The sequence below is a fragment of the Hyperolius riggenbachi genome, unplaced genomic scaffold (assembly GCF_040937935.1).
Source record: "Hyperolius riggenbachi isolate aHypRig1 unplaced genomic scaffold, aHypRig1.pri scaffold_282, whole genome shotgun sequence".
In the NCBI taxonomy this organism is placed as follows: domain Eukaryota; kingdom Metazoa; phylum Chordata; class Amphibia; order Anura; family Hyperoliidae; genus Hyperolius; species Hyperolius riggenbachi.
Genome location: NW_027152493.1, coordinates 1 through 72,089, shown reverse-complemented (window position 1 = coordinate 72,089; position 72,089 = coordinate 1). Strand labels below are relative to the sequence as shown.

General features: G+C 47.3%; 2 protein-coding genes across 2 annotated transcripts; one reads left to right on the top strand and one right to left on the bottom strand.

Annotated features, from left to right (window-relative positions):
- Positions 1-7,501: 7,501 nt before the first annotated feature.
- Positions 7,502-9,342, bottom strand: LOC137543874 (E3 ubiquitin-protein ligase TRIM11-like). Its single transcript, XM_068264946.1, has one exon. It carries the CDS (start codon positions 9,331-9,333, stop codon positions 7,774-7,776), a length of 1,560 nt encoding a protein of 519 aa, XP_068121047.1. The 5' UTR covers positions 9,334-9,342; the 3' UTR covers positions 7,502-7,773.
- Positions 9,343-23,869: 14,527 nt separating this feature from the next.
- On the top strand, positions 23,870-67,301 carry LOC137543873 (nischarin-like; the record flags this gene model as incomplete). The annotated part of the gene is made up of 9 exons (XM_068264945.1): positions 23,870-23,993; positions 29,684-29,767; positions 29,891-30,073; positions 32,204-32,252; positions 42,317-42,480; positions 44,845-44,940; positions 61,681-61,776; positions 66,755-66,907; positions 67,233-67,301. Coding segments are annotated over exons 1-9 (981 nt in total), but the record flags the coding sequence as incomplete, so codon positions are not given.
- Positions 67,302-72,089: the final 4,788 nt, after the last annotated feature.

The window sequence follows — 72,089 nt, the reverse complement described above, 5'->3', positions numbered from 1 at the left end:
GGTGAGCGGTGTACTACTATTCCCAGCAGCGACACAGAGCACAATGCTATACAGTGGTGGGTGAGCGGTGTACCACTATTGCCAGCAGCGACACAGAGCACAATGCTATACAGTGGCGGGTGAGCGGTGTACTACTGTTCCCAGCAGACACAGAGTGGCAGTAAACAAAATGCTATATAATGTGGCTGAGCTGTGTACACAGAGTGGCAGTAAACAATGCTATATAGTGTGGCTGAGCCGTGTACACAGAGTGGCAGTAAACACAATGCTATATAGTCTGGCTGAGCGGTGTACACAGAGTGGCAGTAAACACAATGCTATATAGTGTGGCTGAGCGAGCGGTGTACTACTGTTCCCAGCAGACACAGAGTGGCAGTAAACACAATGCTATATAGTGTGGCTGAGCGAGCGGTGTACTACTGTTCCCAGCAGACACAGAGTGGCAGTAAACACAATGCTATATAGTGTGGCTGAGCGGTGTACACAGAGTGGCAGTAAACAATGCTATATAGTCTGGCTGAGCCGTGTACACAGAGTGGCAGTAAACACAATGCTATATAGTCTGGCTGAGCGGTGTACACAGAGTGGCAGTAAACACAATGCTATATAGTGTGGCTGAGCCGTGTACACAGAGTGGCAGTAAACAATGCTATATAGTGTGGCTGAGCGGTGTACACAGAGTGGTAGTAAACACAATGCTATATAGTCTGGCTGAGGCATGTACACAGAGTGGCAGTAAACAATGCTATATAGTCTGGCTGAGCCGTGTACACAGAGTGGCAGTAAACACAATGCTATATAGTCTGGCTGAGCGGTGTACACAGAGTGGCAGTAAACACAATGCTATATAGTGTGGCTGAGCGAGCGGTGTACTACTGTTCCCAGCAGCGACACACAATGACTGGGGGGACCCTGGCTAGCCTGGCTGGAGAGAGAACTACCCTGCCTGCCTACCCAAAGCTAAACCCACAGACAAATGGCGGAGATATGACGTGGTATTTATTTACCCGAACCACGTGACCGTTCGGCCAATCAGAGCGCGTTCGGGCCCGAACCACGTGAACCGTTCGGCCAATCAGAGCGCGTTCGGGTCCGAACCACGTGACCTGTTCGGCCAATCACAGCGCTAGCCGAACGTTCGGGGAACGTTCGGCCATGCGCTCTTAGTTCGGCCATGTGGCCGAACGGTTTGGCCGAACACCATCAGGTGTTCGGCCGAACTCGAACATCACCCGAACAGGGTGATGTTCTGCAGAACCCGAACAGTGGCGAACACTGTTCGCCCAACACTATTCCTGTGTCTGGAGGTTTTGGTAGCTGTGACGCCGGGCGGCGCCCAGTCGGCCAAAACGCAATTGCGGTCGCTTTGCGACACAAATCGTTAAACCAAGATTTGATGTGTAGTCTCCCTCTGCCTAGGAACAGCTGGGGGATTTGTCTTAGCTGAGTAAAAGCCTGGGGGGAGGTGTTAATTAGCTTGGACATATTCCCTGCGGAAGGCAGAATAACATGGAGGCATGAATTCCCTTTTCTGTTCTGGGAACCAGGTGACACCTAGATGTTAATTAGCCTGAGCCTTTCATAACAGGGAGAGCCAGGAAGCTAATCCCAGCAGGGGGCTATTCAAAGCCTGCTTCCACTCCAGACTCAACGGCACCGAGCACGGGCCATAAGAGAGCATGGGTGGTAGGATTTCCTGTCGGTATACGAAAACCGTATATCGCACAGCTATGATATTCATATAGTCTTGTTTGGTAAAATCTGGCCATCGTGTTGATATGAAATTAATTGTGATGGCACATCCGGTTATTGAGATATGAATCTTCCCAGAAACCTGATCTGCTGCACTAGCCATGTCTGATATCATATTAATCGGTAGGTTCTGGGGATCGATAATATGCAATTATTATTTGTGTGCCGGCCGCGTAGGTCGGCCTAGAGAACATGTCAGGATTATGGGGCTGTTGAAAGCCCCTGCCCAGATGTGATTACCATAATCCGGCCTGGGGGCCGACTCTGGAAGCCCGCCTCTGAACTCAGCTCCATTAAAAGTGAATGAGCTGCCCGGGCAATTGAGTCCTCCCAATTCCACCTTTGTGAAAGCACCTTGCCAGCCAGAGGACACAGGGCTGGCGGCCATCTTGTCTAAGCTGAAGCAAAGGACACATGGCTAGCGGCCATCTTGATTGGCCACCTACTGTAACCTGGAACAAAGAACTCTGCTGAACTTGAAACCAAGGACTTGATGATTTTCCCACAAAAGGACATATTTCCACAAACCCTAAGTATTTTCTCCCTTTTATTTCTCATACTGGCTATTACCGTTTTAATAATTGTTGATTTTAATAATTGTCTGTATATATTAATTATTTATTTTGCCTGTGAATAAAAGACTTTATCAAAGTCATTCACTGTTCCGCTACCCTGCTTTTCAGCCATACACAGAAACTGAACTCAGATCTCTGGAGAGACGCTACTATTGGTTGTTGTTGGCTAGACAGAATAGAGTGTGTTTAACCGTTTTTATTCGCAGGACTAGTCAGTCAGCGGGCTCCTCGGGCCCATGGTAACCGAGGTGGTGGCAGTTATACACTGAATTAGTGTGTATTTTGTAATTACCGTATCTCACAGGCTCCCTTCGGGTTTGTCTGCGGCTAATTTCCAACGGTTCCTGCGCATTGACTGCGACCAGAGTTCGCACGATCCGTGCGCTGGCACCGTTTAGAAGGCCATTTGCAGTCAGCCACCTGGGCTCTTGTGACAGTAGCAATTGACCGGAATCTTACTCCTGAAGGCATGCGCTGGAAGATGGAGTGAGCTGGGTGAGAGGGGTCAGAGGCTGCCAGGAACCGGCCCGCGGCACGCCTGTGTATATGGTTCCCGACTGCGGGTTTGACCAGATCAAGCGGGGAGCAGCCTTATTCGAGCTACAAACAATGCTGGGACCCCTCAAAAACTCCTTACTGCCACCACTAGCGGTTTGCTAGACACGTTCACTCAGCTGTCGAGTGCTCAATACGCAATCTGCGTTTTCGTATTTGGGTCAGCTTTGCGCTTAGGCCGTATACGAGAACGCCACGCACACACACAGTTGCAATCTTACACTGTAGTGAAGCAAAATCACTAACAGTCGTTCCGAACGATACTGTTAGACTTCCCACTCGGCTGTCGAGCACAGAAGTGCCCCATACACACAATGCAATTACAATTTTATATGGTAGTGTTGCTCAAGCATACAGTTAGGCATGGACTTATACACAGCTACACTGCAGTCTCCTCTAGGCTATGAGTGTTAGTTTAGTACAGCAGAAGTCAAGCTTATTAAATAATAATTTAATATTCCAGGAAAAAAAAGTGGAACGATGCAGAACAGAATATATACAAAAGATTACAAAAAAACAAAATAAAAGGTTACAAAATTAAGAGTTTACAAAGATACACACAAAGCGATTTGCTTACCAAAATACAGGGATCCAGATAGAAGAACCTTGGACTTTTGTGGACGGACACAGCTCTGGCTTGACCAGGAGCCCCTTAGCTTGGGCCGGGAGTCCAGCTGCAGCTACCGTCAGAAGAGGACTGATTTTAGGTATCTGTCCCCGTTTTTTTATAATGGAATATTTGCCTTGAGGCTGTAAGCCTGTTTGGACGGGGGAACTAGATTTAATTACATCCTCAGACATAATTTGATTTCCAGAGATCTAACATCCACATGTGAAAAATTTACTATAGCCCACACACAACAAAATACTTCCTTAACCTCCAATTTCCCCCAGGTTAAAGTGTATTTTAGTACATACATTGACAAACACATTGTTGACAGTATTGGCCTGAATAGCCATCTCCTAATTAGAGGCTAGGTATACAGTTCCTAATTACTGTCCAGGTTCCTTTGCCTATTGAAGGTGACTGGTCTATTCAATGAAGACAATGGCAGTTCCCTTGATCTCTGCCCTCAATGCAAATTTAATCTCCATTAGAGATGTAGCGAACAGTTCGCCGGCAAACGGTTCCAGGCGAACTTTGGGGGTTCGCGTTCGCCTGGACCAAGCGAACTTTTGTGGAAGTTCGATTCGCCCCATAATGCACTATGAGGGTCAACTTTGACCCTCTACATCACAGTCAGCAGGCACATTGTAGCCATTCAGGCTACACTAAGCCCTGGAGCCCCACCCCCCCCTTATATAAGGCAGGCTTGCCGGCCATTACACTCACTTGTGTGCCTGCTAGAGACAGACTAGGGACAGCTGCTGCAGACTTGTTCTCCTAGGGACAGATTAGTTAGGCTCTTGGTCTTGGCTTGCTCCTGGCTGATTGTTATTGCTAAAATATCACCCCTCAACAGCTCTTTTGAGAGCTAAGCTTTCCTGATGTTTTTTTTTTTGTGTGTGTTGCTCACTGACACTGACATACAGCCCTATCTGTTGCAGCTGGACCTTGGTAATTGTTATTACTGTCCCAGCCAGCCCCTGCCTAACTATCTATACTGGGACACCTACCTAACTATTGGGGCACCTACTTACCAATACGGGGACACCTACCTACCTACACTAGGGGACCTACCTACGCCTACCTACCTATGCTGGGTCTCCTACCTATGCCTAGCTAACTACTGGGACACCTACCTATGCTTACCTACCTATACTGGGTCTCCTACCTATGCCTAGCTAACTACTGAGGCACCTACCTATGCCTACCTACCTATACTGGGACTCCTACCTATGCCTACCTACCTATACTGGGACACCTACCTATGCCTACCTACCTATAATGGTTCTCCTACCTATGCCTAGCTAACTACTGAGGCACCTACCTATGCCTACCTACCTATACTGGGACTCCTACCTATGCCTACCTACCTATACTGGGACTCCTACCTATGCCTACCTACATACAAGAAGATAATAAGGTCGTTGCTCCATTGTGGACAGACCAAATTTGATCAGCTGGACAGTCACTGTTGTTCTATCATTGAGCTACCACAGCCCGGCGACCATATGGGCTTGAAAACCGTCACGGCCTACACTCTGGCCACGGTGCGCACCAGTCCAGCACGGCCGTCACTATGCAAACAGCTGTTTGCGGTGCGTTACACAGTGAGTTTGGTGTGTCAGTGTGAAGCAGAACTCTAATTACACTCCCTGATTGATGTATACACATGCAAGATGTTTGAAAGCACTTTAGGCCTGCAATTTAGCATTCAATGTGATTTCTGCCCTTAAAACGCTTGCGTCACATCCAGATTTTTCCCCGGGACTTTGGGCATGTATCCCACTCCGCCATGCCCCCCTCCAGGTGTTAGACCACTTGAAACATCTTTTCCATCACTTTTGTGGCCAGCATAATTTTTTCTATTTTTCAAAGTTCGAATCCCCATTGAAGTCTATTGCGGTTCGCGAACTTTTCCGTGAACCGAACCTTCCGCGAAGGTTCGCGAACGGGGTTCGCGAACCGAAATTCGGAGGTTTGCGACATCTCTAATCTCCATATAGACATTATGCAGGTGACACCTTCCAAAAGCCAGACTGGCTGACATACAATCCCATATGATACAGTAGTACACAGCAGACATAAAAATGGGAAAATGAAAATATATTACTGTATTATCCTTAACAGCATCAGCACCCCAATATATCACCACAGAGGCAATCTGGGGAAGATGGAGTGAGCTGGGTGGGAGGGGTCAGAGGCAATCTTGGGAAGATGCAGTGAGCAGGGGGAGGGGTCAGAGGCAATTTTGGTTGCTCTCTTTCTGCACCTGCTAGTGTAAAGATCCTGCAGGGAAGGTAAGCTACAGCCAATTATCCTTTCCGCTGATCGGATGATGCGCTGCAGCCTCCCCTTTCCTAATGCTGAGCAGGAGCCGAACCATACAGTCATAGATGATGTTATGGTGGATTCGATGATTACAGTGTAGAACTGCACCATTAGATTTTTAGGTAGGCCAAACTTTTTCAGCTGCCGTAGATGGTACATCCTCTGTTGCGCTTTCTTGACAATAGTGGCAGTGTTGTTGTCCCATTTTAGGTTGTTTGAGATCATGGACCCAAGAAACTTGAATGACTCTACCTGGGTTATTGTGGATCCATTTATGGTTAAGAGGAGGTGCTGCGGGGGGGGGGGGGGGGGGGGGAGAGAGATCTCCTAAAGTCTATTATCATCTCCATAGTTTTGAGAGCGTTTAGTTCCAAGTTGTTGCTGCTGAACCAGGAGGAAAGCTGTCCCACCACATGCCTGTATGCAGACTCGTCCCCGTTTTGTATGAGACCAACTACTGTTGTGTCGTCTGCAAATTTCAGAACCTTAACAGATGGATCTGTGGAGATGCAGTCATTGGTGTACAGTGAGTAGAGCAGTGGGGAAAGCACACAGCCCTGGGGTGCACCAGTACTGACTGTCAGGCCCAGTGCACACCGAGCGGTTTTAGGAGCGATCCGCCAACAGCATCCGCCTGTGAAAACGCTTGGGTAATGTATCTCAATGGGATGGTGCACACCAGCGGTTTGAGGTTTTTAGCAAACCGCAAACGTGCCTCCTGCAGCACGTTTGTGGTTTGCAGAAGCGTTTCTGCCTCAATGTAAAGTATAGGAACAGCTCAAACTGCTCTGAAAAACGGCAGTTCAGAGCGGTTTTGCAGGCGTTTTTGTTACAGAAGCTGTTCAGTAACAGCTTTACTGTAAGAATATATGAAATCTGCTACACAAAAACGCTGCCAGAAACGCTAGGCATAATTAGAAAACCTCTCTAAACCTGCCTAGAATTGCTCTGAAATCAGCTCCAAAACCGCTAGCATTTTGAGGATCTGCTCGCGGTTTTGATGTGCACTGGGCCTCAGATAGCTTGATGTGTGCTTCCCAAGTCTGACACGCTGTCTCCTATCGGTTAGGAAATTGGTTATCCATTTGCAGATGGATTCAGGTATGTGTAGCAGGGATGGTATTATGGTATTAAAGTGGAACTGTAAAGTTATTTTAGAATCATAGTTTCACTTACCTGGGGCTTCCCTAAGCCCCCAGCAGCCACCCTGTCCCGCGCCGGTCCTGCCCGAGTCTCCATTCTCCCGCCGCCAGCTCCATGCCGTAGACTTCTAAGTCGACGCCAGCGCAGCCCTGCCACGCGTATCTTTTCATCACGTTCCCCTCTGCAATAGCGGAGTTGCGAAGAAAAGATACGCGTGGTGGCAGTCAACTTAGAAGTCTACGGCACGGAACGGAGCTGGTGGCGGGAGAATGGAGACTCGGGCAGGACCGGCGCGGGACAGGGCAGCTGCTGGGGGCTTAGGGAAGCCCCAGGTAAGTGAAACTATGTGTCTAAAATAACTTTATAGGTGTTGTAGTACATAATGCATACACATTATGCAGTTATACCTAATGAAGTGTCTGATGCACCACCTCCTGCTAGACTCAGTCTGTCAATATTTATATTCATGAGTAATGCTTGCTGTTTATCTGCTTTATATCATTTATTTATGTTGTAATATGAAACAAGAATATACTGTAAGAAAAAGAAAGAGACATAATTTGCCTCATGTGACATGTTTCTTATCACAGGCGGCTCATCACTGGAAGTAATACAGAGAATAGAGATTATCATCAGTTACAGATAAAGAAATACAGCTATAATAATGTGACAATAAATAAGGATTTCAGGATATAATGATTCAGGACAGAAACCAGGAATTGTCCCTGGAAATCACAGACAGCTAGTAATTACTGGCAGGACAATCAGCCAATCACAATCCTCTCCCTGTGATGTCACCAGTGGGCGGAGCTCTCACACCCCCCGACTCCCCCCAGATATCTTTATACAACCATCTATCACCCATAACCCAGCATGGAGAGGCTCAGTGAAGGTGGCAGTGAACGTGTGGAGGTGTCTGATGGGGTCACACAGGGCATAAAAGGAGATCTGCCCGGCCTCATAATCCAGATATATCCTGAATCTATCACTGGGGATCCCATCAGGTAACTTCATCCCTTCACTGTCATGTATCACTGCGTACTGATTACCACACCTGTCCAAACACCAGGACTTGTCATTCCATCCAATCACTGACTGCTGTCCTCTCCTGTCTATACTGGGGTAACACATCCCGACTGCCCAGCTATCTGATCCCCCAACATCCACTTCCCAGTAATGTCGCCCTGAGGAGAAACTCCGGCTGCTCAACACCTGAGGAGTATAATAATTAAATCTCTCTGGTGTGTCTGGGCGCTTCTGCCTTCTATCTGACCGGGATGCAGTTTTCCTGTTATCTGATATATGTAGCCTATTACCAGCTGTGTTTACATCCAGTAATATGTCTGCAGGCTGTATATAGATCCCCCCAGTTACCCCAGACATGATATCAGCCAGTCCTGTGTGTAATGTGTGTGAGATGCCGGCCACATCCCGATCCCCTCCATCATGGAGCTGCTTATCATGTCTGTCCTCCGTGTCACACAAGTCACCTGTGTCTGATTCCTGTAAGACAGTCAGTGAATCGGTCATGTGACACAGCTCCTCAATGTGACACATCTTCCTGGACAACTCCTCCTTCTTTATCTCCAGCTGTCTGATGATGTCATCATAGCATTGTACCCGGCTTGTGATGTCACTCAGGACTCTCTTCTCCAGCTCCTCCAGCCGTCTCCTGAGGTCTCTAAACAGGGCAGTGACTCTCTCTGCTTCACCAGCTGCTTTTTCTTGTGCTTTTCTCCTGCGTTCCTCCAGACTCTGTACTCTTTTCTCAGCCTCCTCTGTCTCTGCCATCAGTTTCCGCAGATCATTTCTCAGTTTTTCCTTCTTCTTCTCAGAGGCCTCCTGTAGTGTCTCCACCTGGTGTCCCCGATGTTCTCCAGCCAGAGTGCAGGTCACACAGACACATGAGGCATCCTCAGTACAGTAATACTCCAGGATCTTCTTATGGACGGAGCATTTCCTGGTCTCCGGGGAGGTGGTGGGGGCACATAAGATGTGTTCTGGTGCCTTGCTGTGGACTCTCAGGTGTTTATCACACATAGAAGCGTCACACAGCAGACAGGACATAACAGCAGGTACAGGAGAGTCCACACAGTAAGTACAATGGACTCCGGCCTCCTCCTGATCTGGCTGAGTAGACAGGAAACGCTCTGCTATGTTCCTCAGAGCAATGTTCCTGTGTAATCCAGGCCGCTCCTTGTACTTCTCTCTACACTCAGGACAGGAATAACCTGCAGACCCCTCCTGTGAGTCCAGCACACGATCAATACAGACCCGGCAGAAGTTGTGACCACATCTCAGCATTACAGGATCTGTATAAATGGTCAGACAGACGGGACACTCCAGCTCCTCGCTCAGAATAGCAGACGCCATCGCTGGCAGCAGGAGAGGAAACAAAGTCCAAAGTCTCTGCTTCTCAGAATCCAGAACAACCAGTTACTTATTATTTGCCTGAGGGAGGCAGGGCCGTGCAGAGGGTCCTTAAAGTGGACCCAAATTAAAAATACAAGATTTCAGAAATAAAATCTATTTTCTAACTTAGATTGATGCATAGCAGCATTTTTTCAGCTGCATGATGACAAATATAAAATATTTTACATTTATTGGAGGAACCCCTCCCTTCCTTTCATATTGCCGGGACAGAATGCGGCAGACTGGTGGGGTAGGAGCCTCCTACCCCACCAGTCTGCGGGATTCTGTCCCAGCAATATGAAAGGAAGGAGGTGTCTGGCAAATTAGGAATTGCTAATGGCTGCCACCTGTATAACCCTAGTTATGGAAAGAGAAGGGTGAAAAGCATGCACTGAAATGCTCATAGGCTTGAAGGAGTGTTTATTTATCTTTGTATGTATCAGAGTGGTGCAACTAAATATTTTGAATTAAAAAAAGTTTGGTTTCAGTCCGCTTTAAGTGGGGGCTCAAAATTAAAAAAGGGGCCTTGCAATGCCCCCCCCTCCTCGTTTCTGGCTAGGGGGTATTGGTTGTCATGTGGGTGCTGAAATCTGAGGCTGGGTGCCATGTGGGTTCTGGGTTCGGGTGCAGGGTGTCATGTGGGTTCTGGCTATGGGTGGGTATCGAGTGTCATGCGGGTGTTGATTGCAGGTACTTAGTGCCATGTGAGATCTGGGTGCATGTACTGGATGTGGGACACTGCCCCCCTGGCAGGAATCAATGTGCCCCTCTGAGTACTACCCCTGCTCAGTAACATACAGTTAACTGTTTCCAGGCTCATGCAGCGTAGAGTGAACAGGATAGGGTCAAATAAAACACACAGGTTTTAACCACTTCTGTGCCAGGGGGTGGTTTTGCTGATCGGTGCTGCGTGGGCTCTCCAGCCCGCAGCACCGATCAGCTAGCAGCCAGGGCGATCAGACTTCCCCCCTTTTTTCCCCACTAGGGGGATGTCCTGCTGGGGGGGTCTGATCGCCGCCGGCTGCTTGCGCTTGTGGGGGGGGGGGGGACTCTTCAAAGCCCCCCTCCGCAGCGCTTCCTGGCCTCCTTCCCCTTCCCTCCCTCTCCCTCCCCCTGTGAGCGGCGCAGGACGGAGTTCCGTCCTGCGCCGGATAGGATAGGCTTCAGCCTATCAGGTGCCGGCGATCCCCGGCCAATCAGAGGCCGGGGATCGCCGATCTCCTCTACGGCGCTGCTGCGCAGCAGCGCCGTATATATGTAAACACCGGGGAAGATCTTCCCCGTGTGTTTACATTTACCCTGCGAGCCGCGATCGACGGCTCGCAGGGTGTTCACGGAGACACCCTCCGTGAGCTGACATGGAACGGCCGCTCGTATGAGCACCCGTTTCCATGGCATCCACTTCAGGATCCAGGGGCGTACTTAAGCGTACGCAGAATCCTGAAGTGGTTAATTACAGTAGCATGTATTATTTTAAAACTATAATGGCCGAAAACTGAGAAATAATGAATGTTTTCCTTTTTTCTTATTTTTTCTGTTAAAATGTATTTAGAATAAAATACGTTAATTCTTAGCAAAATGTACCAATTACAGAAAGCCTAATTGGTGGCGAAAAAAAACAAGATATAGGCCCATATGCAATTCACTTTTTCACCAGTGTTTTCTCCTAGGAGATAATTTTTCATCTTCTATTTAAAATAATTTTTCAGCACTTTGCAATTGAAAAAGTACCAAAAAGTATGTGAAAAGGTACTATCAAAAATATTTTGAGTATTTTTTTGCCTGCTGATGATTTTAAAGACATTTTATTGAAAAGTTTGAAAATATCACCTAGGAGAAAACTGAGGTGAAAAAAGGAATTGCATATGGGCCATAGATTGTTTCACTGTGATAAGTAGTAATAAAGTTATAGGCGCGAATGAATGGAAGGAGCGCTGAAAGGTGAAAATTGCTCTGGTACACAAGGGGGAAAACCACTTACTAGGGTAGCCAAGTTCAACTGTAGACAACTTTTGTTCCACAATAGCACCATCATTTGGACAATCTGCTCTGCACTAAAGACACTAAGTTCTGTCTGTGATGTTTACATTTGGTTCCTGTCATTGCTAATTAGTTAGCCTTAATAAATATCTAAAGCTCACCATACAAATATTAATTTGATCATTTGATCACCCAAATGCCCCCCCCCCCCCAAAAAAAAATTGAAGCTATATGGATAGCCAGAAGAACCCCCCCCACCCATGTAGGTAGCCATCAGTACACCCCCTCCCCAGTATAGATAGCCAGAAGTAGCCCCCCCAGTACAGGTAGCCAGAGCACCCCCTCCCCAGTAAAGGTAGCCACTAGCCTGAAGAACCCCCTCAGTATGGAAAGCCATAGAGTCCCTTGTACAGGTAGCCAGAGGTAGCTCTCCTCCCCCCCCCCCCCCCCCCCCCGATAGGTAAAAAGGCCCTCCCCCCATTTCCCAGTATGGCTAGCCAGAAGGACCCTGGTATAGGTACAAAATGAAGCCATCTTCCTGGCATGCAGAGTAGCCGGATCATAAGACAACTGGCTGAGCAACAATCTACATTCTATAGACTCCCCTGTATCTTACAGCGCCCTCTGTTGTCACAAGGCCCGCTTGAACCTCTGTATACACACCTCCCAACTTTTTGAGATGAGAAAGAGGGACACTTAAGCCACTCCCCTGCCACACCCCTGATCATGCCTCCATCACACCCTTAGTCACGCATACCATAAAGATTTATAAGAAAAATATGTTGTTTTATAATTCAAACCACACTGGTCCTTTCTATCCTGGTTCATTTTCCTTCAAAGTACCATTTTAAAATTAGTAATATATCAATTCAAAGGATGGGAATAAAGTTTAGAGTCAAAAACATTTTTTAGTAGAGAAATAAACATATTTACATAGAAAGAGGGACAAAGTCCTGAAAGAGGGACAAATGAGGAGGAAAGAGGGACAGTTGGGAACTACAGGTATGTCTATATATGCTTTACATCAGAAGTAGGGACAGCTGTTCCTTTTTGAATGAGGATTTGTGTGTAAGGCTCATACACACGTGCATCTTAATTCATGACCAACCGCACAACATGACGATCTGCACGACTTGTTGTTTACATGACAGGTATGTACACGCCTGCTGACTAACTAGACAACCAACTCATTTAAATACTGAGCGCACCAACATGTCCGCATTCAAAAACAACAAGTCGTTCAAACGACTTGTACACACCTGGCCAACCTGCACGATGTTTCATTAGGTGGATCGGGCAAATTGCCCGTTAACAAATGGTCGTCTTGTCGTTTGCTACCCATACACACTCCCAACTATCATCCAAAAGACCAAGTTTGGACAATGGTTGGGCGGAGAAGTTGCACTTGTGCAGGAGCCCTAAGTAGGACAGAGTAACCTTACTGTGAAACACACAACACTTATACCAATCTGTGTCGGGACCGCTATGCCAAAAACTGCTCAGAAGAGAACATTGCACACCAAGAGGAATCACTAAGGCTCATACACACGATACAACTTACCGTCACATCAATCGTTTACAACATGTCCGATCTGTGATCGGTGGTCAGCAACAGCAATCCAGCAGATCACAGTCAGGTGATCAGTGGTCAGCAACAGGAATCCAGCAGATCACAGTCAGGTGATCAGTGGTCAGCAACAGGAATCCAGCAGATCATAGTCAGGTGATCAGTGGTCAGCAACAGGAATCCAGCAGTGTAGTCAGGTGATCAGTGGTCAGCACCTGGGATCCAGCAGTGTAGTCAGGTGATCAGTGGTCAGTAACTGGAATCCAGCAGATCATAGTCAGGTGATCAGTGGTCAGCACCTGGGATCCAGCAGTGTAGTCAGGTGATCAGTGGTCAGCACCTGGGATCCAGCAGTGTAGTCAGGTGATCAGTGGTCAGCACCTGGAATCCAGCAGTGTAGTCAGGTGATCAGTGGTCAGCACCTGGGATCCAGCAGTGTAGTCAGGTGATCAGTGGTCAGCACCTGGGATCCAGCAGTGTAGTAAGGTGATCAGTAACTGGAATCCAGCAGTGTAGTCAGTTAATCAGTGGACAGTAACTGGGATCCAGCAGTGTAGTCAGGTGATCAGTGGTCAGCACCTGGGATCCAGCAGTGTAGTCAGGTGATCAGTGGTCAGCACCTGGGATCCAGCAGTGTAGTCAGGTGATCAGTGGTCAGCACCTGGGATCCAGCAGTGTAGTCAGGTGATCAGTGGTCAGCACCTGGGATCCAGCAGTGTAGTCAGGTGATCAGTGGTCAGCACCTGGGATCCAGCAGTGTAGTAAGGTGATCAGTAACTGGAATCCAGCAGTGTAGTCAGTTAATCAGTGGACAGTAACTGGGATCCAGCAGTGTAGTCAGGTGATCAGTGGTCAGCACCTGGGATCCAGCAGATCACAGTCAGGTGATCAGTGGTCAGCAACAGGAATCCAGCAGATCATAGTCAGGTGATCAGTGGTCAGCAACAGGAATCCAGCAGTGTAGTCAGGTGATCAGTGGTCAGCACCTGGGATCCAGCAGTGTAGTCAGGTGATCAGTGGTCAGTAACTGGAATCCAGCAGATCATAGTCAGGTGATCAGTGGTCAGCACCTGGGATCCAGCAGTGTAGTCAGGTGATCAGTGGTCAGCACCTGGGATCCAGCAGTGTAGTCAGGTGATCAGTGGTCAGCACCTGGAATCCAGCAGTGTAGTCAGGTGATCAGTGGTCAGCACCTGGGATCCAGCAGTGTAGTCAGGTGATCAGTGGTCAGCACCTGGGATCCAGCAGATCACAGTCAGGTGATCAGTGGTCAGCAACAGGAATCCAGCAGATCATAGTCAGGTGATCAGTGGTCAGCACCTGGGATCCAGCAGTGTAGTCAGGTGATCAGTGGTCAGCACCTGGGATCCAGCAGTGTAGTCAGGTGATCAGTGGACAGTAACTGGGATCCAGCAGTGTAGTCAGGTGATCAGTGGTCAGCACCTGGGATCCAGCAGTGTAGTCAGGTGATCAGTGGTCAGCACCTGGGATCCAGCAGTGTAGTCAGGTGATCAGTGGTCAGCACCTGGGATCCAGCAGTGTAGTCAGGTGATCAGTGGTCAGCACCTGGGATCCAGCAGTGTAGTCAGGTGATCAGTGGTCAGCACCTGGGATCCAGCAGTGTAGTCAGGTGATCAGTGGTCAGCACCTGGGATCCAGCAGTGTAGTCAGGTGATCAGTGGTCAGCACCTGGGATCCAGCAGTGTAGTCAGGTGATCAGTGGTCAGCACCTGGGATCCAGCAGTGTAGTCAGGTGATCAGTGGTCAGCACCTGGGATCCAGCAGTGTAGTCAGGTGATCAGTGGTCAGCACCTGGGATCCAGCAGTGTAGTCAGGTGATCAGTGGTCAGTAACTGGGATCCAGCAGTGTAGTCAGGTGATCAGTGGTCAGCACCTGGGATCCAGCAGTGTAGTCAGGTGATCAGTGGTCAGCACCTGGGATCCAGCAGTGTAGTCAGGTGATCAGTGGTCAGCACCTGGGATCCAGCAGTGTAGTCAGGTGATCAGTGGTCAGCACCTGGGATCCAGCAGTGTAGTCAGGTGATCAGTGGTCAGCACCTGGGATCCAGCAGTGTAGTCAGGTGATCAGTGGTCAGCACCTGGGATCCAGCAGTGTAGTCAGGTGATCAGTGGTCAGCACCTGGGATCCAGCAGTGTAGTCAGGTGATCAGTGGTCAGCACCTGGGATCCAGCAGTGTAGTCAGGTGATCAGTGGTCAGCACCTGGGATCTAGCAGTGTAGTCAGGTGATCAGTGGTCAGCACCTGGGATCCAGCAGTGTAGTCAGGTGATCAGTGGTCAGCACCTGGGATCCAGCAGTGTAGTCAGGTGATCAGTGGTCAGCACCTGGGATCCAGCACTGTAGTCAGGTGATCAGTGGTCAGCACCTGGGATCCAGCACTGTAGTCAGGTGATCAGTAACTGGGATCCAGCAGTGTAGTCAGGTGATCAGTGGTCAGCACCTGGGATCCAGCAGTGTAGTCAGGTGATCAGTGGTCAGCACCTGGGATCCAGCAGTGTAGTCAGGTGATCAGTGGTCAGCACCTGGGATCCAGCAGTGTAGTCAGGTGATCAGTGGTCAGCACCTGGGATCCAGCAGTGTAGTCAGGTGATCAGTGGTCAGCACCTGGGATCCAGCAGTGTAGTCAGGTGATCAGTGGTCAGCACCTGGGATCCAGCAGTGTAGTCAGGTGATCAGTGGTCAGCACCTGGGATCCAGCAGTGTAGTCAGGTGATCAGTGGTCAGCACCTGGGATCCAGCAGTGTAGTCAGGTGATCAGTGGTCAGCACCTTGGATCCAGCAGTATAGTCAGTTAATCAGTGGACAGTAACTAGGATCCAGCAATGTAGTCAGGTGATCAGTGGTCAGCACCTGGGATCCAGCAGTGTAGTCAGGTGATCAGTGGTCAGCACCTGGGATCCAGCAGTGTAGTCAGGTGATCAGTGGTCAGCACCTGGGATCCAGCAGTGTAGTCAGGTGATCAGTGGACAGTAACTGGGATCCAGCAGTGTAGTCAGGTGATCAGTGGTCAGCACCTGGGATCCAGCAGTGTAGTCAGGTGATCAGTGGTCAGCACCTGGGATCCAGCACTGTAGTCAGGTGATCAGTAACTGGGATCCAGCAGTGTAGTCAGGTGATCAGTGGTCAGCACCTGGGATCCAGCAGTGTAGTCAGGTGATCAGTGGTCAGTAACTGGGATCCAGCAGTGTAGTCAGGTGATCAGTGGTCAGCACCTGGGATCCAGCAGTGTTGTCAGGTGATCAGTGGTCAGCACCTGGGATCCAGCAGTGTAGTCAGGTGATCAGTGGTCAGCACCTGGGATCCAGCAATGTAGTCAGGTGATCAGTGGTCAGCACCTGGGATCCAGCAGTGTAGTCAGGTGATCAGTGGTCAGTAACTGGGATCCAGCAGTGTAGTCAGGTGATCAGTGGTCAGCACCTGGGATCCAGCAGTGTTGTCAGGTGATCAGTGGTCAGCACCTGGGATCCAGCAATGTAATCAGGTGATCAGTGGTCAGCACCTGGGATCCAGCAGTGTAGTCAGTTAATCAGTGGACAGTAACTGGAATCCAGCAGTGTAGTCAGGTGATCAGTGATCAGTAACTGGGATCCAGCAGTGTAGTCAGGTGATCAGTAACTGGGATCCAGCAATGTAGGCTACTATAGTGGATAATGGAATATCAGTAAAATTACCAATATTCTATCGCTGTTATTTTGCGGGACTGGATCCTTTGGTGGCCGGGTCTTGGCAACTGCAGGCCAGCCAATCAGGGACCGGTAAATAGGAAAGTCATACTTTGCTGTCAGTGGATTAGTGCTGGTGTGGAAAATGAGTGACAAAGACGCCTGCTCTGTGCAGATAATTACTCCTTCAGTAATTACTGTCATGTCAACAACATACCTCCCAACTTTTTAAAATGAGAAAGAGGGACACTTAAGCCACGCCCCTGCAACAACCCAGATCACGCCCCCATCACACCCCTAGTTTCGCATACCATAAAGATTTCATAAGAAAAATATGTTGTTTTATAATTCAAACCACACTGGTCCTTTCTATCCTGGTTCATTTTCCTTCATAGTAACATTTTAAAATCTATATATATAAAATCGGATGTATGTATGTGTGTGTGTGTGTATGTGTGTATGTGCCGCGATCACTTGAAAACGGCTTGACCGATTTGAACGAAACTTGGTATACAGATCCCTTACTACCTGGGATGATATGTTCTGGGGGTCTTGGGTCCCCCCTGCACACCTGGGCGGAGCTACAAACAGCCAATCAAATTTCACCCATTCATGTAAATGGAAAAAATGTAAAAGGCTGCCATTCTCACAGTAATAAAGCCAGAGTCCCCACACTTGGCACAGTTGGTCACTTGGTGACGGAGGTTACAAATCCAGGAAAAGTGGGCGGAGCATAAAACAGCCAATCAAATTTCAGCATTTCATTTTAAATGGGAAAGTGTAAACTGCAGCCATTCTTAGGCCTCGATTCACAAAGCGGTGATAACCCAGTTATCACGCCTAAAAGACTTTAGGTGTGATGACCTTTTCACCACTGAGTTATCACCGATTTTTCCTGCTCTTCGCGCGAAGTTACCGAGCGTAAGCGCGTTCGCGCGTACGCGCGTAAGAGCGCGCGCAAAGTCCCATAGGGCTTAATGGGAGCTTCGCGCGAAGCGTCGGGTGTTGCGCGCGCACTTACGCGCGTACGCGCGTACGCGCGGCAACTTCGCGCGAGTTTCTTCTTATCATGCCTAAAGTGACTTTAGGCGTGATAAGGGCCTTTTCACCATGGTGCTAACACTTTGCACCGCTTTGTGAATCGAGCCCTTAGACTGTTAATCACAGGGGTCTCAAACTTGACACAGTTGGTCACTGGGAGAATGCCATTAAGATTCAAGAAAGTGGGTGGAGCCTACAACAGCCAATCAAAATTCACCTATTGATTTTCAAGGGGAATATTTAAACTGCTGCTATTCTTACACTGTTAATGGCAGAGGCTTCAAACTTGCTACAGTCGGTCATTGGGTGACTGGGGTCCAAATTCACTAAATGGGCGGGGCCACATACAGCCAATCAGATTTCCTTGGTGGATAAACTGCTTCCATTCACACATTTTTGATGCCAGGAACCTGAAAGATCACACACTTGGCCATTGAGTGACTGTGTGTCAAGGTAACAAAAAGTGGGCGGAGCCAAAAACAAATTTTACTGGGAAAATATAAACTGCAGCCATTCTTACACTGTTAATGGCAGGGGTCTAAAACTTTGCACAGTTAGTCACTGGGTGAATGAGATTAAGATTTTGGAAGGTGGGTGGAGCCTACAACAGCCAATAAAAATTCACCTTTTGATTTTCAAAGGGAATATTTAAGCTGCTACCATTCTCTTATACTGTTAATAGCAGATGCCTCAAACCTGATACAGTTGGTCACTGGGTGACTGGGGTCCAAATTCAGAAAGGGGTCAGAGCCACAAACAGCCAGATTTGTTTATTTTTCAATGGGAATATACAAAGTATTGATACCAAGGACCCCAAAGCTGATAAACTTGATAATTGAGTGGCTGTATGTCAAGGTTAGAAAAAGTGGGCGGTGCCAACAATTACATTTTTTACATGGCAGGGTTCCCAAACGTTACACAATTGGCCACTGGGTGACTGGGATGAATATTCAGAAAGTGGGTAGAGCCTACAACAGCCAATCAAAATTCACCTATTGATTTTCAAGGGGAATATTTACATTGCTACCATTCTTACACTGTTAATGGCAGAGGCCTCAAACCTGATACAGTCAGTTATTGGGTGACTGGGGTCCAAATTCACTAAAGGGGTGGAGACACAAACAGCCAATCAGATTTGTTAGATTGATTTCAGCCATTCTGTTATCGGCAGGGTTCTCAAACGTGACACAGTTGGCCACTGGGTGACTGGGACTAATATTCAGGAAAATGGGTGGAGCCTACAGCAGCCAATCAAAATGTACCTGTTTATTTTCAAGGGGAATATTTACATTGCTGCTATTCATGCACTCTTAATGGCAGAGGTCACAGTCACTGGGAGATTGGGGTTTAATTTCTAAAGGGGGCGGGCCAAAAACAGCCAATCAGATTTGTTTAATTTCAGTGGTAAAATGCAACTTATTGATGCCAAAGACCCCACAGCTCATAAACTTGGTCATTGCGTGACAGTATGTCAAGGTTAGAAATAGTGGGCGGAGCCAAAAACAACTAACTTTTTACATGGGAAAATATAAACTGCAGCTATTCTTACACTGTTAGTGGCAGGGTTCTCAAACTTGACAAAGTTGGTCACTGGGAGACTAGGATTAATATTCGGAAAAGTAGGTGGAGCCTACAAGAGCCAATCAAAATTCACCTATTGATTTTCAAGGGGAATATTGAAACTGCAGCCATTCTTACACTGTTAATGGCAGAAGCCTCAAACCTGCTACAGTCGGTCGTTAAGTGTCTGGGGTTCAAATTCACTAAAGGGGTGGAGCCAAAAACAGCCAGATTTATTTGCTGGATAAACTGCTTCCATTACCACAATTTTGATGCCAGGAACCCAAAAGCTCACAAACTTGAGTGACTTTGTGTCAAGGTTACAAAAGGTGGGTGGAGTTAAAAACAGATTTTTCTGGGAAATTGTAAACTGCAGCCCTTCTTCACTGTTAATGGCAGGGTTCTCAAACTTTGCACAGCTGGTTACTGGGTGACTGGGATTAATATTCAGGAAAGTGGGTGGAGCCTAAAAATGCCAATCAAAAATCACAGGTCGCTTTTCAAGGAGAATATTAAAATTGCTGCCATTCTTGCACTGTTAATGGCACAAGCCTCAAACCTGGTACAGTTGGTAATTTTTTCACTGGGGTTCAAATTCAGAAAAGGGGACAGAGCCACAAACAGTGAATCAGATTTGTTTCATTTCATGGGAAAATACAAATTTTTGATGCCACATGCCAAGGACCCCAAAGCTCACAAACTTGGTCATTGAGTGACTGTACGTCCAGGTTACAAAACGTGGGCGGAGCCAAAAAACAAATTTTACTGGGAAAATGTAAACTGCAGCCATTCTTAGGCCCGGTTCACACTTGCGGTGGCCCTCCGGAATCGCCGTGCCGGAGCCGCACCGCCTGCAGAACGGACGGAACGGACGCACGGCATAGCAATTAAAGCCTATGCGTCCGTTCACATGGGTCCGTTCTGCAGAACCGGAGCCGGACCGGATCCGGGCCGGATCCGGACTCCGGCCTCCGTTCCAACATGCGCTATTTTTTCATCCGGCCCCTCCGGCAGCCGTATCCGGGGCGGAGCCGGACTGCACCATCCGGCCAATACAAACCAATGGGAACCGGAGGCCGCACAACACACTGGCTGAGAAATCCGGATGTTCTACCCCACTTCCTATGCGGATTGTTGCGGCGATATTGGCTGGGGACACGTGGGCAAGCATTTTGGAGTGGAGCAGCACAGCTGGATCCGGATATCCGGAGATGTTGGCAGCATGTCGCAGGTGGAGGTGAGTGCTAAACAGCAGAGGGCCTGATTCCACAGGTCCCCCTTCTGCTGACCTCCCAGACCCCAACATTTTTTTTTTTTTTTTACGTTACTTTGCCAAACGGATCCGGATCGCATCCTGATTACCACCTGATGCAACCTGACCGGATCTGGATCGGATCCGGATCAGAACCGTACGGTTCCGATCCGGATCCGGTCCGGATCCGGTCAGGTCATCCGGTCCGTTTGGCAAACAACCGCTAATGTGAACCGGGCCTTACACTGTTAATGGCAGGGCTCCCAAACTTTGCCCAGATGGTCACTGGGCGACTGAGATTAATATTCAGGGAAGTGGGTGGAGCCTATAATAGCCTATCAAAATTCACCTGTTGATTTTCAAGGGGAATATTTAAATTGCTGCCAATTTTACACTGTTAATAGCAGATGCCTCAAACCTGCTACAGTTGGTCATTGGGTGACTGGGGTTCAAATGCTGGAGAGGGGGTGAAGCCACAAACAGCCAATCTGATTTGTTTAATTTCTATGGGAATATACAAATTATTGATGCCAAGGACCCCAAAGCTCACAAACTTGGTCATTGAGTGTTTGTGCGTTAGGGTTAGAGTTGGGCCGAACGGTTCGCCGGCGAACGTGGTTCGCGCGAACTTAGGTGGTTCGCGTGCGGGTACCGCACGCGAACGTTTTGCGGAAGAAGTTCGGTTCGCCCCATAATGCCCCTGAGGGTCAACTTTGACCCTCTACATCACAGTCAGCAGGCCCAGTGTAGCCAATTAGGCTACACTAGCCCCTGGAGCCCCACCCCCCTTATATAAGGCAGGCAGCGGCGGCTATTACGGCCACTCGTGTGCCTGCATTAGTGAGAGTAGGGCGAGCTGCTGCAGTCTCTCATATAGGGAAAGATTAGTTAGGCTTAACTTCTTCCTGGCTGCATACCTGTTCTGTTCAGTGAGCCCTCAGCCCACTGCATACCTGTACTGTGATCCTGCCACTGCATACCTGTTCAGTGATCCTGCCACTGCATACCTGTTCTGTGAACCCACCCACCACCACTGCATACCTGTTCAGTGATCCTGCCACTGCATACCTGTTCTGTGAACCCACCCACCACTGCATACCTGTTCAGTGATCCTGCTGCCACTGCATACCTGTTCTGTGAACCCACCCACCACTGCATACCTGTTCAGTGATCCTGCCACTGCATACTTGTTCTGTGAACCCACCCACCACCACTGCATACCTGTTCAGTGATCCTGCCACTGCATACCTGTTCTGTGAACCCACCACTGCATACCTGTTCTGTGAACCCACCCACCACTGCATACCTGTTCTGTGAACCCACCCACCACTGCATACCTGTTCAGTGATCCTGCCACTGCATACTTGTTCTGTGAACCCACCCACCACCACTGCATACCTGTTCAGTGATCCTGCCACTGCATACCTGTTCAGTGATCCTGCCACTGCATACCTGTTCAGTGAACCCACCACTGCATACCTGTTCTGTGAACCCACCCACCACTGCATACCTGTTCTGTGAACCCACCCACCACTGCATACCTGTTCAGTGATCCTGCCACTGCATACTTGTTCTGTGAACCCACCCACCACCACTGCATACCTGTTCAGTGATCCTGCCACTGCATACCTGTTCTGTGAACCCACCACTGCATACCTGTTCTGTGAACCCACCCACCACTGCATACCTGTTCAGTGATCCTGCTGCCACTGCATACCTGTTCTGTGAACCCACCCACCACTGCATACCTGTTCAGTGATCCTGCCACTGCATACTTGTTCTGTGAACCCACCCACCACCACTGCATACCTGTTCAGTGATCCTGCCACTGCATACCTGTTCTGTGAACCCACCACTGCATACCTGTTCTGTGAACCCACCCACCACTGCATACCTGTTCAGTGATCCTGCTGCCACTGCATACCTGTTCTGTGAACCCGCCACTGCATACCTGTTCAGTGAACCCGCCACTGCATACCTGTTCTGTTCAGTGGACCTGCCACTGTATACCTGTTTAGTGAACCCGCCACTGCATACCTGTTCTGTTCAGTGGAGTTTGGTGTGTCAGTGTGAAGCAGTACCTTAATTACACTACCTGATTGATGTATACACATGCAAGATGTTTTAAAGCACTTTAGGCCTGTCATTTAGCATTCAATGTGATTTCTGCCCTTAAAACGCTGCTTTTCGTCAAATCCAGATTTTTCCCGGGGACTTTTGGCGTGTATCCCACTCCGCCATGCCCCCCTCCAGGTGTTAGACCCCTTGAAACATCTTTTCCATCACTTTTGTGGCCAGCATAATTATTTTTTTTTTTCAAAGTTCGCATCCCCATTGAAGTCTATTGCGGTTCGCGAACTTTAACGCGAACCGAACCTTCCGCGGAAGTTCGCGAACCCGGTTCGCGAACCTAAAATCGGAGGTTCGGCCCAACTCTAGTTAGGGTTAGAAAGTGGGAGGAGCCAACACCAGTCAAATACACGGACAACGCTGGGTCATCAGTGGGTGGAGACAAATACAAATTTCACTGGGAAAATGTAAACTGCAGCCATTCTTAGACTGTTAATGGCAGGGTTTTAAAACTTGCCACACTTGGTCACTGGGTGACTGGGATTAATATTCAGAAAAGTGGGTGGAGCCTATAAAAGTGAATCAAACTTCACCTATTGCTTTTCAAGGGGAATATATAATTGCTACCATTCTTGCACTGTTAATGGCACAGGCCTCACACCTGGTACAGTTGGTCATCAGGTGACTGGGGTTCAAATTCAGAAAAGGGTGTGGAGCCACAAACAGCCCATCAGATTTTTTCATTTCAATGCAAATTATTGATGCCAAAGACCACAAAGCTCACAAACTTGGTCATTGGGTAATTGTGTGTTAGGGACGGTTAGAAAAAGTGGATGGAGCCGACACCAGCCAAATACATACCCGGGCAACGCCGGGCAATCAGCTATTAGTAATATATCAATTTAAAGGATGGGAATAAAGTTTAGAGTCAATCAAACACATTTTTAGTAGAGAAATCTATATATTTACATAAAAAGAGGGACAAAGTCCTGAAAGAGGGACAAATGAGGGTGAAAGAGGGACAGAGGGACAGTTGGGAGCTATGCAACAGTACTCCAAATTGTTGCCATGGTTGCTGAGGAAGTCAATGTATTTTGGAAGATTTTTAAGCTGTATGTAGATTGATGAAATAGATGATGTTATTAACATTAAACAGCAGAAATACGTCAGCATAAGCAATCTATGCATATCTACTCTATGACACACTACACTAGTAATAAAGGTATCCTTCCCCTTTATGGCCTCCCCCCTCCCCTCTCCGTACACAGTGCAGGGAGGAGGCGGCTCTGTTCGCCGGAGGGCGTCTCAATAAAGTTGTATTGAAGCTCAGCTGTAAACAAACATGGCGGCTCCGGCGGAGGTCCGGGAGGAGTGACGGGGGATGGAGGGGCTGGCCGGGTACATGGAGGACAGTGACGAGCACCGGGGGGTCAGGGTGGTCGGCTCCGAGCTGGTGGACAATTACACGGTGAGCTTTCTTCACACCCGCCCGCCTGACTCTCAGCGCTGCGCCCGGCAGAGAAACATATACCACAGCGCCCGCCCGCCTGACATATAGAGCTGCCCCTCTTTCCTCACACCCGCCCGCCTGACTGTCAGCGCTGCGCCCGTCCGAGAAACATGTACTACATGTCCGGCCGCCTGTCATATAGAGCTGCCCCTCATAACATATCGTGTACTCCGCCCGCCTGTCATTTAGAGCTGCCCCGCGTAACATAGTGTGCTGCGCCTGCCTGTCATATGGAGCTTCTTACACCCCCCCCCTACCCCGTCATATTGTGCTGCCCCTCCCCGTCTGTCATATAGTGCTTTTTACCCCCCACCATATAGTGTGTCTTCCAACCCCCCCCCCCCCCCTGTCAGTTAGTGCTGCCCCTTGCCTGTCATCTAGTGCTTCCATCCCCCCCGCCTGCCCCTTGCCTGTCATCTAGTGCTGTGCCCGCCTGTCAGAATGCTTTGCTTGCCTGCCTGTCTGTCATATGGTGCTGTGCCCGCCTGTCAGAATGCTGCGCTCGCCTGCCTGTCATATGGTGCTGTGCCCGCCTGTCAGAATGCTTTGCCTGCCTGCCTGTCTGTCATATGGTGCTGTGCCCGCCTGTCAGAATGCTTTGCCTGCCTGCCTGTCATATGGTGCTGTGCCCGCCTGTCAGAATGCTTTGCCTGCCTGCCTGTCATATGGTGCTGTGCCCGCCTGTCAGACTGCTGCGCCCACCTGCCTGTCATATGGTGCTGTGCCCGCCTGTCAGAATGCTTTGCCTGCCTGCCTGTCATATGGTGCTGTGCCCGCCTGTCAGAATGCTTTGCTTGCCTGCCTGTCTGTCATATGGTGCTGTGCCCGCCTGTCAGAATGCTGCGCCCGCCTGCCTGTCATATGGTGCTGTGCCCGCCTGTCAGAATGCTGCGCTTTCCTGCCTGTCATATGGTGCTGTGCCCGCCTGTCAGAATGCTTTGCCTGCCTGTCTGTCATATGGTGCTGTGCCAGCCTGTCAGAATGCTGCGCCCCCCTGCCTGTCATATGGTGCTGTGCCCGCCTGTCAGAATGCTGCGCTTTCCTGCCTGTCATATGGTGCTGTGCCCGCCTGTCAGAATGCTTTGCCTGCCTGTCTGTCATATGGTGCTGTGCCAGCCTGTCAGAATGCTGCGCCCCCCTGCCTGTCATATGGTGCTGTGCCCGCCTGTCAGAATGCTGCGCCCCCCTGCCTATCATATGGTGCTGTGCCCGCCTGTCAGAATGCTTTGCCTGCCTGTCTGTCATATGGTGCTGTGCCCTCCTGTCAGAATGCTGCGCCCCCCTGCCTGTCATATGGTGCTGTGCCCGCCTTTCAGAATACTGCGCCCCCCTGCCTGTCATATGGTGCTGTGCCCGCCTTTCAGAATACTGCGCCCCCCTGCCTATCATATGGTGCTGTGCCCGCCTGTCAGAATGCTTTGCCTGCCTGCCTGTCTGTCATATGGTGCTGTGCCCTCCTGTCAGAATGCTGCGCCCCCCTGCCTGTCATATGGTGCTGCGCCCGCCTTTCAGAATACTGCGCCCCCCTGCCTGTCATATGGTGCTGTGCCCGCCTGTCAGAATGCTGCGCCATCCTGCCTGTCATATGGTGCTGCGCCCGCCTGTCAGAATGCTTTGCCTGCCTGTCATATGGTGCTGTGCCCACCTGTCAGAATGCTTTGCCTGCCTGCCTGTCATATGGTGCTGTGCCCGCCTGTCAGACTACTGCGCCATCCTGCCTGTCATATGGTGCTGCGCCCGCCTGTCAGAATGCTTTGCCTGCCTGTCATATGGTGCTGTGCCCGCCTGTCAGAATGCTGCGCCCGCCTGCCTGTCATATGGAGCTGTGCCCGCCTGTCAGAATGCTTTGCCAGCCTGCCTGTCATATGGTGCTGTGCCCGCCTGTCAGAATGCTGCGCCATCCTGCCTGTCATATGGTGCTGTGCCCGCCTGTCAGAATGCTGCGCCCCCCTGCCTATCATATGGTGCTGTGCCCGCCTGTCAGAATGCTTTGCCTGCCTGTCTGTCATATGGTGCTACGCCCGCCTGTCAGAATGCTGCGCCCCCCTGCCTGTCATATGGTGCTGTGCCCGCCTTTCAGAATACTGCGCCCCCTGCCTGTCATATGGTGCTGTGCCCGCCTTTCAGAATACTGCGCCCCCCTGCCTGTCATATGGTGCTGTGCCCGCCTGTCAGAATGCTGCGCCCCCCTGCCTGTCATATGGTGCTGTGCCCGCCTGACAGAATGCTTTGCCGGCCTGTCTGTCATATGGTGCTGTGCCCGCCTGTCAGAATGCTGCGCCATCCTGCCTGTCATATGGTGCTGCGCCCGCCTGTCAGAATGCTGCGCCATCCTGCCTGTCATATGGTGCTGTGCCCGCCTGTCAGAATGCTGCACCATCCTGCCTGTCATATGGTGCTGTGCCCGCCTGTCAGAATGCTGCGCCATCCTGCCTGTCATATGGTGCTGTGCCCGCCTGTCAGAATGCTGCGCCATCCTGCCTGTCATATGGTGCTGCGCCCGCCTGTCAGAATGCTTTGCCAGCCTGTCTGTCATATAGAGCTGTGCCCGCCTGTCAGTATACTTTGCCAGCCTGCCTGTCATATGGTGCTGTGCCCGCCTGTCAGAATGCTGCGCCTGCCTGTCGTATGGTGCTGTGCCCGCCTGTCAGAATGCTGCGCCCGCCTTCCTGCCATAGGGTGCTGTGCCCACCTTTCAGAATGCTGCACCTGCCTGTCATATGGTGCTGTGCCTGCCTGTCAGAATGCTGCGCCAGCCTGCCTGTCATATGGTGCTGTGCCCGCCTGTCAGAATGCTGCGCCTGCCTGTCATATGGTACTGTGCCCGCCTGTCGGAATGCTGCGCCTGCCTGCCTGTCATATGGTGCTGTGCCCGCCTGTCAGAATGCTGCGCCCGCCTGCCTGTCATATGGTGCTGTTCCCGCCTGTCAGAATGCTGCGCCTGCCTGTCATATGGTGCTGTGCCCGCCTGTCAGAATGCTGCGCCCACCTGCCTGTCATATGGTGCTGTGCCCGCCTGTCAGAATGCTGCGCCCACCTGCCTGTCATATGGTGCTGTGCCCGCCTGTCAGAATGCTGCGCCTGCCTGCCTGTCATATGGTGCTATGCCCGCTTGTCAGAATGCTGCGCTTTCCTGCCTGTCATATGGTGCTGTGCCCGCCTGTCAGAATGCTGCGCCCGCCTGCCTGTCATATGGTGCTGTGCCCGCCTGTCAGAATGCTGCGCCCGCCTGCCTGTCATATGGTGCTGTGCCCGCCTGTCAGAATGCTTTGCCAGCCTTTCTGTCATATGGTGCTGTGCCCGCCTTTCAGAATGCTTTGTCAGCCTGCCTGTCATATGGTGCTGTGCCCGCCTGTCAGAATGCAGCGCTTTCCTGCCTGTCATATGGTGCTGTGCCCGCCTGTCAGAATGCTGTGCCCGCCTGCCTGTCATATGGTGCTGTGCCCGCCTGTCAGAATGCCGTGCCCGCCTGTCATATGGTGCTGTGCCCACCTGTCAGAATGCTTTGCCCTCCTGCCTGTCATATGGTGCTGTGCCCGCCTGTCAGAATGCTTCGCCCGCCTGCCTGTCATATGGTGCTGTGCCTGCCTGTCAGAATGCTGCACCCGCCTGCCTGTGATATGGTGCTGTGCCCGCCTGTCAGAATGCTGCACCCGCCTGCCTGTGATATGGTGCTGTGCCCGCCTGTCAGAATGCTGCACCCGCCTGTCTGTCATATGGTGCTGTGCCCGCCTGTCAGACTGCTGCGCCCGCCTGCTTGTCATATGGTGCTGTGCCTGCCTGTCAGAATGCTGCGCCCGCCTGCCTGTCATATGGTGCTGTGCCCGCCTGTCAGAATGCTGCACCCGCCTGCCTGTGATATGGTGCTGTGCCCGCCTGCCTGTCATGCAGAGCCCATCTGTCATAATATAGCACTGCCCCCCGCCTGTCATATAGTGCTGCGCCGGCCTGCGTCGCACATTGTACACATTGACCTGGCTTCAGGACCATCAGGGCGGGTCTTCTCCATGGTTACCTTGTGACTCTGGTAGGGTCTGGATACTCTGGTAGTGTAAATTAAATCAAATTAGCATTTTGGAGAAAATATCAGTTTAATATGAGTTGAATTATTGCTAGGCCTGTGATAATATAGCAGCTATTTGTGATATTGTATATAATACAGAAGCCATATTTTTCATTTTATGTTGGCTATGTACGATCTCCTATGTGTATGTCTGTTAGGAGCCGGTCTGGTAGCTGGCTTTGGGGTGTAATTGTCACCTGGACACCAGGGTGAAGGAAGCTGCTAATTTGATTTTCTGTAGGTCAATGTAAATTACATTTGCATTCAGTTTCCTCTAGAAACTACAGCCTACCAGGAAGAAGGGAGCTGCTAATTAGCAGCCATTTGGCAAGAATAATCTGATGTGTCTGCATTGCTTTGAACTCTGTGTGTATATGTAAACAGCCCTGTTGTCCCAATATACAATCGGGACTGGCGGAGTCTGGAAAGTTCAAAGCAAAACAGGAAACCTTTGAAATTTGCATATCACAGCAAGCAAAGATCTCACAGAGGTCCCTGCGAATGGTGATGTCTCAATCTGGGGAAATTGGATTAGTTCTGGATCTGAACATTAAGTGGCCTCAGGCTACAAATCGGCCTATATAAGTCAGGCAGGGAACACACTTGTATTTCAGTTTTCTGCACGTTTTCCTGCATACTTTTTCTGCACACCAAGTGTGTTTCCATTTAGGAAAACGTGCGCGATTTTTCACAGCAGCTGATGTAGTTGATAGAGAAAACTGACAAAATGTGCAGAATCAGGATGCAGAATGTCAGTTTTTTTTCTGCGCGCAAACAACATATTAAGTGTGTACTAGCCCGTTGATTGACATGAGAGCTCAATTTTTTGTGTGCAGAAAATGTGCACGGAAACAGTCAAGTGTGTTCCCTGCCTCAAGGTAGCGCTTAGCTAGAGGTGATCTAATCAGACTTGGTGTCCTTCCACAACAAAGTTAGACCTTTGTGCTGGTAACGTTTAATTCCCTTTTTTATTTTTGCAAACTGTCTTGTTGTGTGTCTGTATCTTTTACTGTGTTTTTTGTAAATCTTTTGTATATATTTCTTTCTGCACTGTTCCACTTTTTTGGAATATTAAATATTTAGTTAATAAGCCTGACTTGTGATGTACTAGCAGAGCTCGCATTCCTAGAGAGAGACTGCAGTGTAATTTGTGTTACAAGTTCAGTGCCTGATTGTACTGCTCGGTTTTTACACCGCTACCGTGTGAGAGTTTGTGTGTGTGTGTGTGTGTGGCGTTCCCGTATTTAGTCCTAAGCACAAAGCTGACCCAAATATGAAAATGCTGGACTGAGTGCAGGCCACTCGACAGCGGAGTGGGAATTGTCGAAGTGTCTAGCAGCAGCTAGTGGTGGCAGTGAGAAGTGTTTTTGAGGGGTGACATCCTTGTGTTAGCTTGAATAAGGCTGCTTCCCCTCTCGATTTGGTCAAACCCGCAGTCGGGAACCGTCTCTTCAGGCTTGCCATGGGGCCGGTTCCTGACAAGGCCAGCTTGTATATAGACGCAATGTTTTTATCACGCAGTTTTAAATTAAATTGACATCTTATTGATAAACTAAAATAAAGTGTGTGTCTGGCCTCTTGGCAGGTATACATCATCGAGGTGCAGACCGGCGTGCACGGCTGGCGGGTGAAGCATCGCTACAGCGATTTCTACGATCTGCATGAAAAGGTAAGTAAACAGCGTTCTATGTCTGTCACAGCAGCGATTTGCTGGAAAATTACAGAACTGATAAATGAATACTTTAACCACGTGTCCTTCTATTTACCTATTTGTTTATTGTTTAAATCCCAGCTCACAACAGAGAACAAAATCGAGCGCAATTTGCTGCCCCCCAAAAAGATAATTGGGAAGAACTCTAAAAGCCTGGTGGAGAAGCGTCAGAAGGACCTGGAGGTCTACCTACAAGCACTTCTAGAGAAGTTCCCGGTGACTGTCCCCCGAGCTCTGTCCCATTTCTTGCACTTCCACCTCTATGTAAGTTTGGACAAAAAGTAGGGATAGTAAAAATTGCACCCTGCAGAAAGAAAACCCTGAGACAACAGGAGCCCATATGTTGCAGTATGTCACAGTACCAGAAGTATGTAATATATGCGGATGGATGATACTCACAAAGGTGGGGTGCAGAAGGGCAGCCGACCACTAGAAGCAGGTGGAGATGTATAACCCCGACTCCACTCGGGTGACCAGACAGAGCTGGTGATGGTCTTGGGAAAAAGCAAACCTCAAATGACCTAAATTGGTCAAAGAGGGTTGATCCCCCTCCAAAAGGAGAATGAAGGCACAGGATAAAGGGGAAAGAGGCGCCCTGAGAAGATAAAATGCATTAAAAACAAATAAAATGAAAAAAGTGAGGTGGCTTACCTCAATGAAGACAAATTCACGTATTAACAGAATTCAATTGCACTGGCAACGCGTTTCGTGGGTGCACACCCACTTCCTCAGGCCAAATAGCAGTGCCTAATAGTGCTTGTAGCCACAAGGCACCTTGAGAGGCGCCTTATTTGTGGCTACAAGCACTATTAGGCACTGCTATTTGGCCTGAGGAAGTGGGTATGGACCCACGAAACGCGTTGCCAGTGCAATTGAATTCTGTTAATACGTGAATTTGTCTTCATTGAGGTAAGCCACATCAGTTTTTACATTTTTGTTTTTAATGCATTTTTTGTTCTCTGAGCGCCTCTTTCCCCTTTACTCTATGTAAGTTGACTGGATTTAATTTCAAGTTGAAATATTCAGAGTAGGGGGCTGATGGGAAACTAGCGACCACCTTCTTTCTCTGAAGCTCGTGGAGTCCCCAGTCTTCTGTCTGTAGGCACCTAGTGGATTACACATTAGGGGGCACCTGGTTTACATGTAAGATATACTGTATTTACAATCAGTTTTGCAGGAGAATAAGTGGTGGACATAACTCCAATAACGGCATGACCAAGATGGGGTCAGTAAATATATTGACTCAGTGACGATGTGTTTTGTGGATAGTAAGCCCTCTTCGTCATGTTGAGAGTTTGAAGTGGTCCATGCAGGTGCTGAGTGCGCTCAGAGCTGCTCATCACCCATATGAATCACTTTAGCCATTCAATTTGACCTGAGGAATGAGGTTATTGCCCACGAAATGTGTTGCCATTGGGTCTGGGTGAATGTAGTGACCTTTTCTAGAGGTCTCTAGTTCTTTGGGGTAATCCAGGGTCCCGTAGGGCCCGATCCCGCTGTGCGCGGCATGCATCTTGTGAGAGGCGGCGCTGGCACAGCTGTGATGCAAGACACATCCAAACCAGATGAGTGATTCATTGAAATGCAGCATGCCATTCGTCTTTTTGTTTTTTCCCTTCCATGCATGTGTCAGAATTAAAGGACAACTGTAGTGAGAGGTATATGGGGGCTACCATATTTATTTCCTTTTAAACAATACCAGTTGCCGGGCAGCCCTGCTGATCTCTTTGGCTGCAGTAGTGTCTGAATCACACCAGAAACAAGCATGCAGCTAATCTTGTCAGATCTCACAATAATGTCAAACACCTGAACTGCTGCATGCTTGTTCAGGGGCTATGGCTGAAAGGCAGAGAATCAGCAGGACTGCCAGGCAACTGGTATTGCTTAATGGGAAATAAATATGGCAGCCTCCGTATCCCTCTCACTTCAGTTGCCCTTTAAAAAAGACATCGCGCTTCTCTGGTCTCTGCCTGCTTCCTCAGATCAATACAAGTGTCTTAGGGAATTCAGTTTGCAGCGTGGGCGTTAGAAAAAAAAATTTACAAACTGAATTCCCTAAGGCACTTTATTGACCCGAGGAAGCGGCGGAGAACCGAGAAACGCGTTGTTAATTGTGCCTGAATAAACCTTACCTGACCTAAACCCTTTCTGGGTTGGCTCATCTGGAGAGGGACGATATCTCGTGTATTAATTTATGTCTTTATACCAAATACTCTGAGAGAGATTTATTTTGCTGCGTCTCCACCCTTCTCCATAGTCTGCAGTCGAGCTGGTCACACTGCAGATGGTGTATAATCTCATTTCCGCTGTCATACGATGCGGCGGTAATTTCCGGCGCTGCCTGTGATTGTCATGTGCTGCTGTCGCATTAATTGTTTTTTTTTGTTCTTTCAGGAAATTCACGGGATCGCAGCCGTCCTGGCCGAGGAGCTGTACAATAACGGTAATTCATGTGATATTACTCCCTGCTCTGCATTGTGGGTTCCTGGAGGATAAGTCTGTGGGATAAATGAAATGAATTGTTGTGGAGCGCTTGTGTGACCGAGTATCAGGATCTGCTGGTCAGGAAGAGTCAGTCTCCCTCCACAGCTGATTTAAAGCACACCGGAGGTGAACTTCGAGTGAAAAATCGCATACTTGCCTAAGAAGAGGAGGGCTCTGGATTCTATAAGCCAGGCATGTCCAGAGTCCGGCCTGGGAGCCAAATGCGGCCCACCAAGCCATTTCTGGTGGCCCCCAAAGATCTCTAGAGTTCTTAAAAGATACCCAAGGTGGCATGTGATATGATGAGACAGACATGGGTATGTACAGTGCCTAGCACACAAATAACTAGGCTGTGTTCCTTTTTTTTCTTTCTCTGCCTGAAATAGTTAAATATCAGGTATGTAAGTGGCTGACTCATTCCTGACTCAGACAGGAAGTGACTACAGTGTGACCCTCACTGATAAGAAATTCCAGCTATAAAACACTTTCCCGGCAGAAAATGGCTTTTGGGAGCAGGAAAGAGATTAAAGGAGAACTGTAGAGATAGATATGGAGGCTGCCATATTTATTTCCATTTAAACACTACCAGTTACCTGGCAGCCCTGCTGATCCTCTGCCTCTAATACTTACAGCCATAGACCCTGAACAAGCATGCAGCAGATCAGGTTTTTTTCCATTAACCCTCCAGGACAGGTATACATCGAGATCCGGTCCCTCCCAGGAAACAGGAAACATCCACAAGCCTCTCTATAAATTAAAAGATTTGTCAGGGAGACGGCAGTATAGATGTTTCCTGTTCCAGGGACAGGTCTCTCTGTACAGCGCTGCAGATCCTGGAGAGCCTGGGTGGCTAGAGGGCTGTTGGCGTGGCGGTATCTTGGTGGAGCTTTAGGCTAAGTTCTCTTCAGATGGCCGCTTACCTCTCCGAAGACTTGTGGGCCAGAGGGAGAGAAGGTCGCATGGTAAGGCTTCTGTCTGGCAGGTGCCGCTGGCTGGTAATGGCGTCGGTACGCTGCGGGGAGGCGGAGGCCGGAATGGTGCAGCGTACCAGTATCCAAGATGGCGTGCGGAGGATTTCCGCTTCCGGATGACGTCACTTCCTTTTTTCGCCGGCTAGAAGTTCGGGCGGCGTCCTCCGCGTCTCTGCACTCGTGCAGAACGCAATGGAAGCAGCAGCAGGATCAGAAACGGGCCAGGCGGCCGCGCAGGAGGATCCTAAAAGGCAGGAACCAAAGCTAGACACTAGCAAGGTATTATAACACAGAAAAACAGTTGTTTGGTGTTACCTTGTGTTTGCAAACATTGCTGCTGGCTTGATATAGGGGGACATTTATTTGTAATGATAGTCATGTATTGCCTAATTGGAAGTTGATTATCATTTTGTTTTATGTAAAACACAGTATTGTGTAGTGTGGTTTTACAAGGGTGATATTTGTTTGTTTATAGGGGACGACAGCTACATCTTCAGCTTCTACTGCTAATACTACTAATACTGAAGCATCAGAAGCTGCAAGGCCTAAAAAACGCTGTCCCTCTTGTAATATCAAACTGCCTGGATCTTGGAATAAATTATTGTGTCAGCAGTGTGCAACAAGAGTACTAAATGAGGAATCTGCTGTGGCTTACAAAGATTTCCTCAGAATGGTTCGCAAAGAAATGACGGAATCCATGAAACTCTTCAGGGATTCTATGTCTGCACAGGCAGCGGTTAATCAACCACCTATTGTAATTACACAAGTACCAGGAAGTTCAGGAACAGTGTATCCTACCATTCCTGTGTCACAAACGGCGGTACAGCAGCCTATAATTATGGACCAGCCGGCGGCCGCAACTAATTTAAATTTACAACCACCACCATTATCTCCAAAAGGGGATGATCCTAGTGAAAAAATCACTGATGATTTAAAAATAACTACTCATACTAAAGCCAGGGCTAAAACAGACCGTCCCGTGTTGTCAGACTCTGAGCCAGAGGAATATTCCGATGAGATTTCTGAATGTGATTCAGAAGAGGAAGTCTCGGATAATAATCAGGACAAACCATCTAAGTTCAGATTTTCAGCAAATGAAACCGATGAACTGTTAAAAGCAATATATGATTCATTAGGTATAAAGGATGATAAACCATCATCCATATCCACACATGATGCGCTATATGCAGGAATGGAAGGGACGAAACCTTTGGTTTTCCCAGTTCATGAATCAACGAAACAGTTAATTAATAGTCAGTGGAAAAACCCTGATAGAAAAGTGTTTTTATCTAGGGGATTCAAAAGAAGATTTCCTTTTTCGGAAGATGACTGTAAACAGTGGGATAAATGTCCCAAATTGGATGCAGCCTTTTCCCAAGTCCAGAAAGAAAACGAGTTATCTTTTGAAGATCTGGGATTTCTGAAAGATCAATCAGACAGGAAGGCGGAATTTGCGTTGAAAAAAACATGGTCTGCGATATGTGCAAATTTCCGTCCTGCAGCAGCCACGACATGTGTAGGTCGTACATTAGATTTATGGATGCATCAAGTGATGCGCCATATTAAAATGGGGTCAAGCAAGGAAACGATTATTAATTCTTTCACAGTGATGTTTAAGGCGATTAATTTTATAATTGACGCTGCAACAGAGTCTATTCGATTGACAGCAAGGGCAGCAGCTTTATCTAATGTAGCCAGACGTAATCTCTGGATTAAAACTTGGGAAGGAAGTAACATATCTAAAAATAAGCTTTGTACTTTACCCTTTGCTGGAGACTTACTGTTTGGTCCAGAATTGGACGAAATTTTAGAAAGAACATCAGATAAAAAGAAAGGGTTCCCTAAGAAGAAACAATTTAGGCAAGGTAAAACTTTTTTTCGTAAAAACAGACAAGAAAATAAGGCTAGACCGCAAAATAGACGTAAGCCCTGGTCCTTCGCAAGGGAGCAGAACAAGCCAAACGCTTTGTTTGGCAGTGCTGAACCCTCTGCTAAAAAGCAGCAGTGACAACGAGCTGGCGGTGGGAGGAAGGTTGGGCCTATTCCTCTCACAATGGCAAAAGTTTGCGACCAGCCCATTCATTCTCAATCTAATTCAGTCAGGGTATCACATTGTATTTCACCAAAATCCACCGACAAGATTCACAGTAACAAAGAGGTGTCGGGCAAACGAGGAACAGATGGCGCTAAGCTCCATCCTACAAGACATGTTGATGAGGGAAGTTGTCACTTTGGTGCCAATCCTAGAGCAGGGAAAAGGTTTTTACTCGACGATTTTTTTGGTGAAAAAGCCGTCGGGGAAATTTCGTCTTATCCTAAACCTCAAACCTTTGAATCCGTTCATAAAGCCCCAAAAGTTCAGGATGGAATCAATCTACTCTCTCAGAAATCTGCTGATAGCCAATTGCTTCATGATAAGCATAGATCTCAAAGATGCATATTGGCATGTCCCGATCGAGTTGAAATCCCAGAGGTTTCTACGATTTGCAGTGAGAGACAGTTCAGGAGTCACCCACTACCAGTTCCATTGCCTCCCTTTTGGCATAAAATCCGCACCAAGGATTTTCACCAAAGTGATAGCAGAGCTTGTCTCAGCTCTACACAAACAGGGAATAATGATTGTCCCATATCTGGACGATCTGTTGATTTTTGCGGAGTCAGAGAAGACTCTGTTGGGTCACAGACAAAGGGTAGTGACAGAACTCCAACAGGCAGGTTGGATTATCAGTCTGGAGAAGTCACAGCTACAACCTTCACAAAATATACTGTTTCTGGGATTCTTGATAGATTCACGGCAACAGAAAATGTTCCTGCCAGAACAAAAACGGCAGAAGATAATTCAACAAATAGAACAGTTCAGGGGCTTGCACAAGATATCTGTTCGGAATGCAATGAGGCTCTTGGGACTACTAAATTCTGTGGCTCCAGCAGTGCAGTGGGCAATGAAACATGCCCGGTTGCTACAATCATGGATATTGAGAAATTGGGACAAGTCGGTTCAATCACTGGACCAAGTGATACTTATTCCACAAGAGGTGAAAGAAGATCTAACGTGGTGGACTGTGTCCCACAATCTCATGCAAGGCAAGGCATGGATTTTTCCTACCCAAGTAATTTTGACCACAGACGCAAGTATGACAGGGTGGGGGGCGCATATTCAAGATTTTGCAGTACAGGGTCTCTGGCAACCGCATATGAAGGATCAGTCCTCAAACTACAGGGAGCTGATGGCGGTAAAGCTGGCGCTAGTAGCAACCCAGCACATAGTAGTTTCAAAGCATGTGCACATAAGATCAGACAATTCTACAGTAGTGGCGTATATAAATCGCCAAGGAGGAACAAGGTCACACAAACTACTAACTCTGTCACTAGAAATACTAAATCTAGCGGAACAAAGTCTGTTATCCCTTTCAGCAATTCACCTAAAAGGTTCCTTGAACATGTTTGCAGACCTACTCAGTCGCCAACAACTTTCAAATATGGAATGGGAACTAAATCAAGAGATCTATCAGTGGATAACGTCAATTTGGGGAGCTCCAATCATAGATTTGTTTGCCAACAGGCAAAATACCAAATGCCGTTGGTTTTTCTCCCTAAATACCAAAGACAATCCGACTGCAATAGATGCCCTTGCACAAACGTGGGATTTCGAACTAGCATATGCATTCCCACCTCTAAACCTATTACCGCTAGTACTGAGGAAAATAACAATGTCCAAAGCGAAGATAATACTCATTGCACCAAATTGGCCAAGGAGGTCATGGTATCCACTCCTTCTGAAGTTAAAGATAGTGGAACCATTACCGCTTCCTTGTCAGGGGAATTTAGTATCCATACAGGGGCAAGCTGTTCCGGAGCTAAACAAGTGGAAGTTGACAGCTTGGCTACTGAGGAGTCAATACTAAAAAGTTATGGTTTATCGGACAAAGTTGTGCAAACTTTAATCAAAAGTCGTAAGAAAAATACGAGGGCAATATACCTAAAGTACTGGAAAACCTATAATCTGTGGAAGGAACAGACAGGGTTCAAGTCTAACGAAATTGCTACCATTTTAGAGTTTCTGCAGAGCGGTATCGACAAGAAATTGGCCTTAAGTACGATTAAGGTTCAAATTTCAGCTCTTTCGGTTTTTTTAGATGCTAAATTAGCTACGCACCCTTTAATTATTCGTTTTGTGAAATCGGTGGAAAGAAATAGACCGATATGCGTTAAACCATTTCCGAGATGGGATTTGTCGTTGGTTCTTAAAGCACTCACAAAGCCACCATTTAATGATTCAGAGTCTATGAATTTACGTTTACTTACGCTTAAAACAATTTTTTTGGTAGCAATTACGTCAGCAAGGAGAGTTAGCGAATTGGAGGCGCTTTCCAGTGAAGAACCGTATTGCATTTTTTATGAGGACAGAGTAGTTCTTAGAACCAGTGCAGAGTTTATTCCAAAAGTAGGGGACATATTCTATCGATCCCAGGAGATCATATTACCGAGTTTCTATGCCAGGCCCTCTAATGACAAGGAAAAAGAAAGACATTCATTAGATGTAAGACAAGTTTTACTGGATTATCTACACAAGGTACAGGAGATTAGGAAAACGGAGGCTTTATTTGTGAATTTCACGGGAAAGATGATGGGTCAAAGAGCATCTAAAAGAACAATAGCCAACTGGATTAAGTTATGTATCTTGGAAGCCTATAAGATTATGGAGACTACTCCTCCTAAGAATCTTAAGGCTCATTCTACCAGAGGGACAGCGACAACTTGGGCCTTCAGAGCTGGTGCTTCTCCTCTGGATATCTGTAAGGCAGCAACATGGAAAAGTCTTGGAACGTTCATGCGGCACTACAGATTGGATCGAATATCTTCATCTGACCAGGACTTCGGTAGGAAAGTTCTTCAGGCGGTCAGCCCACCCTAAGGTTAGTTTCTTGGTCATCATCTCGATGTATACCTGTCCTGGAGGGTTAATGGAAAAAACTAAACATTAGCTTACCTGGTAATTTTATTTTAAGTAACCCTCCAGGACAGGTGGGGTAACCCACCCCGTATTCTATAGTTATATATATATATATATATGTATATACTATGCATTACATAATGTAAGGTATCATATAATTTATTATTATGAGGATTGTGTCAGGATTGAGACCTGTTTTTTCTTGTTTAATACTGCCGTCTCCCTGACAAATCTTTTAATTTATAGAGAGGCTTGTGGATGTTTCCTGTTTCCTGGGAGGGACCGGATCTCGATGTATACCTGTCCTGGAGGGTTACTTAAAATAAAATTACCAGGTAAGCTAATGTTTAGTTTTCTGACAATTTTGACAGATATGACAAGATTAGCTGCATGCTTGTTTCTGATGTGATTCAACCACTACTGCAGCCACATAGATCAGCAGGACAGCCAGGCAACTGGTATTGTTTAACAGGAAATAAATATAGCAGCCTCCATATATCTCTCACTACAGTTCTCCTTTAAAAAGGGTCAATAGTTCATATATTTTAGCTCTGGTATACTTTAATGAATGTGTCATTGAGCAAAAACAATAACAGTTAAAACTTAAAAAGTAGATTTAAATATAAAATAAAACTGTGGAATATCATAAAAAAAATATTTTTTAGGAGAAGGAAGATAGGTACAATTGTTAATTTCATTAGTTTATTTTCGCTTCGGATGTTCTTTATGTAGCCCGCAGGCCTGATGAAGATGTCTTTAGACACGTTTGACCTCTGATTACTCTATAAAACTTTTATCTGTAGTTATAATTCTCCTTTGTGAGGAGACCACATTGACCATTGGTACCCTAGTTTTGGGTTGTCAGGTGCACTTTAAGGCCAGGCGCACACTTCGTAAAATCTTGCCTGTTATCCGCTTTAAGTGCGATGTATTGCTGTGGGCCATTCAATGACTTTTTTGCGTTCAGCCCCAAGGAAACCACATGATAGTTTATAGTTTGATTTTAGGTTTTTTTTTTTTTTCTTTTTTAATCAACATCTGTGGTTACAAAGTTACGTTTTACAACAGTAACACTTGACGGGAACCTGAGGCAAGGGAAAAAAAGTTGTTTTACCTGCAGGACTCCATGGGCCTTCAGAGGCTTATGGGTTGCTGGATGAAGCTCCAGATAAGTAGACCTCGACTCCCCGCATCACACGCACGAACCTTACTTCAGTTGTCCTTTAATGCAAAGTGCAACCATAGGTGAGGTTTACACATTGTGGGGTAATCTGGGCCTTCTTATTACATCACAGCACTGGCTGCATGCATCGAGGCTCCCTCTGTATGAATGAATAAAGTGTGCCTGGTTTACTTTGCTTTGAGATTGGGTTAATGATCTCATCCATCCCTCCTGTGGTAACCGCTCTGCAGTGTAAACTGAACATTGCCGTAGATGGAATTTGGAAAGGTGAAGGCTTGCTTGGCTACAAGTGGTAAACCTATAATATTCCTATGTCGTATTTGGTAAAGCTTCCCTGTCAATGCTCAAACTGAGCATGTGAATGCAATATTCCACCAATCCTGGTCTTACAGAGTGATTATAAGTTCATCATCCAATCAGATCTCCTGACACTTGTATCCCTGTCTCCTCCAATCAGATCTCCTGACACTTGTATCCCTGTCTCATCCAATCAGATCTTCTGACACTTGTATCCCAGTCTCATCCAATCAGATCTCCTCACACTTGTATCCCTGTCTCATCCAATCAGATCTCCTCACACTTGTATCCCTGTCTCATCCAATCAGATCTCCTCACACTTGTATCCCTGTCTCATCCAATCAGATCTCCTGACACTTGTATCCCAGTCTCATCCAATCAGATCTCCTCACACTTGTATCCCTGTCTCATCCAATCAGATCTCCTGACACTTGTGTCCCTGTCTCATGCAATCAGATCTCCTGACACTCGTATTCCTGTCTCATCCAATCAGATCTCCTCACACTTGTATCCCTGTCTCACCCAATCAGATCTCCTGACACTTGTATCCCTGTTTCATCCAATCAGATCTCCTGACACTTGTATCCCTGTCTCATCCAATCAGATCTCCTGACACTTGTATCCCTGTCTCATCCAATCAGATCTCCTGACACTTGTATCCCTGTCTCATCCAATCAGATCTCCTCACACTTGTATCCCTGTCTCATCCAATCAGATCTCCTGACACTTGTATCCCTGTCTCATCCAATCAGATCTCCTGACACTTGTATCCCTGTCTCCTCCAATCAGATCTCCTGACACTTGTATCCCTGTCTCATCCAATCAGAACTCCTGACACTTGTATCCCTGTCTCATCCAATCAGATCTGCTGACACTTGTATTCCTGTCTCATCCAATCAGATCTCCTGACACTTGTATCCCTGTCTCATCCAATCAGATCTCCTCACACTTGTATCCCTGTCTCATCCAATCAGATCTCCTGACACTTGTATCCCTGTCTCATCCAATCAGATCTCCTGACACTTGTATCCCTGTCTCATCCAATCAGATCTCCTCACACTTGTATCCCTGTCTCATCCAATCAGATCTCCTGACACTTGTATCCCTGTCTCATCCAATCAGATCTCCTGACACTTGTATCCCTGTCTCATCCAATCAGAACTTCTGACACTTGTATCCCTGTCTCATCCAATCGGATCTCCTGACACTTGTATCCCTGTCTCATCCAATCAGATCTGCTGACACTTGTATTCCTGTCTCCTCCAATCAGATCTCCTGACACTTGTATCCCTGTCTCATCCAATCAGATCTCCTGACACTTGTATCCCTGTCTCATCCAATCAGATCTCCTGACACTTGTATCCCTGTCTCGTCCAATCAGAACTCCTCACACTTGTATCCCTGTCTCCTCCAATCAGATCTCCTGACACTTGTATCCCTGTCTCGTCCAATCAGAACTCCTCACACTTGTATCCCTGTCTCCTCCAATCAGATTTCCTGACACTTGTATCCCTGTCTCATCCAATCAGATCTCCTGACACTTGTATCCCTGTCTCGTCCAATCAGATCTCCTGACACTTGTATCCCTGTCTCATCCAATCAGCTCTCCTGACACTTGTATCCCTGTCTCATCCAATCAGATCTGCTGACACTTGTATTCCTGTCTCATCCAATCAGATCTCCTGACACTTGTATCCCTGTCTCATCCAATCAGATCTCCTGACACTTGTATCCCTGTCTCATCCAATCAGATCTCCTGACACTTGTATCCCTGTCTCATCCAATCAGATCTCCTGACACTTGTATCCCTGTCTCATCCAATCAGATCTGCTGACACTTGTATCCCTGTCTCATCCAATCAGCTCTCCTGACACTTGTATCCCTGTCTGATCCAATCAGATCTCCTGACACTTGTATTCCTGTCTCATCCAATCAGATCTCCTCACACTTGTATTCCTGTCTCGTCCAATCAGATCTCCTGACACTTGTATCCCTGTCTCATCCAATCAGATCTCCTGACAGGTGTATCCCTGTCTCATCCAATCAGATCTCCTGACACTTGTATCCTTGTCTCATCCAATCAGATCTCCTCACACTTGTATCCCTGTCTCCTCCAATCCGATCTCCTGACACTTGTATCCCTCTCTCACCCAATCAGATCTTGTGACACTAGTATTCCTGTCTCATCCAATCAGATTTCCTGACACCTGTATCCCTGTCTCCTCCAATCAGATCTCCTGACACTTGTATTCCTGTCTCATCCAATCAGATCTCCTCACACTTGTATCCCTGTCTCCTCCAATCAGATCTCCTGACACTTGTATCCCTGTCTCATCCAATCAGATCTCCTGACACTTGAATTCCTGTCTCATCCAATCAGATCTCCTCACACTTGTATCCCTGTCTCCTCCAATCAGATCTCCTGACACTTGTATCCCTGTCTCATCCAATCAGATCTCCTGACACTTGAATTCCTGTCTCATCCAATCAGATCTCTTGATACTTGTATTCCTGTCTCATCCAATCAGATCTCTTGATACTTGTATTCCTGTCTCATGCAATCGGTTGTATGGCTGTTTTGTTCCCCGGTCTCTGATCTTTCCTGTTTCCCCCCCCAGGAGAGCAGCTGCTTCTATCGGGACAGGTATTTCACATGAGCCCCCTGCAGCTGTACGCCATCACCCAGCTGCTGCGACACGGGAAGCCTACCTGCATCAACGGCGACGCCAAGACCGATCTCGGGCACATACTGGACTTTACATGCCGACTGCGATATTTAAAGGTAGGAACCGCTGTGTGTACCTCATCCACTTGTTTAAAGGGATACTGTAGGGGGGTTGGGGGAAAATGAGCTGAACTTACCCGGGGCTTCTAATGGTCCCCCGCAAACATCCTGTGCCCGCGCAGCCACTCACCGATGCTCCGCCCCCCGCAGACATCCTGTGCCCGCGCAGCCATTCCCCAATGCTCCGGCCCCGCCTCCGGTTCACTTCTGGAATTTCTGACTTTAAAGTCAGAAAACCACTGCGCCTGCGTTGCCGTGTCCTCGCTCCCGCTGATGTCACCAGGAGCATACTGCGCAGACACAGACCATACTGGGCTTCTGCTATACACTCCTGGTGACATCAGTGGGAGTGAGCACACGGCAACGCAGACGCAGTGGTTTTCTGACTTTAAAGTCTGAAATTCCAGAAGTGAAACAGAGGCGGGGCCGGAGCATTGGGGAGTGGCTGCGCCAACACAGGATGCCTGCGGGGGACCATTAGAAGCCCCGGGTAAGTTCAGCTCATTTTCACCCGACCCCCCCCCCCCCCCCCCCCCCTACAGTATCCCTTTAAGGTCAGGGTTGGTTATGCCATTGTTTTTCCTTGTACTTGCCGACCTGAGCTCCTTAGCTGTGCTGGTGATTGCTCAGTGATTCCCTGACTAGAGTCAGTCATGCAGCCAGTGACTGCCACAGAACCTGTATGTAGCATGCTTGTTCCGGGTTTGTAGCTCACAAAGTGGGGCAGTATGACGGCCCCGGAGCTTGCAACTTGTTTTTATCCTAATAGATACCTTTTTTTTGCCGCTACGCTTAAAGGACACCTGAAGTGAGAGAGATATGCAGGCGGCCATATTAAATCAGTTTATTTTACCTGCAAGAAGCCCCAAGTAAGTTAAACTGTTTTTTTTTTTTTTTTTTTTTTTTTTACCCTTTAAATAATACCAGTTGCCTGGCTGTCCTGCTGATCTCTCTGGCTGCAGTAGTGTCTGAATCAATCCAGTCTGAATCCAGTTAGAGCACCTGATCTGCATGCTTGTTCGGGGGCTATGGCTAAATGTATTAGAGGCAGAGGATCAGCAGGATAGCCAGGAAATGTGTATTGCTTAAAGAGGAGCTGTTAGGTATAAGGTCTCAGAGAAAATAAACACATATCAGTAGCTAAAGATTGGCTGTACTTACATTACATATGGATTTCACTGTCCACGTTTGGATTTCACAGAATTTGTATATAGTATATGCAGAGATAGATGCTCCTGACAGCTCATGGCAGGTTCCATGTTTTTCTGTCTCCTATGAAGCCAAACGTGTCGTCATGTCCTGCCTGCTTCCTGATCACAGATAAGCTCCTACTGAATAACACAGTGTGCAGTGAATATTAATGAGCCATGTGGCTAGGAACAATAGCTGACTCCTGCAGTGTACTCTGCCCGGAGATTTATCAGTGCTACGCGCTGGACTGATTACAAGCTGCTGTAACGTCTCATTCGCAGCCGAGGGGAGGGCCCCAGAATGCTTTGCAGTTTAGTATGCGGCTTGCGTCCTTATGGGTCTATAACAGCCTTGCTGATAAGCACACATCAAAGGTAACTGAGATTTTTTTATCTTCACTAATGGCTTTTGGGCTTCCTTCTAAACTGTTTAACACAGGAGAATAGAGGTTTAAATTAGCTTCTGCAGCCTGACAGTTACTCTTTAAAAGAAAATAAATATGAGTCTCCATATCCCTCTTATTTTAGGTGTGCTTTAACTACTTGCCGACCGCTCCACGCGTCAGCCTCAGGACCACTCCACACCGATTGGCGTGAACGGCCTTCTATGGGGCTAGCAGGAGATTATGCACACCGCTCGGAGACTGTTAGACAGCGAAACCGCCTTCTAATACACAAGTACAGCGCTGCGATCTAAGACAACGCTGTACTCGGGGACAGTTGTGTGACACGGCTGTCCCCTCCTGAGTCTCGGCGGTGATCAGCTGTCATAGGCTGAACCCTATGACAGCCGATCACACTGATTGGCTGGCGGGGGAGGAAGGGAGGAAGAATATATAAAAAAAGCAGATTTATTTAGAAATAAAAAAAAAAAGAATATTTTATTAAAAAAAAAAAAAAAAAAATTAAACACGGTGGGTTGAATCAGACCCCACCAACAGAGAGCTCTAGGCCTTAAAGCTGCAGTTGCCATTTTAGTAAAAAAAAAAAAAAAATGTCCTGGTCACTAGGGGGGTTTAACACCACGATCCTCAAGTGGTTAAGCTACAAAGGAATGAGAGGGGGGTCTCCTCTGCTTGGCGTAGAGCCGCTATAGAGGAAGGGGAATATGCTGCATGTATCTCTGTAATTATACAAACACGCTGTCATCTGTTTTCTCCTCTTTCCCCAGATCAGCGGCACAAAAGGCTCTGTAGGGACGAGTAACATACAGGAGCACTTACTACCCTATGATCTGTCCGTATTTAAATCCCTCTGTCAAGTAGAGGTAAGAAACAAGAGAATGCAGAGGTTGCTGTGTTTTGTTTATTGTGACTGTAATAATAAAACAGTGTTTGGTGTGTGTGTGTATGTTCTTGTTGATGGTTGTGTGTGTTGTTGTTTGTTTGTGTGTGTGTGTGTGTGTGTGTGTGATGATGTCGTTGTTGTTGTTGTCGTTGTGTTTTGTGTGTGTGTGTGTATGATGTTGTTGTTGTTGTCGTTGTTGGTTTGGTGTGTTTGTGTGATCCAGTCATGGAGAAACTCTGAAGAAATAACAAGTTCTTTAGATAATATCTTTGAAAGAGACTCTGAAGTCTCATGTTTTAGCTGCTTTTCTTATATAATCATCTTCAGCATCATAGAATTGCCGCATCCCCATGGTTGATGAATGATTTATTAGAGAGTAAGCAGTGCAGTTTCTAGGTTAAATTTCTCCCAGGGCGAGTGTCAAAAAATACGCCCCCCACCTGCTAACCCCCCCCCCCCCCCCCCAAATCCAAACCTGCTAAGTGAAATCTTCTCAGAGGGCGATGGTACAAAGAAAAATTCAATCAGGCCCTGGGCAATGTAACTGTGGGTACATGTAAGAGTGATGTGCAGGTACTCTGCAGGGGAATGAGGGGATTCTTCATGCAGAATCTGAACCAGGTTTACAGGTGAAAAACTTCACCTCTGCATTCAATGTGCATATCAGATCTGCCGGGGTGTGCATATGTAGAGTACTACTGGGGGCATCACAGTGGCACAGTGGTTAGCTCTCTTGCCTTGCAGCACTGGGCCCCTGGTTCGAATCCCAGACAGGGCACTGTTTGTACAGTTTGTATATTCTCCCTGTGTCTCTGTGGGTTTCCTCTGGGCACTCCAGTTTCCACCCATATCTCAAAAACATACAGATAAGTTAATTGGCTTCCTCCTAAAATTGACCTTAGACTACGATACAAACACTTCACTATACATACATACTTCACTATACATACATAAACTATGGCAGGGATTAGATTGTGAGCTCCTCTGAGGACAGTCAGTGATATGACTATGTACTCTGTAAAGTGAGGGCAGAATATGTCAGTGCTATAAAAATACATAATAATAATATGGTAGGACATTAGACTATGACTATGGTAGGATTAGAGTGTGAGCTCCTCAGAGGACAGTCAGAGACATGACTGTGTACTCTGTAATGTGCTGCGGGAGATGTCAGTGGTATATAAATACATAATAATATGGTAGGGCATTACACTATGACTATGGTAGGATTAGAGTGTGAGCTCCTCAGAGGACAGTCAGGGACACGACTATGTACTCCATAAAGTGCTGCAGAAGATGTCAATGCTATATAAATACATAATAATAATAATAATATGGCAGGACATTAGACTATGGTGGGATGGGTAGCACTGTGGCATAGTGGTTAGCGCTCTTGCCTTGCAAGGGCTAGGTCCCCGGTTAGCAGATTCATTATTGTTAACGTGCTGCAAAAGTGCAAGTTAAATATTCTTACTTGTGCTAGTGAAGTGGCACAACTTAATTAACATAGTAGTGGCCACTCTAGTGAAGTATCGCGGTAGCTATAGGTTGCTATCGCACAGCACTTACAATGATCGGTCGTTGCTAAGGTATGTACACTACGCTGCCAGTAGCATGCCCGAGGGATAAATAGGTCACGCAACTTCACTAGCGCACGTAAGAACATTTAACTCACGCGTTAACAATAATGACTTACATTTTTTTTCCAGCTCATGTATCCTTTAAAGTAAACATCAGGCGTTAAAAAAAAAAAATCTACCTACCTGGGGTTTCCTCCAGTCCCTGGCAGCCTATCTGTCCCTCACCGCAGCTACGCTCCCGGTGTCCCCTCCGTAGCAGCCACCGACCTGACAATGTTGGTGGCTTCTGCTCCTGAACGCCACGTGGTCATGCTCCCATAGCCGGGAGCATTCTGCGCAGGCGCATACTTTTGCAGCTGCACATTTGTGCAGGTGCCACCGATGCTGTAACAGAGAGGATCCCAGGACACCGGCTGGGAGTGGAGCTGTGGCGAAGGACATATAGGCTGCCAGGGGATGGAGGAAGCACCAGGTAATTGATCTATTTTTTTAAATGCCTGATGTTTCCTTTAATACTCAAATGCACCTGTTTAAACAAATTACAGCTCCTGTAAAATAATTACTCTTATATATTGCTATATTGCTCCCCCCCCCCCCACACACACACACACATTCTGACTCCAGGTACCCCAAAATTTCTCCATTGCCTCCAAAACCCTTCAGCCAGAGAACGTCTCCCCCCCCCCCCCCTTCCCCATACAGGTGGTGTATACAATTCTAAATCGGGCTTAGGGGCCTTTCAGCGCCATTGTGACTGTCACCTGCACGGAGTGGGGCTCTCTAGCTGAGGGGTTGTTGGAAGACCTGCAAGTGCCACTGGGGAAGGGAGGGGCTCTCTAGCTAAGGAAGGTTTGTTGGCCTGTCAGTGCCACTGTCTGTAACCCCCACTGAGTGGGGGGTCTCTGGCTGAGGAGGTCTCGGGTGGTAGTTACATCATCACCACAGGCCCCCTCAGCCAGACCGCCCACTGAGTACAGGTTACAGTGGCACTGACAGGCCAGCAAACCTACCTAAGCTAGAGAGCCCCCCCCCCCCCCCCCAGTGGCACTTGGAGATCCTCCAATACCCCCTCAGCCAGAGAGACACCCCTCCCCCCCAAGTAACTGCGGCAGCCACAATAGCACCCTGACACCTCAGCCAGATCAGGGAGCCACACACAAACTAATTATTTACTGCAATAATACTGCAGGGCAGAGAGCGCCCCCTCACCCCACTCCTCCCCCCCTCCCTGAGATCGGCCACTTCGGAGGACAGAGGCAGAGCCAAAGGTAAAGTCAAGTGACAGCAGCAGCATGTCACAAGTAGAGAGCAGGTTTCTACTTACTGCACCTGCTGAAGAGGCGCCGATCCAGGGGGAAAGCAAGCAGGGCGGGACGGGTCACCAGGCAGGGGAACACAGACGCATCGACAGGCATGAGAGACAGCCACAACTCCTCCATCGGCGACGCTGCGCTATTCCTGGCCTGCAACACCGCTACAAACGTCGTGTCATCACGTGGTGACGTCAGAGCGGAAGGAGAAAGCCGCAGGACGCCCAGGAAGAGTGTGGGAAGCGCGGTGATTGCGCTGGGGTACTTTCGTTAGCCTGCACCACGCATCACCAGCTCAGCGGGCTCCAGCAGTGTCTTCCTGCCTGCGCCCCCCCTTCCTTCACCTGCCAGTTTGCGCTCAGTGCGGTCGCCCGGCCCGCACGGTGGAAAAAACGGCCCTGAGAGTAAGCCCTGCAAAGCTCCCGAGCTCACAGGGCTTTACTTCCTCAAAGAGGCAGAGCTTTAGGCTGTAGCTCCGCCTCCGCAATCTCTGCCGATCGCCGCCTCTCCCCGCCCTTCTGTCTTCTTTCACTGAGAGGGGCGGGGAGGAGGCGGAGATTGATTGCGAAGAGGCAGAGCTACAGCTCAAAGCTCTGCCTCTCCAGGGCAGCATGATCTGCGACCTGCAAAGTCGTGGAACTTTGCAGGTCGATTTCCCAGGAATAAATCCTTCATCTGCTGCAGGGATGCGGCGAATCTACTGGGACAATCATGCTGAAGAGGATTGTATGAAAAAAGCAGGTAAAAAACGAGACTACAGAGTCTATGTAATGACTATCTGTACAGGTTTCATTGCAAGCTTTCGTAATTTACCAGTAAGTTTCTTTCTCCTTCAGGCATTACACAGAACTGGATCAGACATGTATACAGCCATTCCTTACAAGCGTGTTTATCATTTTCTGGGCATACACAGTAACTTGAAACTATCAGGTTGTGTACCCCCAGGAAATCCTATATGTTTGTGCATGTAAGGAGTAGCTTTATACAGCTCTGATCCAGTTCTCTATAATGCCTGAAGAAGGAACTAAAGGCAAATGCATTTAAAATAAGAGATGTTTATTTAAGAGAAGGCTTCCCACATCTTCCTGGAGACCGCAGCTGCTCGGGACCCTCCTTAAGATTGGGGCTCCTCTCCATGCATCAGCGCAGCCGTACTTTCCAGGAATAGTTGCGCAGCCACATAACCTATTTAAGAAGCACTTGTCAGACATGTTCCGGAGTCCCCACGCGGCAATGATGGGGGCCAGGAAGATGTGGGAAGCCTCTGCAGGATCCAGAGGCTCACCTATTCTAAGGTAAGTATTTATTATTTTTTGCCTTGCCCCTGGTACACTTTGGGAGACCAGAGTTTGAATCCTGGCTAGGGTCAGTACTTATTCAGTAAGGAGTCCTTGGTCAAGACTTCCTAACACTGCAGGGAGGCCCCTTAGGCGCGCCCCTAGTGGCTGCAGCTGTTGAGCGCTTTGAGTCCAACAGGAGAAAAGTGCTATACAAATGTTAGGAGGATTATTATTTATTACTTTAAAGTGTTGAAAGTTTGCAAGGAAATCTTGTACAATTAGTCATTAGAGGTATTACTTAGAACAGTGATTGTGGCATTTTTCTACATTTAGGCTTCTTGCACACCAAGACGTTGCGTTAGGTGCCACGTTAAGGTCGTATAACGTGCACCTAACACAACATATAGTGCTGCAAGATAGGATGGTAGAGTGAGCCGCGTTAGGCGGCTCGAGTCCTATAATGTCTCCCAGAGTGGCGCTGATTGGCCAGCGGGACCATGTGATGCGGAGCGAGACACTCCACATCACGTGGTCCCGCCGGCCAATCAGCGGCCGCCAGTGCAGTGAATATTAAGTAGCCATGTGCGCGGCTACTGTAGCTGGCTCTCCCCGCCTCCTCTCTGCCCCCCACTGCGCATGTGCAAACAGTCTAACGCGGCGAACGCACAGCATGCTGCACTTTCACTACAACGTGCAGCGTTGCATGTAACGCAATGTGGGCACTGTGAACAGCCCACTTGTGTTACATTGCTGTGCGTTGGGGGAGCGTTACAGGCGCACTAATGTGCGCCTGTAACGTCCCTGTGTGGAAGCAGCTTTAAGCGGCTCCAGTTCACTAAAATCTTTCCATATGTGTTGTATATTAGCTACACAGGGTTCATTTATTGCCTGCTGATTAGGCAGGAGCTGGACGCTCAGACTGTCAGAGATGGATAAACAATGGTGACTCGCCAAACTGCACCTGCAATCAATCTGCTCTGCAGAGCGAGGCCAGTCAATGAAAGACACGGTGTGTGTCCAGATCTGCAGTACCGCTGTATGCATGGGCTGCGCCAAACTCACTATTTTCCCCCTATACTGGAGGAGACCCTCAGTCTCACATTGTAATGACAGCAGGGGCAGCCAGTCTCCAGACACCCATTCTGCCGCTAATGTGACCTGAAAGCTGCATTAGCCATGAAATGCTAAAAGCTTCAAACACAGGAGAATAATATGGGAAGAGGGGGGCCTCTGCCACCGATCGGGACCCCAACCGCACTCTACATCTTGGGGCAGAATGGACCGCCCTCCAGCACCCTCACCTCCAGGGAAACCACCCAGCACTGATACCCGAATTCAATGCAAAAACACATGAAATGAGCAGCTCCATACTGCGCCGCTCGCCTATGCGCAGTACACAGCCACTCGGGGACCCGAGTACCTCCAAAGCCTGGTGGAGGAGGGGTCAAGACTTATTCCACTTGCACTTCCCCGGGAGGGACAGCGAGGGAACAAGGAGGCCAGGGAAGGCTCTCAGCCTTCCCTCTCTATAGGTAAGTATCAAACTTTTTTTTTTTTTTTTTTCCCACTACAGGTTTTCTGTTAGGCCCAGTTCACACTTGCGTTTAAGTGGCAAATGGACGCGTGAAAAAGGATCTTACCGGTTGATCGGATCCGTTTTCACTCCGTTGCCATTCTGCTGCCTCCGTTCTGTTTCCCCACATCCGACCCCCGACCCCATCACCAAAGTGTATTTTTCTGTTCAGAGGTCAGTTTTTCACTAGTGTGAAGAAACGTTCTGTTCTCTCATTGCCGCCAGCGCAGCGCTTCAGCGTCCGTTTCTGTTCCGCTGGGCTCAGCTGTCTGGAAAAATTGCTGCAGCAGGAAACTTGCGTTCCCTTCAGCAGATCGTGCAGAACCGATCCGTTTGAAAAGACGCACGGTAACTGATCCATGGGGTAACATTGAATCCGTTCCCTTCTGAACCGCGAACGGACCATTTTTTAACTCTGTGCACCGGGCCTAAATGTACTTTTTAGCAGCGCTGTGGAGGCTGTACAAAAATCATCCGACTCTAAAGGTGGCCACACACCATACAATTTTTTTTAAATACCTGTTCTATTTAAGAATTGCAATCCATTTTTCTGACTGATTGTAACATTTCAAAAATATGACCAATGTACCACACACCTACGGTATGTTAAATTTTTGCCCAATTATAATAAAAATGATTGGAAACTCTGACAAAATTGCTAGGGTGTGTATATTAATTGACAACCTAACACACACCATACAATCTTTAGAAAGATTGAAGAAAAATATCTGGCATTCCGGATCGATAAAAATCAAAGATTTTTCAGTCAAATGAAAAAAAGACCTTTCGATTTTTTTCGGGAGATCCGATTGTTTTTATCGAATTGCTGTAAGGTCGGATTATTTTATTGTATCGTGTGTGGCCACCTTTACTCTGATTCCTTAGTTTATTAAACCACCCACTCCAAGTACCCAGAATTACCCTGACTCCAACTCCTTAGTCTAAGGCCCAGTGCACACCACAGACCTCCAGCAGATCGGCAAAACGCTAGAGGTTTGTGAGGCAGATTTCAGAGCGATTCTAGGCATGTATAGAGCGATTTTCTAAACATGCCTAGCGTTTTTGGAGCGTTTTTGTGTAGCAGATTTCATATATTGTTACAGTAAAGCTGTTACTGAGCAGCTTCTGTAACAAAAACCGCCTGGAAAGCCGCTCTGATCTGGCGTTTCTCAGAGCGGTTTTCCAATTTCCTATTGAGGCAGAAACGCCTCAGAAATCTAAAAAATGCTGCAGCCCGGGAGTTTGCATTGGTGGAAAAACGAGCCGCTCTGGTGTGCACCAGCCCATTCACTATCATTAGCCAAGCGGTTTCCCCCCTGCAAGCGTTTTAAAAAACTCTCCAGAACCGCTCCGGTGTGCACCAGCCCTAATACTTATCAGGGCTGTGGATTTTGTACAAAAATCATCCGACTCCTCCGTTTATAAAGCCCCATCTACACGATACGATTCTTTGTGCGATTCGATTACGATTCTATTTACGATCCGATTAAATCCGACATGTTTGATCTGGATTCGATTTGCTATTGTTTTGCAATGGCAAATCGAATCCCGATCGGACATGTCAGATTTAATCATATCGTAAATAGAATCGTAATCGAATCGCACAAAGAATCGTATCGTGTAGATGGGGCTTAAAACCACTGACTCCGACTCCAGGTATCCAAAATTACCCCGACTCCGCAGCCTTGCTTTTCAGCCTGGCATTTGAGCTGTAGCTGGCTGTGTGGTCTGCTCCATTCTCTGAATTAGTGCTGTGTGGGGAGGATGTAGCAGCCTACGTCTTGTGTGGGTTTCCTGTACAGATCCTACATCCTGTGACTATGATATTCTAGGTAAAGCCAGTGGCGTGGGGTCCGGTGTTAGTCATGGAGAGAATCTGAAGACCTAACAACAGTTGTTTAGGTTATTCCTTTAATGACGAACTGTACAAGATTTCTTTGCAAGCTTTACAAACTTTAAGTTTCTTCTTTGGGCGTTATACGGAACTAGATCAGAACTGGACATGAATGATTCAGAACAGGACGTTACTTTTGTACAGTTCTGATCCAGCTCTGAAACATGCCTGAAGAAGAAACTTAAAGTTTGGAAAGCTTGCAAAGGAATCTTGTACAGTTAGTCATTAAAGGTAACCGTATCACCTGCACAACTGTTGTTATGTCTTCGGATACTAGGTAAGGGCAGCACTTGAGCATAATACACCTGGATAAACCAGACATTCCCCATCTGTAGGAGATCATTGATCGCTCTGCGTTTTACATTTGCATTTTACAACTGTTCATTGCAGAGAGTTGTGATTTACAATTTTGACCATAGACTTTCATTTAAAGCACATCTGCAGTGAGAAGAATATGGAGGCTGCCATGTTTATTTCCTTTTAAGCAATACCAGCTGCCTGGCTGTCCTGCTGATCCGCTGTCTCTAATACTTTCAGCCCTAGCCCCTGAACAAGCATGCAGCAGATCAGGCGTTTCTGACATTATTGTCAGATCTGACAAGATTAGCTGCATGCTCGTTTCTGGTGTGATTCAGACACTACTGCTGCCAAATAGACCAGCAGGGCTGCCAGGCAACTGGTATTGCTTAAAAGGAAATAAATATGGCATCCTCCAGATCACTCTCACTTCAGTTGTCCTTTAAGCGCCATTTCATATTCTTTGTCTTTTTTTTTACCTGCTCTCTGCATAAGTCCACTTTATTCAACATTTGCTATATATGTCTTTGTAGTATTTATCAGCAAAGTTTTAACATTTAAAGAGACACTGAAGCGAAAAAAAAATGATATAGTGAATTGGTTGTGTACTATGAATAATTACTAGAAGATTAGCAGCAAAGAAAATATTCTCATACTTTTATTTTCAGGTATATAGTGTTTTTTCTAACATTGCATCATTCTATAATATGTGCAGATTACACAACACTCAGCATTCAAAATGAGTCTTTCAGAGCAGTCTGTGAAGTAATGACCTCTCCTCTGGCAGAGAAAAAGTAAATAGTCCAGGAACAGTTGAGATAATAAAAGTCAGATAACAGCCCTCTCCACGACTAACTTAGGCCCAGTGCACACCAAAACCGCTAGCAGATCCGCAATACGCTAGCGGTTTTGGGAGCTGATTTCAGAGCGATTCTAGGTATGTTTAGAGAGGTTTTCTAAACATACCTAGCGGTTTTGCGTGCGTTTTTGTGTAGCAGATTACACATATTGTTACAGTAAAAGCTGTTACTGAACAGCTTCTGTAACAAAAATGCCTGGCAAACCGCTCTGAAGTAGCGTTTTTTAGAGCGGTTTGCAGTTTTCCTATACTTTACATTGACGAAACGCTTCCGAAAACCGCAAACGCACAGCAGGAGGCGCGTTTGCGGCTTGGCAAAAACCTCAAACCGCCGGTGTGCACCATCCCATTGCAATACATTAGCCAAGCGTTTTTATAGGCGGATGCGGCTGGCGGATCGCTCCAAAAACCGCTCGGTGTGCACTGGGCCCTAGTCGGAGAGCTTAATGGCTTGTTTGCCTAGAGATAACAACTAGAGTTTCTCAACTCTTCCTGTACTGGAAACAATTACACTGATGTATCTGATCTTAATGTTTTATTTCTTAGCTGTGCTACACATACAAATCATAATATAATTTTTTTTCGCTTCAGTGTCTCTTTAAATGACTTGCAAATCATTGCATAGTGTTTTTGTTTACACGCCATCCCAGGTTTTTGGATGCTGTGGTTATATAGTCAGGCCTCTGGTAACAGCAGTGCTTGTGTGTTAGCCGTAGAGTCCAGGCTCTGCACATCCATGCAGTCAGTCAAACAGGCAGCCTGTTTTTGTTAAACGCTGCCACCTCCTTCTGCTGTATAGAAATGTAAGTTTTTACGTATGGCTAGCGGCATCCTTGTGCTATTTCAGTTTCCATTCCGTTTTAATCTGAGTTTAGGGTTTAGTGCATGGTTTGCATCTGTTTTGAATACAAGTTGTGTATTTAGCCTCTAGGGGGGGCTCTGCACACCTCTGTTGTTAGTCATTTCAGTTGCAGCCTGATTAGGAGCGCTGCCAATTTATCCCTGTATCTCGTCCAAAAATGTGTAAACAGTTGTATGGAACAGTTGCCCCCAGGTTCACACTATATTTTTTTTTTTGTTAATTAGTGGTTAGGGTCTCTTCCATGAGGACCCCTCAACGTGATGGAAGAGTCTAGTACAGAACACCGCGCAAACTGTTTTGGAAGCCAACATTCTCCATTGTGTTGCATCTGTTTTGAATGCAAGTTGTGTAACCCGCCTGTATTTCGGCTCTGCACATCCATGCTGCAGGTCGATCAGATGCAGCCTGTCATGTAAAGTGCTGCCACCTCCTCCTGCTGTATAGGGCAGTACAGCCCATACACACATAAATGCAAGCGGGGGATATTTGTTGAGCAGAGATGCTCTTGCAAGTAGCTACAAATACGTAGTCAGAATATAAATGGTAATGAAGGAGTTAGTGTGACCGCGGGTGATTGGGGGGGGGGGGGAGGGGGCATTGGGGGGAACGTTAACTTATACATAAGTCTGCGGGATCCTCTACGCCTTCCACGGCTCACTACCACGATTCCTCCTTTCCGGATTGAAGGACGAAGTGCTGTTCAATCACCCCTTCATTACCATTTTGAATTCCGAATCGCTATAGACTCGTAGCTACTAGTAAGAGCGTCCCTGTTTTTGAGTTGCTATTTCAACTTAAGGACCACGGTATTAAACCCCCCTAGTGACCAGGCCATTTTTTACAAATTAGGCCACTGCAGGTTTAAGGGCTGGCTGCAGGGCTGTACAGCTCAGCACACGAGTGATTTCCCACCCTTTTCTCCCCACCAACAGAGCTCTCTGTTGGTGGGCTATGATCGCTCCCAGGATGGTGTTTTTTTTTTCTTGCTTTTTTTTTTTATAAATATTGTATTTTTACAATAAATAAACCTATTTTACTTTAATTTATGACAGCGGATCGCTCCTGTCTCCCCCAGGGGGACAGCGGTGTCACGGCTGTCCCCAGTACAATGCTGCCGTAGATCCCAGCGCTGTACACAGTAAATAGACGGCGTCTAACAGCCGTCTAACAGTCTCCTAGTGGTGATCGCCGCTGGAAGACTGATGGCAGAGCGGCGTTCCGTCATTCATGTGGAGATGCGCGCGCAATTTCCTGCAAAACCCCGCCCCCAGGACTTCACGCCAATTGGCGTGAAGTGGTCCTGGGACTGCCGCTCCGCTTGCGCCAGTCGGCGTGGAGCGGATGTTAAAGGGTTAAACACTTCACAGCTTGCCCAGTGCAGACTTGCAGCGACTGCAGAACCGATATATGCAAATCTGCAGCTGGTGCCTGAACGGTCATTGATCAATATCAGTGGCATATCAATTATTAACTGCAGCCTATGAGAGGTGTGTGCTAACATGTCCACAGTGCGGGATTGTTTGACCTCAGTGGCCGCTGCACTCGATTGGTCCAACTCTTTCTTCAACATGGGATTATTATCATCTCCTCGACCATCCCTCGTTACAAAGTGGTGAAAGTGGTCAGGCGGACGCCGGTGACTGTTTACCAGCCAGAAAGCTCAGTGCTTTCGTTTTTGACATATTCTGAACTCTCACTCCTCCCCTCCCTGTATTGTCCTGTCTGTCATCATCTGACAATGAAGAGATCTGTCACGTTATGCCTGTTTCCTGCAGAGGTCACTTCCTCCACTTCCTGCAGAATGTAGTGTATACAGCACAGCACTTCCTTCAGGAGAGTCTCACCAACTCACTCCTGTCACTACACTGTAACATGATCACGTGATCCTTACAGAGGACTAGCTGATGACCCGGCGTTGCCCGGGTATGTATTTGACTGGTGTCTGCTCCACCCACTTTTTCTAACCCTAACACACAAACCCTAACTAAGCAAATCTGTGAGCTTTGGGGTGCTTGGTATTAATAACGTGAGCGTGAAGCAATGTATCAATCAAAGAAATTTGATTGGCTATTTTGGGCCCCTCCCCTTCTGAATTCAGACCCCAGTCACCCAATGACCGACTAGCAGGTTTGAGGCCTCTGCCATAAAGCGTGTATTCCTCCAGCCCCCTCCAGCCTGATCGCCTTCACACCGTCCTCTTCTGGTTCCCTGTTCACCGGCAACTGGAACAGTAAAATCCGCCAGTCGGGGCAGTCTGGCCAGACGCGCTCCCCCGTCTCGCTCCTGTCACTGGGAGTGTTCTGTGCCTGCGCAGTAGTACTGACGTAAATCCGGCGGGAGAACACGCACAGCCTGGCCACGCATGTACAGTTGGCCCCGGACCGGAGGACTTTCCAGGGCCAATTGCGGACCAACGGGGAGCCAGAAGAGTGCGGTGTGGGAGCCATCAGGCTGGAGGAAGCCCTGGGTATGTATATTTCTATATTTCTATGATGTGGTCCCATGTCAGGTACACTTTAACGGTGTGACAGCAATTTAAATATTGCCCTTGAAAATCAATAGGTACATTTTGATTGGCTGTTGTAGGCTCCACCCACTTTCCTGAATATTCATCCCAGTCACCCAAAATGCCAAGTTTGAGAACCCTGCCATTAAAGGGAAGGTTCAGGGAGTGGGGAAAATAAAAATCCATATCCACTTACCTGGGGCTTCCTCCAGCCCATGGCAGGCAGGAGGTGCCCTCGCCGGCGCTCCGCAGGCTCCCGGTGGTCTCGGGTGGCCGACCCGACCTGGCCAGGCTCTTCTGCTCTCCAATCTGCGCCTCACGCGGGCGTGCTGACGTCATCGGACGTCCTCCGGGCTGTACTGCGCAGGCTCAGAACTACTATCACCTGCGCAGTACAGCCCGGAGGACGTCCGATGACGTCAGCGCACCCCCGTGAGGCGCAGATTGGAGCGCAGAAGAGCCTGGCCAGGTCGGGTCGGCCACCCGAGACCACCGGGAGCCTGCGGAGCGGCGGCGAGGGCACCTCCTGCCTGCCATGGGCTGGAGGAAGCCCCAGGTAAGTGGATATGGATTTTTATTTTTTTTTCCCACTCCCTGAACCTTCCCTTTAACAGTGTTAGAATGTAGTGATGGTCAAGTAGATGCAAATAACTTCGAGTTGATGCAAATGTATGCACATTTTTATGCAAATTTATGAAGCTTGAATATGAACCAATCAAATCCTGCTGAGGTAAAAATGTGATTTTTGCATTTTGGCATAAAAAATGCATACATTTGCATAAACCCAGTTATTTGCATCTACTTGACTATCGCTATTAGAATGGCTACAGTTTATATTTTCCCATTGAAAATGAATGGCTGAAATGTGATTGGCTGTTTTATGCTCCACCCACTTTTCCTGGATTTGTAACCTCGGTCACCAAGTGACCACCTGTGCCAAGTGTGGGGACTTGATTTTTGCATCCAGAGCAGATGTTTTTCCCCCATAGGTTTCTATAGGAACACTTCTATCTGGAAAATGCAGCAGATCCTGGTGAGGTGTCTGTGCTGCGTTCCGTTCCGATAGACGGCATGAAGAATCCTTTTCATAACTTCGGATCTATTCACTGTCCCGTTTCTTTTTGTTCCACTGCAGTTCGAAACAGCTGTTATTTCCCACAATGCAACGAGGTTCACAGACAGGAAACTGTCAGAACCATGGTCCTGACATCACACTGTGGGAGGGGTTTCACCACAATATCAGCCATACAGCGCCCCCTGATGGTCTGTTTGTGAAAAGGAATAGATTTCTCATGGGAAAGGGCGTATCAGCTACTGATTGGGATGAAGCTCAATTCTTGGTTACAGTTCCTCTTTAAAGGCATTGTGTATGAAGCCTCGTACTCTCGTACCATGCACGTCGCCCGGCAGGTATCGGGACTCAAGCCCTCAGCCAGGGCTCTGGCGGTACCGTCGTGTCGCTTGCCTGAAAGCTAGTGCTGCGTACTATTGCTATAAGGAGTGACGACTGAGGGGTACCCAATGGGGTGAGGGGAAACCATCCCCTCAGCACTTGGTTAAGTCGATCTGTCGGTACACATTCACGTATACAAGACTTCTCACGTGCCTCACACCTCCTCTGTCACTCTCCCACCTTTGAAATCTTTACCATCCCGCAAAACTCCCTTTTTCCGACAAACATATGCTCTAACTTAAAGAAAAACTCCGACCAATAATTGAACTTTATCCCAATAAGTAAATCTTTTAGAGCAAAGAAGAAATTCTGGGTTATATTCCGCTTTAAGCTCTCTAAAGCACTAGCATTTTGTTTTAGATTGATTTTTGGTTTGTAGTGGGCGCCAACGCTTACAGAAGGTGCTGGACATAAACACATTCCCTCTATTTCCTGCATCCCTGGATAGTGATGGCTCAGCACTGCATAAACTCTCAGTAACCTCGTCATGCTTGTATTATCTGCCTGTTGCTGGCTTTTGTTTCTGTATTTTATGGGAAGTCTTGGCTGTTGGACATACAAATAGTGTGTGGCTTCCAGTTAAAGGAGCCTCTGTCTTGTGGCTTCCAGTTAGAGCAGCCTCTATCATGCGGCTTCCAGTTAGAGCAGCCTCTGTCTTGCGGCTTCCAGTTAAAGGAGCCTCTGTCTTGTGGCTTCCAGTTAGAGCAGCCTCTGTCTTGCGGCTTCCAGTTAAAGGAGCCTCTATCTTATGGCTTCCAGTTAGAGCAGCCTCTATCTTGTGGCTTCCAGTTAGAGCAGCCTCTGTTTTGCGGCTTCCAGTTAGAGCAGCCTCTATCTTATGGCTTCCAGTTAGAGCAGCCTCTATCTTGTGGCTTCCAGTTAGAGCAGCCTCTGTCTTGCGGCTTCCAGTTAAAGGAGCCTCTGTCTTGCGGCTTCCAGTTAGCGCAGCCTCTGTCTTGCGGCTTCCAGTTAAAGCAGCCTCTGTCTTGCAGCTTCCAGTTAGAGCAGCCTCTATCATGCGGCTTCCAGTTAGAGCAGCCTCTGTCTTGTGGCTTCCAGTTAGAGCAGCCTCTGCCTTGCGGCTTCCAGTTAGAGCAGCCTCTGCCTTGCGGCTTCCAGTTAGCGCAGCCTCTGTCTTGCGGCTTCCAGTTAAAGCAGCCTCTATCATGCGGCATCCAGTTAAAGCAGCCTCTGTCTTGCAGCTTCCAGTTAGAGCAGCCTCTGTCTTGCGGCTTCCAGTTAGAGCAGCCTCTGTCTTGCGGCTTCCAGTTAGAGCAGCCTCTGTCTTGCGGCTTCCAGTTAGAGCAGCCTCTGTCTTGTGGCTTCCAGTTAGAGCAGCCTCTATCTTATGGCTTCCAGTTAGAGCAGCCTCTGTCTTGTGGCTTCCAGTTAGAGCAGCCTCTGTCTTGTGGCTTCCAGTTAGAGCAGCCTCTATCTTATGGCTTCCAGTTAGAGCAGCCTCTGCCTTGCGGCTTCCAGTTAGAGCAGCCTCTGTCTTGTGGCTTCCAGTTAGAGCAGCCTCTGTCTTGTGGCTTCCAGTTAGAGCAGCCTCTATCTTATGGCTTCCAGTTAGAGCAGCCTCTGCCTTGCGGCTTCCAGTTAGAGCAGCCTCTGTCTTGCAGCTTCCAGTTAGAGCAGCCTCTATCATGCGGCTTCCAGTTAGAGCAGCCTCTGTCTTGCAGCTTCCAGTTAGAGCAGCCTCTGTCTTGCGGCTTCCAGTTAGAGCAGCCTCTGTCTTGCGGCTTCCAGTTAGAGCAGCCTCTGTCTTGCGGCTTCCAGTTAGAGCAGCCTCTGTCTTGCGGCTTCCAGTTAGAGCAGCCTCTGTCTTGCGGCTTCCAGTTAGAGCAGCCTCTGTCTTGCGGCTTCCAGTTAGAGCAGCCTCTGTCTTGCGGCTTCCAGTTAGAGCAGCCTCTGTCTTGCGGCTTCCAGTTAGAGCAGCCTCTGTCTTGCAGCTTCCAGTTAGAGCAGCCTCTGTCTTGCAGCTTCCAGTTAGAGCAGCCTCTATCATGCGGCTTCCAGTTAGAGCAGCCTCTGTCTTGCAGCTTCCAGTTAGAGCAGCCTCTGTCTTGCGGCTTCCAGTTAGAGCAGCCTCTGTCTTGCGGCTTCCAGTTAGAGCAGCCTCTATCTTGCGGCTTCCAGTTGGAGCAGCCTCTATCTTGTGGCTTCCAGTTAGAGCAGCCTCTGTCTTGCGGTTTCCAGTTAGAGCAGCCTCTGTCTTGCGGCTTCCAGTTAGAGCAGCCTCTGTCTTGCGGATTCCAGTTAGAGCAGCCTCTGTCTTGCGGATTCCAGTTAGAGCAGCCTCTATCTTGCGGCTTCCAGTTAGAGGCTTTAGAGCAGCCTCTATCTTGCGGCTTCCAGTTAGAGCAGCCTCTGTCTTGTGGCTTCCAGTTAGAGCAGCCTCTATCTTGCGGCTTCCAGTTAGAGCAGCCTCTGTCTTGTGGCTTCCAGTTAGAGCAGCCTCTGTCTTGCGGATTCCAGTTAGAGCAGCCTCTGTCTTGCGGATTCCAGTTAGAGCAGCCTCTGTCTTGCGGATTCCAGTTAGAGGCTTTAGAGCAGCCTCTATCTTGCGGCTTCCAGTTAGAGCAGCCTCTGTCTTGCGGCTTCCAGTTAGAGCAGCCTCTATCTTGCGGCTTCCAGTTAGAGCAGCCTCTGTCTTGTGGCTTCCAGTTAGAGCAGCCTCTGTCTTGCTGCTTCCAGTTAGAGCAGCCTCTATCTTGCGGCTTCCAGTTAGAGCAGCCTCTATCTTGCGGCTTCCAGTTAGAGCAGCCTCTATCTTGCGGCTTCCAGTTAGAGCAGCCTCTGTCTTGTGGCTTCCAGTTAGAGCAGCCTCTATCTTGCGGCTTCCAGTTAGAGCAGCCTCTGTCTTGTGGCTTCCAGTTAGAGCAGCCTCTGTCTTGTGGCTTCCAGTTAGAGCAGCCTCTATCTTGCGGTTTCCAGTTATAGCAGCCTCTATCTTGCGGCTTCCAGTTAGCCCCTATCTTACAGTGCAGCTAACTGTCAGCAGAATTCTTAGAGGTTTGCGGTTTTTGTGGTCAGCAGAGATAGGATGCCAGAAATGCGGAGGCACAGAGCACAATGACAATCTCATGCTAATCTTGTCTTCCAGATCCGTCACTCCGATGCCAAGCTGATCAAGGGCTTCACCTCCTGCAAGAAGACGCTGGGAACCATGACGGTCCAGTCCTCCGCCGCCGCCATGAAGGTGCAGCTTTCTATTAGCCGTTATCACTCACCCTCCTTCCTGCCGCGTAGGTTTATAGATCCGCTTCCTGCAGGGCACAGGAAGGTCGCAGACTAACCTGCTGACTCGCGTTTTCTTGTGAGGGTCACAACCTCAGGAAACCAGCAGGAGATTTGACGATCGTGTCGCTGTTCTACCTCTTCAAATGGAACAAGAAGTTTTCCCTTGACTGTTAATATGACTTCCCTGAAAATAAGGCCGTGTCTTATATTAGTTTTTGTACCAAAAGATGTGCTAGGGCTTATTTTCAGGGGTTGTCTTATATTTCTGTGAACGTACAAGTTCCTGTGCTGTGTCCCGTACTGCCTTCCCCGCTGTGCCGCCTCTGCTGGAGCCACCTCTTGTGTGCCTGTGTCCCCTTTGTACCTTTAGTGTCCTGGTGTCCCCCCTCTGTACCCGTGTCTTCCTTTATCCGCTTTCCTCCTGTGTCCCCCTCATGTCCTGGTGTCCTCTGATGTCCCCCTGCATCCTCTTTCCCCCAGCTCCATGCTGCTGTGTCCCCCGAGCTTCAGCCTATGGGGAAAAAAGTAATGCAACTTTTGTTCTACTGGAGCCGATGGTCTGGCAGGCAGGACCATGGCTCTGTATTGGGCCAATCAATGCTCTCGCTGAGTAGCAGTGAATGCAGTGATTGGCCCAATGATGGAGCCATAGTCCCACCCGAGAGACAATCGACACCAGTAATAACACAACTTGCTATGCTTTTTCCCCTTACTGCAGCTAGGGCTTACTTTTGGGGTAGGGCTTATATTTGGAGAATGCTCGAAATTTCTGCTAGGGCTTATTTTCAGGGGATGTCTTATTTCACAGCAGCCTTTATTAGTAAACCTAACCAGCTAGCACTTTGCCATCGTAAAGTGATTACGATCAGATCACAAAATGCACTCAATGGACACTAGCCCTTTGGCATGAGCTACTACGGAGGAAACTGCATATATGGCATTATAAAGCAATACTTTATTAATAGGGCGTACCACTCAATGTATAAAAGGGAGAAAAATCTATGAAGGGGTTCTGCAAGAGATGCCCAAAATAAACGTTTACCGCCAGCAATACCTCCGTTAGTTTCATGCAGCAATAAGGTTGCAAATCATCCCCTTTAATTAATGGCAAGTCTAAGTTATACAGGTTCTGGGGTTACTTAAATAGAACCAGTGCCTAATCTGCATCTAGCTAGCCCCAGGACATGTATAATATGTACTGGTAATTTTACAGATGAGTTGGCAACACTGCTGTGAGTATTAGATTCAAGTGACAACACCATGTAATAGAAACTCTGATACTCCCCCTAATATGGGAGGAGGTACTGCAAGAACCTCATAAGGGGATTCCAGCAGTGCTTAAAGGGAACCTGGGGTGAGAGGGCTATGGAGGCTGCCATATTTATTTCCTTTTATAAAATGCAGATTGTCTGGCTGTCCTGCTGATCCTCTGTAATACATTTAGCCACAGCCCCTGAACCAGCATGACTGGATTAGCTGCATGCTTGTTTCAAGTGTGTGATTCAGACACTACTGCAGCCAAATAGATCAGCAGGGCTGCCAGGCAACTGGTATTGTTTAAAAGGAAATAAATATTTCAGCCCCCATATCCCTCTCACTTCAGTTAAAACTGTGCCCATAAGACCATGTGTGAAACAGCCTTTAAGGTCATATCATAACGTTTGAGCTGGTGACTTATAGGCCACGGGGCAGCGGGACCACTAAAACTATGAACTTTAGAAAAGCAAAGTTCACTCAAATTAGGCAGGCACTAAGTTTGGTGAACTGGGATAATGTACTACAAGGGGAAGACACTGAAGGGAAATGGCAAGCTTTTAAACTTATACTCAATCAATACTGTAGTATGTATATCCCATATGGAAACAAAATGTCTAGGAATAAAAAAAGGCCTCTATGGATGAATAGAAAGGTTAAAGATAAAATGAAGAGGAAAAAGAATGCCTATAAGGTCTTAAAACAGGAGGGGACAGAGGCTGCACTAAGCAATTATAAGGAGTGCAATAAAAATTGTAAAAAAGAAATTAGGCAGGCAAAGATTGAAGCTGAAAAACAAATCGCTAAGGATATCAAATCTAACCCAAAAAAGTTTTACAAGTACATTAACTCTAAAAAAAGAAAGGTTGACTGTATAGGACTCCTAAAGGATGAGGATGGGAACTCAATGGTGGATGACCAAGGTAAGGCAGAGTTATTAAATGCTTTCTTTGCTTCTGTCTTCACAAAAGAAACAGCACTGTTGCAAACTACAGAGGCGGAAGAGTCTCAATCTTCTAACTGTAATATTAAATACTTAACGCAGGAAGAAGTGAAGGCAAGACTAAATAAATTAAAAATAGACAAGGCACCTGGCCCGGATGGTATGCATCCTCGGGTCCTAAGGGAATTAAGTTCAGTTATAGATAAACCCCTTTATCTTATCTTTTGTGACTCTCTTGCAACTGGCAGAGTCCCAGTGGATTGGCGTACAGCCCACGTTTTCCCATTATTTAAGAAGGGCAAAAAATCTGATCCAGGAAATTATAGACCTGTAAGTTTAACATCAGTTGTATGCAAACTATTTGAGGGGTTACTAAGAGATACTATACATGACTTCATAGTAGAAAATAATCTTATTTCTCAGCATCAACATGGGTTTACTAAAGACAGGTCCTGTTTGACTAACATGCTCAGCTTTTATGAGGTAGTGAATGCTAATATGGATATTGGGAATGCTGTAGATGTGATATACTTGGACTTTGCAAAGGCCTTCGACACTGTTCCCCACAAAAGTCTGGTGCAAAAGTTGAGGATGCAAGGACTGGGGAAGAGTCTGTGTTCATGGATAGGGAACTGGCTAATGGACAGAAAACAGAGTTGTGGTCAATGGATCATACTCAAAATGGGAGACTGTTAGCAGTGGGGTCCCACAGGGGTCTGTTCTGGGTCCAGTGCTCTTCAATTTATTTATTAATGACCTAGTAGATGCAGTAGTGAGCAATGTTGCTATTTTTGCAGATGATACAAAATTGTGCAGAATCATTAACTCTCAGGAAGATAGTGTCATATTGCAACAGGATCTGGATAGGATGGCTATATGGGCACATACATGGCAGATGAAATTCAATGTTGACAAATGTAAGGTCATGCATTTTGGACGTACTAATGGTCTAGCACCATACAAAATAAATGGGATACAGTTGGGGACATCAAACTTGGAGAAGGACTTAGGAGTACTCATTGACAACAAGTTAAATAATCGTACTCAATGCCAAGCAGCTGCAGCTAAAGCTAACAAAATTTTGGGATGCATTAAAAGGGAAATAAAAACTCGAGATGCTAGCATAATATTGCCCCTGTTTAACTCTCTAGTAAGGCCACATCTGGAATATGGAATTCAGTTCTGGGCACCACATTACAAAAAAGATATTGCAGTTTTAGAGCAGGTGCAGAGACGAGCAACAAAATTGATGCGTGGGATGGAAGGTCTCACTTATCAAGAAAGGTTAGATAAACTGGGTTTATTTAGTCTAGAGAAAAGACGCCTTAGAGGGGATCTAATTAACATGTATAAATACATCAGAGGGCACTATAATACCTTGGCGGATGAGCTTTTTGTCCCTAGGCCTTCTCAAAGGACTAGAGGACATGATCTGCGCATGGAGGAAAAACGTTTTAGCCATTTATTTAGGAAAGGGTTCTTTACAGTAAGAGTGATTAAGATGTGGAATGCATTGCCACAGGAAGTCGTTATGGCAAACTCTATACCTGCATTTAAAGGGGGCTTAGATGCTTTCCTTGCGTTGAAAGACATCCATGGCTACAATTACTAGGTAATGCCTAATGATGTTGATCCAGGGATTTTATCTGATTGCCATCTGGAGTCGGGAAGGAATTTTTCCCTTTAGGGGCTAATTGGACCATGCCTTGTAAGGGTTTTTTCGCCTTCCTCTGGATCAACAGGGATATGTGAGGGAGCAGGCTGGTGTTGTACTTTATACTGGTTGAACTCGATGGACGTATGTCTTTTTTCAACCAAAATAACTATATGTAACTATATTCAATAAGGGCTGGTGCACACCAAAACCCGCTAGCAGATCCGCAAAACGCTAGCAGATTTTTAAACGCTTTTTTTTATTTTTATGAGGCGTTTTGCTAGCGTTTTGCGGATTGCTGCTGCGGTTTTCAGTATAGTAGATTTCATATATTGTTACAGTAAAGCTGTTACTGAACAGCTTCTGTAACAAAAACGCCTGCAAAACCGCTCTGAACAGGCGTTTTTCAGAGCGGTTTGCGTTTTTCCTATACTTAACATTGGGGCAGAAACGCATCCGAAATCCAAAAAATGCCTCACCCAGGCATTTTTCGTTTCTGCAAAACGCCTGCCGCTCTGGTGTGCACCACCCCATTGAGATACATTGACCAAGCAGATCCGCAGCCGCAAGCGGATCTGAAAACGCGGAAAAAGCCGCTCGGTGTGCACCAGCCCTAAGTGGATTTTTCTTCTGCTCCTTTTTAAAGCGGACCTGAACTCAGAACTTCCTCTCTGCTCTAAAAGATGCACAACAGCATAACAACCTTCATAAATAAACATTTCTTTGTCACAGCTGACACAAATCCTAAAAAATACCTGCACAGTTTCTACTTCCTGCTTTCATGGAAGCAGCCATATTGTTTACAGCCTGTGCTTTCAAATGGGCTTATCTGCCATCTCTGCCATAGCCAGTCATGTGACACAGGGGAGAGTTCACATTATAACTAGTGATTAGTCACAGATGAGGGGGGAATTACACAGGCTAAACTCTCTAAATACATACAGGGTGCATTTCTGTTATGTTTTCCTCGTGTCCTGTAACTGAGTTCAGGTCCACTTTAAATATTTCATATTAAAAGTCCAGCCTGTAAAACCTTAACACTAGGAATGGTGCAGCTTGTGCTGAATGGGCCTTGCTTCTCTGCAGGATATCCTGGTGCCAGAGGCGCTGGAATTCGACCACTGGGAGGCAGAAGGGACGACGTCGGACTGTCCAATCACTGCCGTCATCCCAAAATGGAGCGCGCTCACCACTGTGGACATGAGCCACAACCAGATCTCCTGCATAGACGACTCCGTGGTGAGTTATTACAATCCCGTTACCTTTATGGTCTTCATCGTTCTTGGTTCATTTTGCTGTAAAATTTCAAGTGTGTGTGTTGTGTTTTTTTCTTTTTTCCCATAAGGCCCAAAGGCAAAGGGTACTCTCCTTCCACTGCACGTGTTTTTTTTTTTTCTTGGGACTGAATTTTATAGCAAGGGTTAATTTTGGGGTAGTCAGAGCACTTTGTGGGCCGGGGGGTTGTCAGGTCTCCTGAGGTCTCATAATTTAGTAGTAGTAGTGAACACGTCGATTAGTATATATATATTTTATATTAATTTTATCTCCTCCTTCTTCTTTATAGAAAATTGCTCCTCAAATCGAGTTTCTGGCCTTGAGTCACAATAGTATATCCGGCATAGAGAATCTGCAGGTGAGTGTGTGTCTTCTTACATTTCATGAATAGGATATCATGGCACAGTGGATAGCACTTGCAGTGCTGGTCCTGGTGCAAACCTGTGAACTGAGTTTATATGTTATCCCCAAGTTTCTTCACTTCAGTTTCCTCCCACATCCCAAAAACGTACAGATAAGTTAATTAGCTTTCCTCAAAATTAGACTGACCTATGACTATGGTAAGATTAGATTGTGAGCTCTGAGGACCGTCAGGGACATGACTGTGTACTCTGTACAGTGCTGCAGAAGATGTCAGTGCTATATAAACACATAATAATAATAATATGGTAGGACATTACACTATGACTATGGTAGGATTAGGGTGTGAGCTCCTCTGAGGACAGTAAGTGACATGGCTATGTATTCTGTGATGTGCTGCAGAAGATGCCACTGCTATATAAATACATAATAAAAATATGGTAGGACATTAGACTATGACTATGGTAGGATTAGAGTGTGAGCTCCTCTGAGGACAGTCAGTGACATGACTATGTACTCTGTAATGTGCTGCAGAAGATGTCAGTGCTATATAAATACATAATAAAAATATGGTAGGACATTAGACTATGACTATGGTAGGATTAGAGTGTGAGCTCCTCTGAGGACAGTCAGTGACATGACTATGTACTCTGTACAGTGCTGCAGAAGATGTCAGTGCTATATAAATACATAATAATAATATGGTAGGACATTAGACTATGACTATGGTAGGATTAGATTGTGAGCTCCTCTGAGGACAGTCAGTGACATGACTATGTACTCTGTACAGTGCTGCAGAAGATGTCAGTGCTATATAAATACATAATAATAATAATAATAATAATATGGTAGGACATTAGACTATGACTATGGTAGGATTAGATTGTGAGCTCCTCTGAGGACAGTCAGTGACATGATTATGTACTCTGTAATGTGCTGCAGAAGATGTCAGTGCTATATAAACACATAATAATAATATGGTAGGACATTAGACTACAATAGGATTAGATTGTGAGCTCCTCTGAGGATAGTCAGTGACATGACTATGTACTCTGTAAAGTGCTGCAGACGATGTCAGTGCTATATAAATACATAATATTAATATGGTAGGACATTAGACTATGACTATGGTAGGATTAGAGTGTGAGCTCCTCTGAGGACAGTCAGTGACATGACTATGTACTCTGTAATGTGCTGCAGAAGATGTCAGTGCTATATAAATACATAATAATAATATGGTAGGACATTACACTATGACTATGGTAGGATTAGATTGTGAGCTCCTCTGAGGACAGTCAGTGACATGACTATGTGCTCTGTAATGTGCTGCAGGAGAGGTCATTGCTATATAAATACATAATAATAATATGGTAGGACATTAGACTATGACTATGGTAGGATTAGAGTGTGAGCCCATCTGAGGACAGTCAGTGACATGACTATGTACTCTGTAAAGTGCTGCAGGAGATGTCAGTGCTATATAAATGTATTATAACAGTAGGGTAAGAGGTTAGGCTAAATAAAGTTATCGTCCGGTACCACAAAGTTCTCTGGATCTGGTGATGAAGATGTTTATTCACATAGCATCACCTGTATGATTTTGTATCTCCAGAAGTACAGTATAATCAGAATAGTATATAAAGAAGTGTCATCTGCTGATGGATAGTCCTGCAGTGCGGACAGCTGACAGATCAGAACTTCCATGAACTTGTGACAGTCAGGCGGAATGTTCTGTACGTCTTACATCGCCGGAACAAATAAAGCATGTAAAGGCTACATACAGGATGTGCTCCGGGGGTCAGTAAGGGCAGCAGGATGTTTTTCCCAATAATATTATGCAACGGTTGGAAAATACATTTATAGCCCTCTTCGCGGAGGACCAATGGCCTGCTCTGAGATATTGTTATATGAATTCTTACACGATTGAAGCTTCATTTCACCTATAACCTCCTCTCCAACATGCATTTAAAAAACAAATGTTCTCTCTCCTTGGTTTTTTGCATTGCATACCTAGAACACTGTGAGCATTAACGTGAACCCAAGGCGACAGAGATATGGAGGCTGCCTTATTCATTTCCTTTTAAGCAATACCAGTTGCCTGGCTGTCCTGCTGGTCCTCTGCCTTTCATACATTTAGCCATAGACCCGGAACAAGCATGCAGCAGATCAGGTGTTTCTGACATTGCCAGATCTGACGAGGTTAGCTGCATGCATGCGGCTAAAAGCATTTGAGGCAGACCTGCCAGGTAACTGGCATTGTTTAAAAGGAAAAAAATATGTCAGCTTTCATATACCTCCGACCTTCGAGTTTACTTTAAGGTGACCACTCGCGTTACGTTACTTTTCAATATTACCGCAGAGAAAGTAAAACTGGTTGTAGAGAAAAGTCAGGAAAAAAAAAAAAAAGTATGTATGCAGTGGCGTAACAATAGGGCCTGCAGCCCCTGCTCCCGCGGAGGCCCCCCCTCCTCCCTGGGGCACGCTCGGGGCCGTTTTGTGGGGGCTGGAGGGGTGGCAGCATGAGGGGAAAGCCTTGGCCACAGTCGGCGGGGAGAGGGGAAGTTCCCCCCCCCCTCCCTCACCTCGGGGCGCTCCCCTCCAGCTAAAGTTACAGTGTGGGCAGCGGCGGGCAGATACATACCTTCTTCCGTGCGTTCCACCGCATACTCCTCGCTCTAGCAGCTGACGTCTCTTCCGGAAGTGACGGCAGCCGCTAGAGCGAGGAGTATGCGGTGGAACGCATGGAAGAAGGTATGTATCTGCCCGCCGCTGCCCACATTATATCTAGCCGGAGGGGAGCGCAGAGGGGAGAGCCCCGAGGTGAGGGAGAGGGGGGGAACTTCCCCTCTCCCCGCCGACTGTGGCCAAGGCTTTCCCCTCATGCTGCCACCCCTGCAGCCCCCACAAAACGGCCCCGAGCGGGCCCCAGGGAGAGGGGGGCGCTCTGAAATTCTGCAGGGGGGCCCGGTGGGGCCTAGTTACGTATGTATACATAATAAAATGTTACTCTATTCTACTTGGTTGTTAGGCTCCTAAATTAGCCAAGTTGCCCTTTACTGCGCATGCTGCAGCCCGGCGATGTGTCCTTGATCGCACTCGCGTTGCTGGGAGTGCTCTGCGCATGCGCGGCTGCAAGACTTGATAGTGTACATGCGCAGAGCACTCCTAGCCACAGCAGTGCGATCAACAACCTCAATGGTACCCCCTCTATGCAGTGTGAGGGTTACCTACACAATCTGCTCATAGCATTCAATATCTGTTGGCCATCACGCTACATTGGAGGTGGTACAATTGGCCAATCGTTGACAATCAAAATTAAAGGCGAGTACCAGGCTTCAGTGTGTACACACATCCAATTCTGATTGGCCAATATTACCACCTCCATATACTATGAGGGTCATGAGATTTTGAATGCTATGAACAGATTGTGTAGGCAAACTCTCATACTACACGGGGCTGGTGAATGTGGATGATCAATAAGATGCAAATTTCTCTTTGCTTTCAAATTTCATGTAAATGTTATGTTAAAAATTGACAGGAAGTTTAATTCTGGTGCAATTTCAAGCTGCATGTAACTTGCATTTACAATTTGAATGCAAGGAGAAATTATTTGTGCAGCAGCACGGTGGCGTAGCGGTTAGCGCTCTCACCTTGCAGCGCTGGGTCCCCGGTTCGAATCCCAGCCAGATCAACATCTGCAAGGAGTTTATATGTTCTCCCTGTGTCTGTGTGGGTTTCCTCCAGGCACTCTGGTTTCCTCCCACATCCCAAAAACTTACAGATAAGTTAATTGGCTTCCCCCTAAATTAGCCCTAGACTATGATACCTGCACTGCACTACACGATACATACATAGACATATGACTATGGTAGGATTAGAGTGTGAGCTCCTCTGAGGACAGTCAGTGACATGACTATGTACTCTGTAATATGCTGCAGGAGATGTCAGTGCTATATAAATACATAATAATAATATGGTAGGACATTAGTCTATGACTATGGTAGGATTAGAGTGTGAGCTCCTCTGAGGACAGTCAGTGACATGACTATGTACTCTGTAATGTGCTGCAGGAGATGTCAGTGCTATATAAATACATAATAATAATATGGTAGGACATTAGACTACAATAGGATTAGATTGTGAGCTCCTCTGAGGATAGTCAGTGACATGACTATGTACTCTGTAAAGTGCTGCAGACGATGTCAGTGCTATATAAATACATAATATTAATATGGTAGGACATTAGACTATGACTATGGTAGGATTAGATTGTGATCTCCTCTGAGGACAGTCAGTGACATGACTATGTACTCTGTAATGTGCTGCAGAAGATGTCAGTGCTATATAAATACATAATAATAATATGGTAGGACATTAGACTATGACTATGGTAGGATTAGAGTGTGAGCTCCTCTGAGGACAGTCAGTGACATGACTATGTACTCTGTAATGTGCTGCAGGAGATGTCAGTGCTATATAAATACATAATAATAATATGGTAGGACATTAGACTATGACTATGGTAGGATTAGAGTTTGAGCTCCTCTGAGGACAGTCAGTGACATGACTATTTACTTTGTACAGCGCTGCGGAAGATGTCAGTGAGGTATAAATACTAAATAATAAGTATATCATTGTTCAACCCTTGGTTGTAAAATTGTCCAAATAAGATTGGTTGTGTGTATTTGAAGGGTAAAGTGTACTTTTTTTTTAAAGTGTACTTGAAAGGGAAAAAGTGCCCCTAGGGGAAGTACTTGCCTCCGGAGGGGAAAGCCTTTGGATCTTA

What these genes read in the sequence shown, in the direction of transcription:
- LOC137543874 (XM_068264946.1), bottom strand. Translation starts at nt 9,333, where the DNA reads ATGGCGTCTGCTATTCTGAGCGAGGAGCTGGAGTGTCCCGTCTGTCTG.